The following is a 72,089-nucleotide window of genomic DNA, read 5'->3' on the forward strand; positions in this document are numbered from 1 at the left end:
ATTCACTGTTAAACTCTTAGCCTAGAGGGTTTTTCTGTATTTATAAGTGAGTCACATATCATTGAATTTATTCCTGCTTAATACCTGTGTTGTTTGGCTTCTGATACATACCTAAAATCAATTGCATTACTAGCTGAGTTAAGTACAAACTTGCAGTGTTAAAGATTGTACCGCATTTCATTTTTCTGTCTATTTAATTGTTTCATTGAATATTGTGTCTGTGTCTCTCTGTAGTTATTTATTTTTCTATTTAATTGTTTCATAGAATACTGTGGTTTCTCTCTGTCTCTGCAGTTAGTTTCCTGCTTGTCCTCCCTGTTTTTGTTCTGGTATTAATCTTGGTGGCTTTGGAATTGCCTCTCCCTCCTGTAAATTTGTGTTTGAACACTCCTCCTGGGTCTATCTCATTTGATCACTCAACCGAGTACAATGTGATCATATTTTGACTTCAGAGACTCCTACCAGTCCCATCTGTTCAGATCAATCCCAGCTCTATTCCAGTCTAGTGTCACTAGCTCACTCTACCTAATACAGAGAGAACATTTGTGAAGGGCAAGCCACCTAGGTCCTTAATTTTGAATTATCTTCTGCCACTTAGGTCCTTAATTTTGAATTTTCTTCTGTTTCTTCTTTCTCCCTTTCTACTTTTCAAAAAGATTTCTAAGCTTGTTTCCTACCTTTCCTGTAACTAGTCTAGTCCAGATACAGATTTGCTGTAACCAGGACTGTGTGTAAGCTTCTGAGCCCCCAAAGGCTTTTGTGTTGGAGGGAAGCCTTCTAGCTTATCAATGGGAGTGGAAGCACTCGATAGCCTATCTACCACAAGTGTGGTTTCTGGCCCAGAAATTGTAGTTTATTGGCCATTTGGGCAGTTTTTCCATCTCTTTCAACTTTCTAGTTTAAAAGCCTGCATTTGCGCTTGTTTCCCACCTTTCCTATAACTAGTCTAGTCCAGATACAGATTCTCTGTATCCAGGACTGTTTGTAAACTTCTGATTCCCCAAAACCTTTCTGTGTTGGAAGCCTTCTATCTTTTCAGTGGGAGTGGTAAACACTAGGTAGCTTATCTACCACAAGAGTGGTTTCTGGGTCAGAAATTGTAATTTATTGGCTGTTTGGGCAGTTTTTCCATCTCTTTCAACTTTCTGGTTTAAAAGCCCATGTTTGCGCTTGTTTCCCACCTTTCCTGTAACTAGTCTAGTCCAGATACAGATTTGCCTCATCCAGGACTGTTTTTAAGCTTCTGTGCCCCTCCCAAACCTTTCTGTGTTGGAGGGAAGCATTCTAGCTTATCAGTAGGAGTGATAAGCACTAGGTAGCCTATCTACCACAAGATCCAGATACAGATTCTTAGTTTTAGCACATGAATTTGCTTATTCGTGCTCAGCACTTGTTCAGAACTTGTTGTTACCACTAAATAAGCTACAAATTACTACCTTCCTCTTTACCTAGAGGAAAACAGTTCTTGTACTTACTTTCCTCACTTGCTTAGAGAAAAATAGCTCTTATACTCACTTTTCTCACTTGTCTACTGGAAAGTAGTTTTTTATTCAGACATGTCCAAGGGTCAGCTCCCAGTGTTCTCTCCTGTCTATCTGATGAATCTGAGTATCTTGGGACAATGTAGCAATTGCCTCATGTACACAGACAACCCTCTCCTCCTACCACCCAACACCACAACCTGTGAGAGATGCACTTATCTAGCCAAACTGGAGGTAAAGCTCTCTCCAACCAAGACTGAACTTGACAGTCAAGAGGAGAAGGTAAGCACTTGCACCACACCACACTCATCACATAGTCCCACTAAACCTACACCAACAAAATCCACACATAGAAACACAAAAACATTCACGGAGGCTCTTAATAATAATCTGCTCAAGCAACAGAGACCTCCAAAGCAAAAATGCAAGCAACCTCCACCCCTCAACACAACCCAAATGACACATAGCCCACAGACTCAGTGTGCCACTCAACCACAGCCCATAAGGCAAAACAACGTACCCAACACACTAGTCATAGGTGACTCTATAGTCAGGCACACTGATGTCCCACTCACCAGGCTAAACAAGGAGAAGGTTACTGTCAGCTGACTGTCGGGTGCCAGGATCCACCACATAACCCATGCACTCAGGTCACTCCACAACAAGTACAAATATGACTCTGTCATTGTCCATGTTGGTGTGAATGACCTGAGACGTACCTCCCTGGACTACATGAAAAAAGACATGGAAGAGCACTCCGATCTTGTAGCCCAGGCGGGTATGACCCTAGCCTTGAGTAGCATCCTGCCATCTCACAGAATGATACTGCAGTACAAGGACAAAATGATTGACTTCAACAATTGGCTAAGCTTCTGGTGTCATTCTAAGGGGATCCAGTATCTGTCTGCCTGGGATGACATGGTCGCCAGACCATGATGCTTTGTCAGAGATGGCCTGCACCTGTCACTTCTGGGATTCTAGATACTGGCTAAGGCTCTTGCTGCTCCTATAGTGCCTTTTTTAGGCAAGGTTCAAATGACAAATTTACCACCATAACAGGAACAGGCAAGCAAAAACTGAGGGTAATTCTACTCAATGCTAGAAGTCTAAATCTCAAAATGCACTCCCTCGAGGCACTCCATAAAATGGAGAACATTGATATCTATGCAGTGACTGAGACCTGGTTCAAGGCTCCAGAGAGCACCCCTGCATTACCAGGCTATAACACATGCCACACTTTTCGGCTACCTAACCTGGACCAGAACACCAAAGGAGGGAGGTGTGTCGATATTCATTAAGGATATCCACGCCTCCAGGCTAGTTGCTCAGCATAATGCATCTGAGGTTATCCAAGTGTAACTAACTCTGGGCAAAACTGCAATCTAAACTGTAGCTTGCTACAGATCCCTCACCATGTCCCAGGATTCCCACTCCTCTTTTCTTGACATACTGGAAAATATTAGGGTTCAACCAAACACCCTAATAATGGGCGATTTCAACTACCCCACCATTAACTGGGAAAACTACTCATGTACCAACTCCTTCGCGCAACGCTTTCTGGAATTCATAAATTCCAATGCCCTGGATCAACTTATCCACACCCCAGGCAACTAGACCTAGTCATTACCAACATGAGTGACCAGTGTTCCACACCTGAAGTCAACTCCTCATTGGTCAGATCCGACCATAAGCTAATCACCTTTGATATCCACATCCCGCCCCACCCCCATTAAGGAAATCATGGTAAAAATTTTCTCCAAAGCTAACTTCATGCTTCTTAAGACAGAAGTGGCAAACTTCATGACACCCATGCAGATAGACAATACAGTTACAACTGCTGAATCCTACTCAGATGTACTCTATAAGCACTTAAACGAGTGCATGGATCGTGCTATCCCAAACATAACCAAGACACTATCCTCCAAAATAAGGAAGCCAATCTGGTTGTCTCCTGCCATAAACAAACTCTACAACAGAAGGAAGAAACTGTTGCAAAAGAGAGTAAAATCCCATGAGTGGAGGAGTTCCCTGGTCAGTCTCAGTAAGAAGCTGAGATCCCTTATAAGATCCTCCAAAGCTAGCTATGAAAACAAAATTGCCGCTGATTCTAGGGAAAACCACAAAACATTCTATAGTTATGTCAAGAATCTCAATGGCAACACCCATATCTGCTCTGAGTTACAGCACAAAGGCATGAAAATTATGGAACCAACTGCTATTGCCAGCGTCCTGGCAGATAGGTTCAGTGCTAACTTTACCCCCTTCTCACCCCCTAAAGGGCCCATAACTATACAGGAAGAATGCAGAGTCCCTGTAATCACAGCTATGCAGGTAAAAGCTGCACTCTCTAAAGCCAAACCCACAGCATCCATGAGACCAGACAACATCCCAGGTTGCGTTTTACACGAACTTCAGAACGAACTGGCTCCCCACCTAAGCACCATGTTCAATCATAGTCTCACATCAGGCTTTGTGCCCACTGAATGGCACACAGCAACAGTTATCCCACTCCAAAAAGGGGGGGGCCACCACTGATCCCTGGAACTATCGCCCTATTAGCCTGACGAGCCAGGTCTGTAAGGCCATGGAACGTATCATCATGAAACTCATAAACAAAGACATTGGTAACCTCCAAACTCTGGACCCCACCCAATTCGGGTTTGTGAAAGGCAGATCATGCCTCCTGAACCTGATCAACTTCTTTGAGGCAGTCACCAAAGCTGTAAATGAAGGTAAGGTGGTTCACACAGCCTATCTTGACCTCGCCAAGGCTTTTGACACCATCCCCCATTCTGGAATTACAGCTAAACTCACTAAACTAGGTATAAATCCCTGCATCACAAGATAGGTTGCCAGTTGGCTCACTGACAGAACCCACACTGTAAAAGTTGCAGACTCCAAATCTGACTTCAAACCAGTGACAAGTGGAGTACCACAGGGTTCAGTCCTGGGACCTCTCCTGTTTGGTATCTACTTCTCTGAAGTACAGGCTAACACAGAAGGCCTTTGGCTAATGGAGTTCACAGATGACTGCAAACTAGGAGCCATAGCTGAGTTCCCAAATAATGTGGAAATCATACAGAAGGGCCTCACTGAGACAGATGCCTGGAGTCAGAGCCATGGCCTCAAGTTCAATGCCAAAAAGTGCATTGTCATCCCATTTGGTAAAAACTCTGTACCCATGAACTACCACATAGGTGGCAGTCTGGGGACCCAGGTGGACATTAGTCTCTCCTTTGATAATCACATTGCCACAGTAGTCAGGAAATCCTTTCACGTGGCACACCTCATCACAAAAGGGCTCTCATCCAGGAAAAAAGAGGTTATTGTTCCCCTCTACTCAACACTCATTAGACCCATTATAGAGTACAATGTCCCTTTTGGAATGTACCTCACAAGACATCTGCAGCAGCTGGAAAGGCCACAGAAGTACCTCATAAAGAAGATTACTGGTCTCAAACAGATGCCCTACACTGAACGTCTCAAAAAAGTCCAGCTTTAGTCCGTAGCATATCACCTACTCCTAGGTGATCTCTGCCTAACATATAAAGCTATGTCAAACCCAGAACTGTTGGACATGCTACACCTAAGGAAATCCCAATTCCTCTGAGCTACATGCTCTAGGGACCTAATCCTTGTCACCACAATAAACAGGACATGCTGGAGGGATAGATTCCTGTTCCAGAGACTTCCCATACTCTGGAACAAGCTACCCAGCTATGTCAAGCAAAGTTCCTCATTAGCACTCTTCAAGAAAAATCTCGATAAGTGGATGGGAAATAGGAAATAAACCCCGGGGATCACTTCTGTGGCTCTGCTCGACAGAGGCACAGGAAAATAACTTTCTTGGGTGCCGTAAGCTAGGGAACCTTGTTGGCTAGGCTTACTTAGGCCCTTGGGCCGATGGCCTAGTACCTACCTATGAACCTATGAAAAGCTGTCACTTGCAATAATCTAATTTTCAATAACATAATGCCAGCTTTTATTTCACTCGAGAAAAGAAACATTTGACAAAATTAACATGTATCACATATATATATATATATATATATATATATATATATATATATATATATATATATGATGCACACACATGCACACATACACACACACAGACAGATATATGGGTCTAGAACTATTCACTGAAAGCACATTTCACTGAAACACATTTGACTGTGCACAATTCACTGAAAGCTCAATTCACTGAAAACACAATTCACTGAAACACATTTCACTGAAAGTTATATATGGCCTTTTCCCCACTGTAGTGTGACCCTGGAGTTAGAATATATAATAAGGGGGGTGGGGGCACTGCCCCCCACCTATGTTAAATATTTTTAACTATACACATGGATACTTGCAATTTCAATAAATTACTCTTTTCTAAACTTAATATATATCCAAACTATGTGGGGGGCTATGCCCCCCACACCCCCTTTACTGTATATTCTAACTCCAGGGTCACACTACAGTGGGGAAATGGCCATATATAACTTTCAGTGAAATGTGTTTCAGTGAATTGTGTTTTCAGTGATTTGTGCACAATTGTTTGACTTTCAATGAAATGTGCTATCAGTGAATAGTCCTAGACCCATATATATATATATATATATATATATATATATATATATATATATATAATATATATATATATGTATATATATATATATATATATATATATATATATATATATAAAGACATAATGTGGTAATTCTCACCTGAAAATTCAAATTGATGTTATATATTGGATGTAAATTCAGTAAACAGAACTGTTTCTTTAAATCTGATATAAATAGTTTGTGTGTAAATGCTGTACATAGAACTGTAGCTTTAAGTAGTCGATCCCAGCACAAGAGAATTCCATCCCGGTTCAATTAATAGAACCAATTATATAATTAACTGATATATAAAAGAGAGGGCTGTAGCCCTACCAAGCTAGAGAAAAGTCAGTCTTTTAGAAATCAGCTCTGAGTGTAAGTGCTGCAGTAAAGACGTATCACTGTGGACTGTTCTGGGACATCTTAATGTGAAGGAATGCAGAGGGCAGAGACTACTGGAGAGCACCTGTATATGATAGAATTTGATTCTGGCATTTAACCATTGCAAAAAGAAATCATTGGACTGTTTTGGAAGAAACTATGTTCTTGTTTTTGGGGGCTCTTGACTCTAAAAAGGTTTTGTGTGTGTGTGTGTGTGTGTGTGTGTGTGTGTGTGTGTGTGTGTGTGTGTGTGTGTGTGTGTGTGTGCTTGTGCATGTGCGTGTATTTCTTTTGCCCAGAAAGTTATTTTTGTGCATTTGGTTGAATAATAAAGGGAAAGAACCCATACCACTGCATTTTATATTATAATAAAATAATAACTACACATTTTCATAATCCTTAAGACATTTTGTACATTAATATATTGTTCAGAATGCAGTAAAAAATGTCCAAGAGACAGCTTTATATATATTATAAAACTCAGGTATATTTACAGAAAATATGCTTCTTTTCAGCTTTAGGAACAATATAAATCAGGATATAAATATTGGTCAGGAATTATAAAAAAAAAAATAAAAAAAAAGTTAACACAGCCACATAATGAAAAATAGCACATTCAGAGTTGTACAGTGTTGCATGACAGAAATTAATTATGTAACAGGAGCAACGTTGTGCTGGGGATAGTGTTATGTAACTACGTAGCTTACAGGTGAAAGCAACATGAATTGTGCAAAGAAGTGAACAGCACAATGGCAGGTCACATGACCACCTACGCCCAGAAGTGTGTGCAACAGACACAACTGTGTGCCCAGACAAGGGCTGTGCAGCAAGGTCCATAATATGTTTATTCTGTAAATGGAAAGGAAATGGATATATATGATAGTGAAAATGGGGGACAGCATGCAGAAGAACACAGAAAAATAGGAAAGGGCAGAGTGCTGTGAGGAAGAAAAGAAAGTGTGTGTGTGTGTGTGTGTGTGTGTGTGTGTGTGTGTGTGTGTGTGTGTGTGTGTGTGTGTGTGTGTGTGTGTGTGTGTGTGTGTTTGTGTGTGTGTGTAAGAGAGAGAGAGAGACATGTACCCATTTTCTAAGGAAGGTAGAGGGAAAGAAAGAATTTAGAAAAGTGTTGGTACAAAGTTTGGTATAGCAGTGGCAGCAGGAACAGACAATATTATATAAAAGACAGACAGGGAAGGTGCCAACACAAATGGGGGACCACAAAGAGATACAGACAAAGGGAGGGAGTAATTGGTGATAGAAGGGATTAGACAACAAGTTGGGGAGGAGAGGGAAGGGACACACAAGGAAAGTAAACAGGATGAAATGGGGGAAGGGTGGGGTGACTGACAAGTTACACAGTGGTGTACCCAACCCAATAATCAGTCATCCGCATGATAAGATTATAGGAAGATAGATAGGGTCTTTCACGCACTGGTATGATTTGATCCATCAACCTCCGCCTCCCAGTCTGCTGGGATTACAGGCGTACGCCACACGCCCGGCGCTGCTTCATGACTGAGGGTAGCCACTGCTGATGGTCAGCACCATTCAGCTGTGCAACTATGCAAGTTACACAAGGATGCACTCCAGGATGCTAACACAGGTAACCAGCTGCCAGTCCACCACAGCTGTCACCAGTTCTTCCACCTCCTGCTAGATGACCTAGTGAGACTCACTAGTGACACTCCCCAGTATGAAGTCTACATCCTCCACTGGAGAAGCAGTACCACAGGTCACCAGTGAACCCTCCAGATCACCCCCATAGGATGACCTTCATCTCACTCTGCAAACAGGCAAGGCTAGAGGCTGTTGTGGATCCCAGCAGTTGGTGGCAATATAGATGCATGGTGCAGTGGCCACTGTTGCATCACATCCAGCTCTCTGGCCAGCACTGCATAAAATATGAACATAAATGGAGAAAAACAAAAATAAGACATATAATACAATCAAAAGAATGGCAGCAATATATAGAGAGAAAAAAAGTAAATGCAATGGCTAGTAGGTTGTGTTACATTGTTTACTTAACAATGACAGCACAAAAGTGATATGCAGGCCTGAAACATAACTACTACAGACCCGTGTGCACTTTGTGATGAGATATGATGGGGGTACCTTGTCATGTGAGAGAAAGACCATGACACTGTGCATGATTGTCAACTGTTGTGAGTATAGTGAACATCAAAGCTAGGCAGAAACAACCCCATTACACAAACTAACTGCACAGCCTCAAGGTGGTATACAGCATGTGGCAAATGTTGGGATGTGACATTTGTTGGCAACAGAGCACATATATACCCCCTTAGATTACTAACATGAATAAATGTGAGACAAGAAAACCCTGTGGTGATATTGCATTCTCAAATATATAAGCCCATGTGCATCATTACATGACAACCTGACATTCACATGCCCACTGTATGCCAGGTGTAACTGGCACAGTCATGGACAGTGCAATGGGCAGTCTAACAGTATATCATGTTAGGCTGACAAGGGCAATGTGCATTATTTGCACGGTGGACAGAAAGGTACACTACACTAAACAATACCAAATGCACAAGCAGAGGCATACTTCCTTAATAGTACTGTCAAACCATTCTGCAGTTCTTGGTCACTGTCATGAGTACCTGGCAACAAGAAGGGCAGTAGCACCATTACAGTTGCATTTACCATTTATATGACACATAAAGCAAAGCAGTAATCCAAAATTAATTATCAGCATTGTAAATAAAACCAACAAGCAGCTGAGTCAGAGAAATACAAGTATGACATCAGTACCATTATGGCAATAGAGATTACACCATAGCCACTACTGCAATGGGGTGATGATACTACTACCTCCAATGTGACATCCAGATGGCATGATGCCTCCAACTGTGATGTCAAGATGGTTGGTACCGAAAGGTTTGCATACCATCTTTGCCAATGAAGGTTGCAGCGATAGCAAGAAGATGCACACACGTCTGTTTCAGTAATAATTCACAGCATACAACCTGGCCCTAAGAGCATAAAGGGAACTTCAATGCTAGGTATGGGTTACCAACCTCCCACCCAGATGGGATAGCACACAGGCCATGTACAGAGCTGAGTCTCTGACCATGCACCCAGGCTCCTGCCTCACCACTGTCTTCCAGTGTGCCTTTATCCATCACAACTGCCTTTCACACAAAGTATTTTACACACAGACTCAAACATGAAAACAACACCAAGGAAGGGATGGCAAAATTCTGTAATTCCCCACAGCTTTCTTCCTGGCATGGTAGTGTTTCAGGCAGTAACTTAAAGTGGTCTTTAAGCTACTGCCTGAAACACCTAGTTATACTGCTGCACTTAATCAAGTCAGATGTAGATACAACAAATAATATTTATTTCATTGATAGCAGACCAAAGCAGTCTAATAAGAGACATGTGCTACATGGCTTACTAGCCAACAGTATAATTAACTTACCAGGCCAGATTCCAAAAGGTAGTTACAGACAGAGTAGCATGCCAAAGGAAGAATTCAGTACACCAGCTATGGATGTGATTTCAGAAGACATTCTGAGAGCATTCTGGGTATTTATTCAGTGTAGGATAATTATGGATTCCACACATGTCTGTTGGATTCCAAAACACATTGTGGATGCCCCATGCAGCTTAAATGTGACAAACTGCAATGCTGACTCTGTTTCCAAAACCCTCAGTTAATGCCATACTGCAACACAAGGAAAATAATCTTTTCCAACAGAATCCTATGGAATCCATAACAGAAAAAAGGAGAAAATGCTACCTGCAGTGCATGAACTGCAACAGGCTGCGGTCCTCCAAGCTATGAAGGAAGATCTGTCTGTGTGTCAAGAAGGCAGTAAGCTGGACAGACCCAGGCTACAACTAAGCCAACTTTCAGATCAAGAAATCTATGATGGTTACTGCTTAGACAGACACCTGGTGCAGGCTGTATGCAACATGTGTGTTCTACACACATGTTTGTGCATTCATTGCGAGGCAACCCCATCCCTCTCAGAAAAAAAGTGTGTCTGAACCTAAGTGCTCTGGCATCAAGGACATTCCAACAACATATGGTAAATCCTGTAGGAGTGTCACAAACAGCTGCCAGTTGTATCCTCACACAATTTCAGGCAGCAATGCGCACCAAGGTAGATGAACACATACACTTTCCATCCACACCAGTGAAGTGGTAAGCTGTCATGCATTGTTTCTATAGGATTGCAAACTTCCCTCATGTTCTTGGTGCAACAGACTGCACCCACATCCCTATCAAGACCCTTGTTCAACCAGAAGCAGAAAGATAGTTCAATAAAAAGGGTTGGCCATCCCTGAATTGCTAAATGGTGTGTGCAGGAGATGGCAGGATAACAAACATCATGGTGTCACACCCCGAGAGTGTCCATGATAGTTCCATAAAGAAGGACATTGGTCTGAGGGCTGTATTCAGCAAGGTGAAATACCTGAGGGACTATTACTTGGTAAGCTCAGGAACACAGCTAGGATGTAAGCTAAAATACATCCCTGTCAACATTATTCATGACGACAACATGTATTTTTCCTCCTCTGCACAACAGGTGACTGTGGTTATACATTCGAGCCATGGCTAATGACCCCCTACAGATAACCTTCCAACCCTGCAGAATAGGCCTACAATAGAGCACATGCCACAACATGAAATACTTTAGAGCATTTATTTAGTGTACTGAAAGTCAGGTTCAGATGTTTGGACACATCTGGGGAGCATTGCAATACACACCTGAAAAGGCAGCACAGATGATTACTGTGTGTCCCATACTACACAATATGCTTACAACAACACATGGCGGTCTTCCTGCTGCAGGTGTGGGTGAACTACCCCAAGAACTACAGATGTCTGAAGATGACATTCCACAGCTATCAGAAGAGGAGCAGGAGAACACAGGGAGGCTGAAGAAAAAGGCGTGGGCAACTGAGGATACAGCTACAATTCCAGGCTCAGGTGAGACGGCAGTGTCTGACACACACCTTTGAGTCATGACAAGCCACATGTACAGAAGTACACACATTAATCATTGATGTTCAGGAGTTGCCCCACCATAGCAGCTCAGATTGTACCTAATGGAAATTACCGGCTAGATGTACACACTGAGCATCAGACATAACAACATAATTCTTACATATAACAGTATGAACATATACAAATCTATCATGACACAGGCCATCATCTCAGGCCGCAAATGACACAGGTATGCATACAGACTTATAGTGGTGTATGTGTGCATGGCAGACAATGAGGGGCATGCTTTGCTGAACCCATTCCTATCTCTCCACTATCAAATGATGCAAACAGGAAACCAAGTCAGGATGTAATGAAGAACTGTATCTATATCAATGTAAAGTAGCAATAAACTAATGTAATAAATGGAGTCACCTATGGTTGGTAAGAAATGTCAGACTCCTGTGCCATCAGACTTCACAACAACCAAAGACGATGACATTGTGTTTGGTCTGCAAAGCAATCATCATTGCCATGGGGTAAGAGTGACACACTACAGGAAATGCTGGATCAACTGCCAGTGTTACTCTTACACAGTCTAGGGTGTCTACACTGATGGCTCACACCACTGTTCTGGCTGCCCCTACCATATATAGAAGCACTTGGATACTGATGGGATGATACCAGAATGTGAAGACACGCTGTGGGAAGGAGCTTAGGTGAAGGTTGATTGTCTGGTTGTGACTGCTGGGCCCATACTGGATTGGCCAGTAGCAGATGTATGAGCACTTTGTAGCACAAACATGTATGCCTGATGTTTAAGGGTTGGTCTCTGAGAGGGGGCCTGCCTCTCCCATGTGGCACTCAGCAAAGCACGGTCAAGGACCGCAGAACCCTGGTCATATTACACCATTGCTGTAGTACAGCTATAACCAGGGATTCAAAGGACCATGCCACAGATAACATGCTTTCATTCTATGTAGCCAGTGCTGTTATGACCTCACTGTGTCTGGGCTCCTGTCTTTCATGCAGCACAGCCATCTGGTGTGCTACATGATCCATGGCATGGGCAAGTGCACGGATGTCAGATTTATGACATGACTGGGAACATTCATTTGCCTCTAGGTGTAGGCAGACACACTCTGACACATGCCCATGCACACCAGCTACATGCCTATGTCTATTGTGCCGAACAGTATCGCTGTGTTGTGGGGAAGGATTAACATCAGCAGGAAACTCAAAATGGGTCTGTGGTGCACAGGCGTCATCTTGTCCACCGTCGGATGTCCTGACATTATCAGAATGGCTGAACAAGTTTTCCTCCACATTTGAGGCTACAGCCTCATCCACATGACTGTCACCATCTAGAACAGACTGTATCACCAAGTTGTCCTGTGTGCCAGGGACCATGCTACCATACTGAGGCACATCAGAGCCCACATCAGGATTAGAGGATGAACTAATGGAGAGTAAAGGCAGTGGATGTACTAAAAGAAGAGATAGATGACACAATTCAGATAAACATGCTAATATCACATGCTGGATATCATTACTGACATATGCCACTTATATATCACTACAGTGTTACACATAATAACAACTCACTGGGAGATCTTGCCAGATATGGCCCATGGAGCCTATATAACAGAGAGTTGATAATGATGTTACATGTGCAACATATATGACATATGTGAGGAATAGAAACATTACACACACCTAACATATTATCGTGGGAATTTGGCACCGGGAGCGAGAATTGAAATGGTACTGTTGTAGGGAAGCAAAGGCATAAACACAACATTATTAGCACATACTTGCCAGCATGTACCATTCCAACTGATGGTAGGTAATGTATATACATATCAGTTGGTCATGGCTGAGATGCTGATGGTGGCTGTCCTATGCAGGGGTAGAAGGACACAGTATTAATGGAGGACAACAACAGGAGTAACAGCAATGCCAAGTATGAAACAGAGGCAATAACTTACCAGTCACACTCTCATGATGTGGTGAGTTTGTGTGTCATAATGCAGATCCTACAGTGGGAAAATACAAAGCAAATACAGTCATGTATGTAGGCACCTACATAGGCGCATGATGACACATACAACACAGTAACAGGATATGGTGATACTCAAGTGATGTAAAGTGCAACTTTTAGCAAGATGTCCTTGCATAGAAAAACAATGGCATTAATATCATACAACACAGTTTTGCTACACAGTGCTGCAGCTTATGAACATGGTGGGGAAACATATCTAGTCTGTCCATAGATGCACCTGCATGGCTTGTGTCCCCAGAAGATGTACATGTAGGTTACAATGTCAGGGAAATATCAATATGAGAGTATGCACCACTTGCATGACAGAAGGCAAAGTCAGTAACAGGCAATGGTCACAGTAACAGTATATGGAGACACTTGCAGGCATGTCCTGCTGTTGTGCAGAAGTGGATGGACTTGTGCAAATGAATACAGACAACATTACACATGTTGGTTATACTGTAATGTATCTACTGAATTTGTATGGCAACATGTCATTATACTTATGTTACCCGTCATCACCTTGTGTGGACCCATGTGCACGATGCAGTTCTGTTGGTGTAACACAAAAACTAACAATACCTGAATATGCATGCAACAAAAACAGTCAGTACTGAGTTACTCTATATGCAACAATGTTAGGCAAAGTAACGCAGATATGTACAGCCTGGAACACCTACTTCTATCCCACCTCTGGGTATGTGGCTCTCCCCAATCACAGTATACAGTGATGCAAGAAAGAGTGTGATCTCATCTGGGGGTGTCAGTGTGTTTCATCACTGGTGGCATCTCTCAATCTCAAATACCAGCATACCCTATTGGCTGCACGAAGGATCATGTCAGAGTACCATCAGTGACAGGCCTACTGGGATCTATTGTGACTTCCCACAGCATTAATCATCTTGGTGAGGTTGGTCCACACTTCATTCTTCCACTCTGTATAGCCTGCTCATCCAAGTAGTCTCAGTCCATATTGGCACAGAACATCTATTATAATTTTGTTTCCTGTGGTGAAAAAATGTCACTCATATCTGTTTGCCACATGGAAGACAGTTACATACACATAGTTAGATTAATGTGGGGGGGTGACATATGGAGATGATTATATTGACAGCTTATGCCAATATACCCTCTCTGCATTCCTGTGCATTGCCAAATTCTAGGAAATACTTCCTGTCCCTTATAGTACTGTGACATATAAAACAACATATGTGATATGAAAACATGTCTGACTACATAAGACTTGGAACATTAACATAACGTGATATCTGTATGGGCTGTCTGTGGCAATTGAACCCACTATAGTGGTGGAGGTCCAACCACAACAGCATCATGCCACACGATCCACACACTCTGCATGCAGTTCACATTAACATACTACTTATAGCATATGTGTAAACCAAGAAAACATTCGAAAACCTTCATATCTGTAAGCATCCGACAGACAATACATGGTAAACAGACATAAACATGGATATATTTATATTGAGGCACTATGTCTCGTAAATGTTTAATAAGCATTAATGAATAAATATCCATAAGATAACTACAAATACATACTGCATAGCAACATACAGATAATGTTGAAATCTGTAGGTTTCTATACGTATACCACAGACTGTACTAAGTCACCAGCAATCTATATTGAAAATTCTTTAGTCTGTCCTTGTGTACTGCTCACAGGTGCTGTTTACAGTTTTCTGTACAAGTGCATATGGGGAAACACTGATTGTTAATGATGCAGAGGCCACCTGTATGTATTTATTTTTTATTTATTTATTTTACATTTGTTTACCGGGGATGTCCGACTGGACAGAGGTGTGCGTTTTCTGCAGAGGCTCAGGAGAAAAGCTCCAGAACAATTGCTAACATGCTATACATAAGACATTTACATGAGCATTGTGGTTTATACATTCACTTAAACAAATATAGCAATATAGCAGATAATAACATATGATTGCATAATTGGATTGATATAGAACAAAAGGAAAACTAATATGGCAAAATCAGGCAGGGTAATTCCCATAAAGATAAAAACTCTCTCATCAAACTAAATAAGCAACTAAGATGGCTAATTAGGTCAAACAAAGTCAACTTTCAGGTTAAGCTATCCTCCCAGGGAAAATATAAAAATGTGATCCCCCTCGCTTGTTTATGTACCACATAACTGTGGTGTTGTCTGTCCATATCAGTAGTTGTCCTGGTTGTAGAAGATTCCTGAAGGCCAATAGAGCATTCTGAATGGCTAACATTTCCTTTAAATTGATATGCAGGTGCTTCTGATCCTTTGTCCAAAGGCCCTGCAGACAGTTTCCCTGCAAATGGGCTCCCCATGCATAATCCGAGGCGTCTGTGGTTAGTATCTGACTGGCTGGAGGCAGACTGAAGGCCTTCCCTTTGTTTTGAGTACATGCCTTGGACCACCAAAGAAATTCCTTTTGAAGACAAGACAGGACAGAAATCTATATGTCTAAACTGTGGCAATGCTGAGACCATACACTTTTTAGGTACCACTGTATTTTCCTCATATGTAGTCTTGCATATGGTATGAGAAGGATGCAGGAGGCCATGTAACCCAAAGCCTGCAGGAATTTCCTTGCAGAAAGCTGAGTTAATGATGCCAAGGTTTTGAAAGTTGAAGCCAGCTGTAATTGCTTTTCGTATGTCAGAAATGCCATCTGGGTTTTTGTGTTTAGAATAGCACCCAGAAAAGTTATCTGTTGTGAGGGTGTCAAATTTGACTTTTTTATGTTTACAGTGAATTCCAGGAACTTGAGAAGTTTTTGAACAAATTCTAGATCCTGGAGTAAGACATCCTTGCTGTCTGCCTGAATAAGACAGTCGTCCAGATAAGGGTAAATTTGAATTCCCTTGAGTCTGCAATAAGCTACTACTGGAGCCAGGCATTTGGTGAAGACCCTGGGTGCAGTAGACAATCCAAAGGGCAGCGCAGAGAATTGATAGTGCCTCAATCCTGCCTTGAACCTGAGGTATTTTCTGCACTCCTGCCTGATGGGAATGTGTAAATAAGCCTCCTTTAAATCCAAAGTTACCATCCATGCATTTTTGGTCAACATTGGAAGTAGCTGCTGTAGAGTAAGCATCTTGAATTTTGGTATCTCGAGAAAAGTGTTCAAGACTGACAGATCCAGAATGGGTCTCCATGAATTTTGCTTTCTGGGGACTAGGAAGAGCCTTGAGTAAAAACCTTGTCCCATTTCTGAAAGTGGAACCAGTTCTATGGCTTTCATAGCCAAGAGGGCTTCCACCTGGTTTAAGGCCTCTAACCGTTGATGTTTTGGTAGATCCGGCCATCCGCTTGGTCTTAGTAGGGTATGAAAATGGAATTTGTAACCTCTTGAAACCACATCCAGAACCCACTTGTCTTGGGTTATATGAGTCCAATTTAGGTAAAAAAGAGAATGTTTTCCTCCGAGAGGGGCTTCCAGGCAAGAAGTTCCTGCAGCCCAACAGGGGGAGTCATTGAGCCTGTTTTCTATGAGCTTGCGACCTGTCCTCTCCCACTGTCTTGATCTATAAGAGGCTTGCATTTGGGGCCTTCCTCGGGAGCGTCTGTATCTACCCCTCTGAGGCCTGTCTGAATTGGGAAAGGACCAATTTTTAGTAGGCCAATTCCTACTAAATCTGGGTGGCTGTACTTGTAAGAAATCCTTAACCGTTTGCATGGATTTTGCCTTGTCCTCCATCTTCTTTATCACCTCTTCAGCCTTTGATCCAAACAAAACATTATGTTGAACAGGAGCATTCAATAACTTAGCTTTTACTTGATCTGGCAAGTTTTGTTCCTTTAACCAAGCATGCCTTCTAATGACTGTGCCTGAGGCAGCAGCCCTACAAGAAGCCTCCAAGGCATCAAAACCACAGTGTAAACCATGCTTCCCTACTTGTTCAGTGGCATGCATTAAGTCGTGTAATTCCTTATCATCTGCACAAGCAGAAATGGAAGTTAGCTTTTGTTTCAAAACAGACAAAAGAAATTGCTGGTATTTCAGCATATGAAACTGACAGTTTAAAGCCCTAATAGATAAAGCTGCAGAAGTGTACACTTTTTTGCCCCATCTTTCTAAAGATCTGGAATCCTTCTCAGTGGGAATGGGGTTTTTAGCAGAAGCGGCCTTAACCCCCTTAGGGCCCTGAGAAATGTTTTCAGGATCAGCAGTAGGATTCTTGTATAAAAACTGGTGGGAATCAGGAACCCTATAATATCTGTCTGGCTTAACAGGAGCTGGAGGAAAAGAGTCAGGAGTTAAGTTAGCCTCCGAAAAAGCATCATCCACAATATCCAAAACAGGAGGGATAGCCAGGGGTCTATGTTGGGGAAGAAGAAGAAAATCCCTAAGTCTCTTCTTAGATTCCGAGTACTCCTGTCCTTCCCAGTGAAAATGTTCCCTCATTTCATGTAAAGTTTCCCCAAAAGAAAAATCCTCAGGGGGAGAAGCTGAAGGAATGGATTCCTCAGCATCAGAATCCTCATAAGGAGGAAAAGAATAATCCTGGTCAGAAGAAGAAACTGAAGAAACAGAAACCTGATCAGAGGAGTCACAGTACAATTCCTGCCATGGCCTTTTGTCTGGAGGGGGATGTGAACCCCTAATCATAGTAAGTAAGTCCTCCGCCATCTTAAGTAACTGTTTCTGAGACTTGGGTCCCAGATCAGAAGAGGCCTGGGCTGTAGTCTTTGATTTGGAAGGAGTCTTTGCCTTTGTCTTTGGCTTTGCCTTTATCAGAAGCTGAGTAGGCCTGAAAACCCCTTTGGACACCGGTACCTCTACAGTGGCTCTGGACCCATCCGAAGGAGCATTGTCCGAAGGTCCTGCAACTGAAGTATTCAAAGGCCTTGTTGGCTCCTCATGGGAGTCCGTTTCGGCGGTCGGTTCCGAAATGGGTGACGACAGGGGCTGCAAAAGCACCTCACTGATGACTGCCGAACCTGAAGCTGGCTCTACTTGTACAATATCGTCTGATTTGGACCTCGGAGGCCTGTCTTTATCCTTGCACCATTTGTGAACTCCGGTAGCCGTAAGCATGTCCGACGACATTTTGTAATTAAAACGCCTACTGAAGTAATGAAATGCAAAATCGTACCTTCGTTTAATAGTACGTTGATTAAATCTGACACAAAACCGACAACTAGCTACGTTGTGGTCAGGGCCTAAGCAAGGAATACAGTAAGAATGAAAATCCTTATGAGGTATTTGCTTCCCACATGAAATACAATTATTAACTTTTTCTGACATCGGACTGGAGCAAGAAAAAAGTTTCCCCAATGGGGTACTTAGCTTTGAGTAGGAGTAGAAAGTCTTCAGACTGAAGTACGTTTAGAAAAAATTGTCAGGAGTTAGCCGACCGGCACTTGCAAACTGCTATCACTGCACGGCAAGAAAGACTGGAGAACATGACGTTGGCTTCCAGCTTTGTACTCCTGGTGCTCTGATGTCAGGGAGCATGGCTGAGCAGCCGACGCCGGACCCAGACTTTGGGAGTCTGGCCGACCGAGGACTGCCTGCCTGCAGGGGAGAACCCTACAGTCATGACTGCAACAGTGAAACACGATGAACATCTGCAATGGTCATCTCTTTTCATAAGGGTGGACCTTCAACAGATCCTGATAACAAAAGACCCATTAGTCTGACTAGTCTTATTTGCAAAGACATGGAAATAATTATCATGGAAATTATCAACAAGGACATAGCAGACCTCAAGACATTGGATCCATCCCAGTTTAGCTTTGTCAAAGAAAAGTCATGTTAACTAAATCTGGTGAATTTCTTTGAAAAGGTCACCTTGGCAATGCATGAGAGGAAAGTGGTGCATACTGCCTGCCTAGATCTGGCTAAAGCATTCGATACAGTACTCCGCTCGGGCATTGACAACAAACTTACAGAACTAGGCATAAACCCCTTTATAACACACTGGATAGATAGCTGGCTCACAGATAGTACCCAAGAGATTAGCTACCTCTGCAAAGAGGCTGGTCACCAGTGGAGTCCCTCAGAGCTCTTTGCTGGGACTGCTCCTCTTTGGCATCTACCTCTCAGAGGTCAAAGCCAATGTCAAAGGCCTCTAGCTGTCCAGGTTCGGAGATGACTGCAAACTGGGAAAAGTAATTGAAACCCCCCAAGATGAGAACATCCTTCAGAAAGGTCTAACACATACACTTGGAGTCAAAGCAATGGTTAAAACTCAATACCAAGAAATGCATTATAGTACCTTTCTGGAAGCTGGCCATCCCTGATAACTATGTCATCAAAAAACACTCCAAAAAATTGATTCACTAGTCAAGGATCTGGGAACTCATGTAGGCAGTAACCTAGCCTTTGACCAACATGGCCAAGGTAGTAAGAAAATCATTCTATGTTGCTCAATTTCTAAGTAAGGGCATGGCATCTAAGTCCAGTGAGCACATTATACCATGGTACTCGACCCTCATCAAATCCATTATAGAGTATAATATCCCCTTCAGTATGTACCCGACCAGACACTTGCTGCAATTAGAATGTCCACAAAGGTTCCTTTTCAAAAGGAATACAGGGAGTAAACACAATGCCCTACACTGATCACCTCAAGCCCCTGTCTCTTTACTCAGTGTCATACAGACTCCAGAGAGGTGATGTATGCATACATTTCAATCCTACACCCCTCCAGTAAGTCACATACATTTTTTATATTGCATACAATTTTCCATAAATGCATCAATCAAAGCATATACACATACATTTCTAAGGAGTAATTATAACATATGTCTATAAGGAGAGAAATGTAGCCCACCAATGCAACGCTAGCAGGTGCAAAATTATCTTTACAGCTACCTATGAGTAAAATATAACCAAAAGTAAGACCAAGAACCAAAAAAAGATGTACAAATGAATCCAACTGTATCTAGGAAAAATTAACTGAAAATGTAAGTAATGTTTTACCCTGTACTAAATACAAGTTAAGCACTTTTGTCTATTCTGCTACAAGGACTTCATCATAACTGAACATACTTGGCTATTTTGTTGGTCAGGTTTAATGAATAATTAATTAATTGACCAATCAAACAAAACAACTCAGCAGCAAGACATAAGGTAGTACTCAGACTGATAAAGCAAAGAAATTGTATCAAAAATAAAGTACTAACGATATCTATAAATAAGTTGTAAAAAATATAAATATAAATATACTTTATTTTGGATGTAAGTCGTTAAAAATATTAAATAATTATTAAAAAAACATTCAAATATATATATTGAAAAATGTATATATGTATATAAATACAATCACGATGCCTAATGTAATGAGGTTTTTTTTTTTTTTTAAATCAATCAATTCCTACTCAAGGATGGAATAAAATTAACTTAACTAAAATTCATGTCCACTTACCAGGTAATATTGAACTGTGTTTCTTAACCTTTTGCATACCACACAGGAATGTACAAAAACTTCAAAACATCCAGACATTTGGATACATAACAAGAAAATTCATAAATCTAAAAATATCTTGGTAATATTGTGTGGATAATAAACACCTCATCATATTGATAATTTCACTTCCCTCATTTTTAGGACAGAGGCAACTGACACATTGTTATTTAACCCTGGTGGATTCATGGTATTCAGTTTTAACTGCCAGTATAACTCTATGAATTCCAACTTGGCCTCCCAGCTATCCCCTCCAGCGCTAATAGCAATTCTCTTCATAATGGCAAGTTGGAACCTTCTGAATGTAGCACAGACTTATACAGTGCATTATTACCTGACTTAGTTGTTATGTCATATGTGTATTCAAAAATTATCTTTCTAAAATAATGCTTGGCTCGGTTTTCCCAGTGTAAAAACTGAAACACGTCAAACACTCCGCAATATATACTGCACTTTTAGTGCAATAATTTCCACTTTGTAACTTAACTTTATATTTCGACATCAAAATAAATAAAATTACACTCCAAAACAAATTGCATAAAATCCATTATTAAATTAATCTCATTATTGGCCAAAAAAATCACAGTGCAAAAGGCTATCATTAAATAATACAACCCAGATTTAGGAATACTGGTAAAAAGATTAACAATGTCTATTGTGAAAAATTCTGGGTCTTGGTTCCAGAAGTCCTTCCTAAGTCTCCCTAAAAAATCTCATAAATCTTTTAACATATGGGTCTGTTTTTCAAACAAAGGCTTAAGCATATGATCAATGTAAACAGCCATGCAATATGTTTTTGATCTTTGTGCTGCAACAGTAGGTCTACGTGGGGGTTCAGCAATGTTTTTCTGTACCTTACGAATACAAAATATTGCAGGAATAATAGGCAATGTACAAATTAAAAACTTGTGTAACTTAACACTTAACCCTTGCAATGCACAGTCTTCCAAATATAAATCAATTTTTCTATAAGCAATATTGGTTTCATTTCTAGAAGCTAAAGAATATACATTTTCATCACGTAAAATACTAAACGTCTTACTAGAGTAATCCATTGAATCAAATATGACCACACCCCCTCCCTTATCTGGTTTCATAATACAGATTTTAGTTAATAAATTAACTTAAATAATAAAAACACAGTGGAAATATAGATTACAATATGTGTAGTTTGGAACACACAGAGAAATAAAATAGAGCACAGTACAATAAAATGCATGCAAAAAAAAAATAAGATCTAGATATCCAAGTTTCCTGACTAGAGCTTGCTATAGAAATACTAAGTATCCAAAATTTGATAAATTAATGAATAATGTTCAGTTATATACCTTTTCCACACAGAAAACTCAAGATAGCATTTGTCTCATAGCATAGCATAGCATAGCACATAGCTATATTAATTATACAACCAATTGCATATGATGCTGACTGAGTGGTTTTCCCAGGTGGAATAACCATGCTACCTGTGTTTCTGAACTTCCCCCAGCTGCGTAGCTAGGATGGACTGAAGGGCAGCCTATATATGTATATGTATATGTATATATATATATATATATATATATATATATATATATATATATATATATATATATATATATGGGTCTACTTTGTTTCATTGAAAACTCATTTAACTGAATTTCAGTTCACCCTCACCAAATCACTAAAAGCTCAAATTACTGAAAACTCATTTCACTGGAGTGAAGTACTGGCACTGTGTAGAGTACTGTAAGTCAAGTAAAAGGTATATGCCCTTTTCCCCACTGTAGTGTGATCCTGGAATTAGTATATATAGTTGGAGAATGGGTGGGGGGGGGCATAATCCCCTACCTTCTTTGGGTTTATATTGTCTTTTGGAAAGAGTTAGTCATTGGTGTTGTAAGTGTGCATATCTATGGTTTAAAATGTAGTGTTTTGAAATTCAGCATTGTAAGCTTTTGGTGAAATATGATATAAAACCAAACTAGGTGGGGGCTACATAACTTCTACAGTTTAGAGAGAAAAGAGCTCTTTTTTGTGCCCTTCATATCTGAAGAGCTTTTTGGAGGGGAAGGCCCAGGTGACAGAATAGAATAGCTACCCTTCTGATCTGCCGCATGCTGCATGTCACTGCTCACTGCAATATTTCATACTATGCATTACACTAATTGTTTTGAATCTCATCCTTCTTGTGAGCAATTTTTTTTCCAGGAAGTAAACAGTCCAAGTACTGAAAGCAGAAACTTTCAAAGTTCTATTTACAACTTTATGACACACTCTTACATTGCTTTTCCAAAAGCAGTTCAACACTTACAGAAAGCAGAACCAATTTTTGGCCATCCAGCTTTCAGCAGAATTTATCACACAAGTGATTCGCTTTTCTGACTCTGGAAAACAGCTTCTCAAATGCAGGATAAAAACTCCTCAAAAAAAAACTTGTTCTCTGAACTTTCTTAGCTCTGCCTTGGTTTCCATAGAGACTGCCTTTCGTCTTTGGGGAACAGTCCTACACTTCCCTTCACAGACCTGTCCACTCTTAAAGGTAACTCCAGTTTTACTGTAAAATGTTTTTGTACGCTCTCCAGGAGCAACCACCATGTCACTATAAATACATACACACATGCACACACTCACACACACACACAAAAACATATATACATATGGATGTATATCAATACATTGAAAAATCAGAAAATCAAAAAGCATCTGATCAAACACAATTGCTTGATCAGCACCTTATCAAAAAATCCTCATGATTCTACTGTTGCTTGCTATCTTGGACACATGCATCTCCTCTGACACAATTAAGCTTCAGATCCTAACTTCACACACTGTAAAAATAGCTTATATTTTTGCTTAACAACTGCTCTCATATTTTGCTTAATAGCCTCTAGCATAATGTCAGTCTTGACGTTCTCCTTACCTCGACACATCCTAGGTCCAAGATTGAAATTCACTCCCTTAATATAGCACTTATTAAACAGGATGGTGTAACTAGGTTACTTGTTTGCATTAGTGGCAGTAAACGTAAGCTTGACATACACATCAGCAGTGCATTAACCAGGGCAACTCTACTGCTCACATGCTTCTGCAAAGCCCATATATTCTTATATTATTCTACAAAATTAACAACTGTCCATTTTGTTTTTACTTTTCATCCTTACTCTGAGATTATCAGCATCCCTAGTTTATAAATTAAAACTTAGATTTGGATATAAACAAATCTGACCCACAGCCAGTCATAATTAGCTTATTTACCCCTATTCTCCAAAAGAATAAGGCAACTGGTGCAGTTTTTAGAAACGCTCTTTTAGTAAGTCTTCATAGATTGTTGAGCATTCTTGCAGTTAAATCTTAATGGTCTTACAGAAAACTCTGCCCAGGTTATAAGAGCTTTCTGAGGGGAGAGGTCAGAATAGCCCAGTACAGTAAAGTATTTTAATTGCTGGAGATAAATGCATCTAATTTGAATATAACCAAATATCTGCCAATTGGATTGTATAGCCATGCTGGCTAATCCTCCCCCTATCCTCTTACAATACTCTTTTTATACAATAACAATATTAGTTAACAATATTCAAGATGAATCGAACAACAACTAAGCCTGTTCAAGCAGGATAATTCCTTTTTCCATGTTTAAACAGAACCGTGTGTTAGGGTGGCCACGGTGGTGCAGCGGTTAGCATTGCCACCTCACAGCAAGAGGTTCTCCGGTTCAATCCTCGGTTGGGGGTGCCTTCTGTGCGGAGTCTGCATGTCCTCCCTGTGGTCACGTGGGTTTCCTCCAGGTGCTCCAGTTTCCTCCCACATTCCAAAGACATGCTGTAGGTGGACAGGAAACTCTAAATTGGCTGTGTGTGTGTGTGTGCGTGTGTGCGTGTGTGTGTGCGTGTGTGTGTGTGTGTGTGTGTGTGTGTGTGTGTGTGTGTGTGTGTGTGTGTGTGTGTGTGTGTGTGTGCGTGTGTGTGTGAGCCTTCTGTGGAAGGTTGGGTGCCGGGCTGGTAACTCCACACTGTAAAACTCCACTGCCAATCATGAGCGGACAGGTGATCCACTGTGGCGACCCCTAACTGGGAAAAGCCGAAAGAAGAAGAGGAAACAGAACCATGTGTTACTAATTTAACTGAACAAAGTTTATAAGTTTATTAGGGATGACCTAGAACAGAACAGCATGCTTTGTTGTGAGGACTCACTGCAGGACCCACCATTGCTTTGCCTTACATACATGGAACAGGCTTCATGTTTACCAGCACCCTACATATATACAACTCTTCTTCACTTACAAGTTACTTTACACTAACAGTTATTACTCACTAGCTCCTGACATAATTTGGAGATCACAGCCCCCCATCCCAACAGGGATTTGAGGACATCATCTGGAAGGCTGGTCTAAATCAATATCACTAAAAGTAAACTGTGATACTAGGTTTTCTGTTGTAACTAGTAAATGTCTGAATATAGCCCCGTTCAACTTGCAATACACTTCAAAAAAGAACAGCTCCAGAATGCAGTCAAATCACACTTCCTAAATAACAGGAAATGTCATTGTAGTATAACTTAACCATTTTACTTTTTCTATCTTACTCTTTCTTGTCAGATATTGACTGTAATTACTCAATGCCTTCTTTCTCTTTTCATTCATCATATACTTCTTTCTGTCCACAACCCACTGCAATTCTCTTTACAATACACACTGGCAAAAGCCTAATGGCGATATGTTGTTTCACACACACATTTCCTTGTCTGTGATGTTTTTTTTGTTTTGTTTTGTTTTTCTGGAGCATGCTCCCCAAGACTTTGAAACCCCACTGAAAGTGGGACTTCTAGATTATCCCATTTAACAAAAAATGGAAAGAAAGAATGAAACGAGCAAGCAAAAACATTTCTGACTTTCACAGCAACACATTAATCACATCTTAAACTGTTATCTATCACTTAGATCTGTCAATGAAAACTTTACCCTAAAACTGAAAAATATGATGAAATGTATTTTTCATATTTTGATATTCTATGTACTACTAATGCCTCAGAATCACTTTTTTTCCTTATTATATCTGTAATTTTACATCTCAAACTGGCTATTGTAGGGACCACCATAATGACATCCTTTTGGTTTTCAGTCTCTTTGTTCTCCTCCTAGAATATAATTTGGGTTCCTATAGTATAACAGACTAAATAAACATCATAAATGAAAGTTTATTTTTTCAGTGGTCTGTGAAAGTAGTGTCAGTGCTTTTTTAATTCAGTTTAGTCTGATCTGTTGTAACTGTGAACTCGTTAAAGCCCTGCATCATCTAGTCACATTTCCTTCAATAGAAAGAGGTGAAAAAAGTAGGGTTTTGTTAGATGTTCAAAACTGTAATCCCTTAAAGAATTCCAGATCCCCTCTCTTTCATACTCTTCTAGGTGTGAAAATTGTCAGCTTTTTTTATTCATTAGTGAAGGACAGTTGTCACTTCAAGGGGCTAGTTAGGCAACTGACAGCTACCTGTTGTTTTTTTGGCATTGTGCTGTTGTAGTTACCTTTGAAAAAGAGAGTGTGTGTGTGTGTTGTCTTTCGGCTTTTCCCGGTTAGGGGTCGCCACAGTGGAACTCCGGTCCGCTAATGATTGGCAGTAGATTTTCACTGTGCCGTGTTGCCAGCTCGATGCCCAACCTTCAACGAAGGCACACCCATTTACGCATGTCTTTCAGAACACCACTCGACCTGTGGGAAGGACATGCAGACTCCCCATGGAAGGCACTCCCCGCACATTAGCTGAGAATCGAATGGGAGAACCAAAAGAGAGTATTTACTCATTTATTTCTGAAGAGTTCCAGTATAACGTATTCCCATTCTTCGTATTAACATTTCTCCAGCAAAAAATTCTTTGGAAAATAATTTCACTTTAGGTATCTATAGCACTTTACTGGCCTCAGCAAGACAATCCCAGGATATAAAATTATGGGTAGTCAGTAATAACAATGCAAATTGCAGAATATCTACTGTCTAGTCTATGCCATGCAGGCTGAGATAAATTCCTTTCTGAAACAATACAGGATTTGAATGAAACAAAATGTAAGACATTCATCTGTGGCAGGGAAGCATGTGCCAGTGGAAAAAACTGCAAGATGCTAAAGATTTTCGGGTAGAAACTGCAAGATGCTGAAGTAAATAACAATGTTGTTTATATTATAGGAAGAATAAATAACTGAAATAAAGGTAACCACAACAGAAGGAAGAGTTCCCCTTTACTGATGGGGTCATATTTTTTTAAAGATTTGAGCATTTATTTTGTAATCATAGTTTATATAATTTTTGACAAGTCTCACATTTAATGACATTAAAGGTGAGGTCATTACTTCTGTGCCAAGACTAGTCCATGACCATCTTGGAGAACTTAGATTTATTTTAGTGAAGTAATTATGTTAACAAATTTGCAATTACAATCAGGTTTAGTTATCCAGCGGACATTTCCTACTTTTATATCTGAGAAGAATAGTCCAAGAAAAGAAGTAACTTCAGGAAAAAGCCTTGTGGGTCAAGCAAGAGAGAGACTGACACCCCAGTTTTGACCTGTGTCCTGTTGTTTAACTATTGTTGCATTTGGATTGATGTTTCAATGTTTTTAATTGGTCAGTTATTCCTTTTTCTGTCATAGTACTGAAGGCCTTATCAAGGTTAAGACAGTCCTTCAGCAAAGCCACAAGTTTCACAAGGCAAGCCTTCCCCCTAGACAAAACCAGACTGTTCCATGTCTAACAGAAGTAGATGTTCCATGTCTAACAGAAGTAGTGTTCCATGTCTAACAGAAATATGTGTTCCATGTCTAACAGAAGTAGGTGTTCCATGTCTAACAGAAGTAGATGTTCTGTGTCTAACAGTTGCAGTGTTCCATGTCTAACAGAAATATGTGTTCTATGTCTAACAGAAGTAGGTGTTCCATGTCTATCAGAGGTAGATGTTCCATGTCTAACAGAAGTAGTGTTCTGTGTCCAACAGAAGTAATGTTCCATGTCTGACAGAATTAGGTGTTCCATGTCTACAGAAGTAGATGTTCCATGTCTAACAGAAGTAGTGTTCTGTGTCTAACAGAAGTAATGTTCCATGTCTAACAGAAGTAGATGTTCCATGTCTAACAGAAGTAGGTGTTCCATGTCTAACAGAAGTAGTGTTCCTGTTCCATGTCTAACAGAACTAGGTGTTCCGTGTCTAACAGAAGTAGTGTTCCATGTCTAACAGAAGTAGTGTTCCATGTCTAACAGAAGTAGTGTTCCATGTCTAACAGAAGTAGGTGTTCCATATCTAACAGAAGTAGATGTTCCATATGTAACAGAAGTAGGTATTCCATCTCTAAAAGAAGTAGGTGCCTGTGTCTTTTCGATAAGTTTCTTAATGAGTCTGTCCATTATTTTACGTAGAATAGTTTTTCAACAATCTTATGGAAGGGTGGGGTTAAGGCCCTAGGAGGGGACATATTTATGCTGTTCATAAGGATGGCAAAGTAAAAGAAGTCACTGCATGAAGTATGTCTAGCTACTTAATTTAACATCACTTCTTACAGTCAGACTCAGTCTTATAGCATCCAAACAGCAATCCTAACCTGATAGCCCCAATTCTAACACCAGTATCAGGAAGCCACCTTTTATTCACACAAGTCTGTATGTCTACCATTAAAAAATACCTCTGTTGGTTAAAACTAGCTACCTTAGCCCCTGATAACCTGCCTCTAGAATACTTGCGAACAGCTGCTGACTTACTAGCATAACCTGTGTCAATCCTAATAAATCACTCAGTGAAAACTATGTATCACATCCCTGGAAAAAAATCCTTTGTTATACCACCACATAAGAGAGGCCCTTCTACAGAAATCTCAAACTATAGACCAGTTGCTATCCTCTCACTTGTATCAAAAATCCTAGAGAAATATATCCAATCTCAGCTATTAAATTTAATCTTGGCACATAACTTCCTCTACTCTTTCCAACATGGATTTTGGCACAGCCATAGTACTACTACAGCATTTCTAAATTTTCTGAACAATATCAACTAAAACAGTAGCTCAACCTGGTCTCCACACTGTTTCTTGACTTACTGAAAATATTTGATACAGTCACCCATCAAACATTATTAAGCAAACTATTCTCCTTAGGCCTGATTAATACCTCTCTACATTGGTTTGAGAGTTACCTGTCAGATAGGCAGCAAGCCATAAAATGGCAAAATGACTACACCCCATACTTAATCATACCTGTAGGACTCCCCCAAGAATCCAAATTAGATCCACTCTTGTTCAACCTATTTATCAATGACCTACACAATGCTTCCATGAATGCCACAACTATCTAATACATGGATGACTTCACACCCATTTGTGCATCTAAAAACCTGATAGAAATACAACAAAATACCCAGCAATTATTTTCCTTAATAGAAGGATGTCTTAGTAACTCTCGCTTACTCCTTAACCCCCAAAAATCTAAACTACTGCTAATCACACCTAAACAATATACTGACAAAAACATCTATTTATCATTAATTCAATAAATAATACAAAAATAAAATTAGTCTTTCAAACTAAACTGCTCAGAGTCACCTTAAATAACCAATTTGAATTTGACCATCACATCACACAAGTGATAAAGAAGACACACCAACACCTGGGTAGCCTGCACAGATTAAAATCATTCCTCAACAACAGTGCTAGAAAAAGTAATTCCTCAGCCTATCTAACTACCAGCCATACTATACACTTCTCCGATCATGAGAAATCTGTCTTCCTCAGTATCACTGAAACAGTAACAAAGATATAATAAAATAGCCAAATTTACCTGTACCCTACCAATTTAAACCACCACAGCAAGATTCAAAGAGTTGAACTAGCTTGAACTCTCTCATGTGATCACATACTCCAAATTGCTTATATACCATAAACTGCTCTAGAAACCAAAACAATATCTGTTTCTTAGCAGTCCAATATACCACTATTCCCCCAGCAGACCTGTGCGTTCTAGTGATTAAATGTTACTTAGTATATAAATGTAACAATACAGCAGGAGACTCATTGTATTCCAGCTGTATCTCAGAGAAGTGGAACTCTGTTACTCATTACTTAGGGCAAACTGTGAACTTAAAATCTTTCAAGTCTGAGCTGAAGCAGCACATTGCACTCCTATGACTCTGTTCCTGTACATCACCATCATCATCAGCCCCTTTTGCCTCATTTTTTTTCCACATGGGGGTCAGGGTATCATGTTAACTGCCGCCAACTCTCTCGATTCAGTGCCACACTCCTGCCTTCTTCAACACTCATGCCTGACTGTCACAGATCTTCTTTCATGCAATCCATCCACCTCTTGCTGGATGTCCTCGCTTCCTCTTACCTTCTTCCTGTCTATCCCAAATCTTCCTCATCAGATTGTCTTCTGCTTTTCTGCATGTGTCCAAACCACCATAATCTGTTCTCTTTGATATTTTCTGCAATTTGGAGCTACTTTGGCTTCTGCTCTTATGTCCTCATTTCTTCGTCTATCCCACAGTGTGCATCCTACCACTCTTCACAGGCACTTCATTTTCATCACATCGAGCTTCTTCATCTGTTCTGCCTGTATTGCCCAAGTTTCTGTACAATACAGTAGTACTGGTCGCACCACAGTCTTGTACACCTTACTTTTCAGCTTCTTTGGCATTCTTCTGTAATAGACTACACCTGACACTCTATGCTGGTTGGCTGCAGCCCCATCTAATTCTAGCTTTGACCTCTTCATTCAAACTTCCCTTCTCCTCAACCATCCGTCCCAGATACTTGAAGCTGTTTACCTGTTCCACTATCTTCCCTTCTATCTCTATTCTCAGCTTCTTCTGATTTCCCCAGTTTGCTGCCATTACCACCATCTTATCTGTGCTTAGTTTCATCCCATGTGCCTTCAGTTTTGCATACTACTCTCCTATCCTTTGCTGAAGTTCTAGCTCAGAGTTTGTCTGTAATGCCACATCATCTGCATGCAGCAACTTTGTTGATCTGTCCCCTCTGACCTGTTTGCTAATGTAGTCCATCACCAGTATGAACAGCAGTGGGCTCAGAGCTGAACCCTGGTGTACACCGACTCCCACTCCCACTGGGAACCCCTCTATGAGGCCGAATACTGTTCGTACATGAGACATTGGGTCCTTGTACATAGCCTGCACTAATTCTACCAATGTTTCTGGGACTTCAAATCCCTACAGTACTGCCAAGATCAGCTTTCTTGGGACCTTGTCATATACTTTGCCAAGTGTAGGAATGCCCAGTTGGACTCTCTCCTCATCTCTAGCTTCTCTTATCTGTCTCACTACAAACATCAGGTCAATTGTGCTGCATCTTGGTATGAATATGAACTACTCATCTCCCATCTTACATTCTACTACTCTGTGTATCCATTTATCAGTCACCCTCTCCAGAACTTTCATGCAATTTATTAGGAGTTTGATGCCTCTGTACTGCCCAGAGTTGTGGATCTCCCCTTTGTTCTTGTACACTGGGACAGGTATGCTTATTCTTCACTCATCTGAGATACGCCTTTCTCTCCACACTGTTATTAGTACCCTCAGGAGCCATTTTTCCCCTATCTCACCCATCATCTTTATCATACCTGCTGTGACCTCATGTGAACCTGCTGCTTTCCCTGGCTTCATTTTCTTTAGTGCTGTTCTTCCTTCTTCTAGGGTGGGCTCCTCTTCTTCTCTTATCATAGGCTGTTTTGGGGCAGTACAGCTTCTGTGGGGTTTTCTTCATTCAAAAGCTGCTGGAAATATTCCTTCCATCTGCCTTTGATGTCCTGTGGACTGGTGACCAGGTTGTTGCTGCCATCCCTTATGAAGCGTGTCTGGCTACCTTCTTTATCTTTCTGTCTTTGCCTTCCAACCTGATATAGTTTCTTTGTGCCACTTAATGAGTCACTTTCCAGAAGTTAGTAGAGTGCCTCCAATGTCCTATTCTTTGCTATTGCAACTTCTTTCTTAACTTCTTTGTTAGACAACCAGTAGTCCTTCCTAGCCTGCTCAGTCTTTTCTATGTCCCACTTATTCCTGCACTCCTTCTTTCTTTTGATGACTTCCTGGACTTCTGCATTCCACCAACACCTTTCCTTATGTACCTTATTTCCATACCTGGCTCAGCCACATATCTTTTCTGTAGTCCTAACACATGTTGTTTTTAGGCACTGCCATTCTTGTTCAACTCCACCTATTTCCTCCTCTTCTTGGGGTGCTATTGCCCTGAGTAATTCCTTGAACTGTTGTACTTTCTCTCCAGTCAACTTCCAGGTCTTCAGCCTGGTCTCTGTTGACCTTAGAGCCTTCTCTGACCTCTGCTTGCAGCTGATTGTGGCAACTAGTGGTTTATACTGTGGGCTGACTGTTTCACTGGGGATGACTTTGCAATCATGGATTCTACCCCATTGCCTTTTCCTTACTAGGCAGAAGTCTACCTGAGTTGCATGTTGGCTACTCTTGTATGTGATCTCATGACTATCTCTCTTTCTGAACCATGTGTCGGCTACTACCAAGTCATTTGTCAGACAGAAGATAGAATGGCTACTCCTTCTTTATTCCTGTTGCCCCATCCATATGGACCCAGGCAGTCCTCATATCCTGTTCTGTCTGTACCGATATGTGCATTCAAGTCACCCATTATCAACACCAATTCATGTTGTCCTGCTTTATCTAGTAGGTCCCGCAACTGCTTTCTGAATGCACTCTTTTCCTCACTATCACAACCCTGCTGTGGGGCATAGGCTGAGATTATGAATACTACCCCATCATTACACTGGAGTCTGATTGCCATGAGTTTGTCAATAATTCTGATGATATCCCTCATTGCCTTCTGAAGCCTCTCTCTCACCACAATTCCCACACCATTTCTAGCCTGTCCCCTTCCTGCGTAGTAGAATCTGGATCCCAAGCCAAGTCGCTTTGCTGCACTGCTCTTCCATCTCATCTCTTGGATAAATAGGGTGTCCAGCCTCCTCCATATCATCATGTCATCCACTTCCAAGCTGCATCCTGTCACTGAACCTACATTAAGCGTAGCAATTCTCAGTTCAAGTTTGGCAGGTTGATTGGTTTTATGTCCAGCTTTCACTAAACAGACCTATGCCAGGTAACCCAGGCTGGGCAACTAGACATTGGCCAGCCATTAGCTTATTGACCCAGGGCTGCTGGGCTTTATGGCAGGCACACACTGGCCAGTAGGGCACATATATCCCCCCCCCCCACTGTTAGCAAGGATCTCTGGCATAGGTCAGAGTTGGCCAGGTCCTCAAACCACTTATCACCAGAAACTACCCATGCCCATTTTGGTAACATTAATCAACATGATCAAATCACCTAGAGCCATATTTTACACCACTGAATGGTTAGCCCTGCCATGGCACACAGTCAGTGATGCATTTTCTCCTATCTTGAGGATACTGCGCACCACAGTAGATGTCCAAAGCAGTTGGTCTGTACAACTCTTCCCCCTATAGGGCACCATGTAGAGTCTGTGCTGCTGAACCCAGCTCCATTCATTGGCGAGTCTGAGATGGAAACACTCAGCATGTTTTTTGAACATGGGAAAAACCCCATGGAGACACAGGGAAAATGTGCAAACTCCAAAGAGGAATTGGTCAGAGGTCAGGATCAAACCTTCTACCTTGTGCATGGGAGGCAAAGCCCTTAACCATTATGGCAACTGGTCTGCACCCATGGTGGCTCCACTCGAGCCCGAGCTCTGGGCTTCAGTGCCACCGCGGCAGCCCTCTTACTCATAGCCATGAAGCTCCCTTGGCTCCCAGTGCTGGCAGTGGCCGGATATGGGTCCGATGGTCCAGCGCCATCCATTTTCAGGACTAGTTGATTCAACAGGTGAGTTGTTACACACTCCTTAGCGGATTCTGACTTCCATGGCCACTGTCCTGCTCCTGTACCACCCCTGGCAAAGATCAATTCTTCTAAAACCTAGGTCAAATCTCTGTCCCCACTACAACTTACTCTTCACATCTAATATATCCCATATCTCTTATCTCAGCTACTTTGTTACTGTACTGAAACTCTATTGCATTAACATCTTAAAATCCACCTCTTCTTACTAACCACTACTAATTACCAGTTATATCCTTCCCACATAGTTGATAATTCCTGACTATTGCTAGCCTATTGTTCTGATGTTATTCTATTCCAGGAACTTCCTAAATTATTCTAATTAAAAGAGGCATAACTAATTTACCATTTGCCTATGACAAAATATTACATAACAACAAATTCCTGTATATTACATCAGACTGTATCTGCTTCTTTGTATCATATCAGATTACTCTACACTACTTTTGTACTCACATTTGTTAACTACTGTTGAAAACATATTTGTATTCCTATTATGTTTTTCATGTAGTCATTACATTATATTATCAGTTGTACTTATTATTGTCAATGTGATCAATCTCTGTAATTTTGTGAGGAGCTTTTCTCCCCAGGCCTCCGCTGAAAAGGTGTTTCAGGCCCAGTCGGACTTTCCCAGTAAACCAATGCAATAGAATGAATATATAAATAAATAAATAATAACCTAAATAAATTAATGTGCCTCAATAAATCAAATAATTAATCAGTTAATCAATCTCAGGGAAAAAATAGCAACCTGAAATGCTAAGGCATGCATGATGAGGCAGACTGAAGAGCAAAAAAATGAGGCTAGATGTAAAGGAGTCAGGGGATGGGAGGTATACTAATGTGTACTGCAGGAACTGGTACATGATCCCCTCGCTTGTAATGCCCTTAAGTGCTCCTACTGTGGAACTGTAAATAAAGCAGTGTCTCTAAAGATAAACCAGAAAACCTGTAATGTAGAGAACTGTAGGAAAACCAAAAGTTGGTGCATAAAATAGAGTACAACATAGGGTTTGGATGCTGGATTTGGAAGCCAAAAGTCACACCTAGATTGGGAAAGGATAAGAATGACTAGGGGAAGACCTACATTTACCAAGCAACGATGACTATGACACCATCAGGTGCAGTTATTTTAAACTATAAAAAGATGGTTTGTGAGACTGTGGATACAAATATGCTGCAGTAAGAGGACTAATTCTAGCAGGGAGCTGGTATCCCACTGTCACTGTCCCTCTCTCTAATGAGCTCTCTCCAACAGTAGTGTGTCTTGTGTAAAGACTGCAGGCCTATAAGGCCATTGACAAGGAAGAAGCAACACAGAGCAGGGCCTGTAAAACAAGCTGTTCAGGTCTGCAGTGAACAGCTGTAAAACAGAAGTGATGGGACTGTACCATGAATTTTCAAAAAAAAAAAAAAAACAAGATATAACTAAAACCTGTTATGATTCATGTGATACACAAACAACAAGAGTAGAAACCTTGTAAAGAAGGTGCACAACAAATTCACAAGACCAGATAAGTAGGATTGGTGGAGACAGTTAAAGGAAATATCCAGAAATATTTATTTTACAAAGGGTCAATGAGTCACCTTAAGTGGCATGTGAAGAGAGAGAGATTAAAGGGAGCAACATGAGGTACATTTCAAATGTGGGTTAAAATACATAAATACAAGAAGAGGAATACCAGAATATTAAAGCATACAAAAGTATTGTTGCAAGAAAGAAAACATTGTTTCTCCCCTCTTATGTATATACCCCTGCAAGGAATTTAGAGTGTTTGTGACTATTATCATCCCACACTGGCGCACTCCTACCAGCATAACAAGATCATTGGCAAGATCCTTGCCCTCACTGGCTATGACAGGGTATCCTTAGGGCCATCAGTGACCAGGCTTTCCCCATCCTCTACCACATGGCCAGTGTTAGTTACAAGTATTCCAAACAATACAAGTTTTAAAACAGACCATTTTAGTACTCTGACTGCCACCAATCAGGGCAATGATATAACTCACTGATTCCTAGTAACCAAGCAGTTATAATCTATCTTATTTTTTACCAACCCATTCAGTCATGTGTGTAGCACTGAAATAAAGCTGTTGCTGAAGTCCAGAGACTCTGTATTTATACAGACTCTGACCAAAACATAATCTGGAACTACATAATGTGGTGTGACTTGCCATCCATGAAGCTATGGTTTATTATGTTCCAGAATATCATTCACCTTCAGGAAACTTCCCCTCCGTCACTGCTTTCTATAGTTTCTCCCCCAGTTTTTTTTTACCATGTCTGGCTTCTGACCATTTGCCACATCCTGGTGTCTCACCCCCATGCTCCTATTGCACCCACATTAACTAATCCTTACATGATAAACCTCAAGCTTTCCATTTGTAACCACTTACGTGTATCCTGGACAGCACTTGCTTGGCACCCATATTGTCTTTATATACAAATGCCTGTCAGAGAGTTATTAAGAAAGACCTGCACAAAGAGAGAAAAGAATGAGATGCACTGACTTTGACAGAGTTACTCCACCTGTACCCCCTCACAGTAACAACTATTCCTAAAGAGATATATAACACAACAGCTAATATTTTCCTTTCATTAAAAATAAGAACGATTTTATACAAATCACTTCCTTTACTCATTACCCTATCTAGTTATTTCTCTATTTCCTAAGCCCTTCCTATAACTTCTCATATTACTCCTTTCTCCACCCTATATTTTCTTCCCCTCTATATTCTTACCTATTATACATTCTTAACCCTTCCACACACTCACTAGTCTCTCTTGATTTACCCTCCCATTTCATTATACTATGATTCTCTCTACCTTTTTATCTCTTCTCCCTCTCCTTACATCCCTTATTCCTATGCACCTTTACACCCTCACCTCTTATCACAATCAGCTATATCTGCAGCTTTGTTTTCCCACTTCTTCTCACTCTACTTAATTTTCATTTACCCATTATTCCACTCCCATATCTTCCTCTCTCTTTTCTTGCACTGAATTTACTCTCCCTAAAATCAAACTTCCTCTCATGAGCTCTACACTTGGTAGAATCAAGCACAAAATCGTCTGTCTTTCTCCATTTATTACTCTTCTTTTTCATCCTATCAACACTTTACTACTCTCAGGGGACATTCATCATAATCCAGGTCCCACTTATTAACCATCCTACACTTCCTCTGGCTGTCAAACTACCTTGCACTCACATAACTCTCACTCCAAAGCTCTAACCCTTTTTTCCATTAGTAGTCACAGTATCCTTAATAAGACATCTGACTGTCACTCTTGGATAGACCAATATTCTCCAAACATTGTTATTCTGTCTGAAACATGGCTACAACCATATAACAATGACAATGAATTTCTTCCTTCTGGTTACAACATTATACGTCATGACAGAACATATAAAAAAGGTGGAGATGTTGCCATTGTATACTCTGATCTCCTGACCCTAACCCCCTCTTCCATACCTCATCCCTCTTTTCACCCAGCTGAACTTATCATTACTGACTACAAACTTAATAAACACAAAACCTTAACAATAGTTGCCATCTATATTCCCCCTGGAAATAATATTCCCTTATTAGAAGAGATTCTTCATTTGATGTCTTGTAATTTACCCAGTGAGACCATAACACTTGTTGATGTGAATATTAATTGGTTTACCATCTGCTCTAACTATCCTGCTTCTAGTCTAAACCTATATGGTTACACTCAACTTATCTCTACTCCAACTTTTCATCATAAGCCTACAAGCACCAATTCCATCATTGATTGGATTCTTGTGTCTAATCCTCACCCCTATCACTAACCTGAATCCCTCCCTGACTCTCTAAGTGATCAGAGTCCTGTATGTATCCAAAGATTTTCCTCCTATCAGTCTTGACCTCATAAATTTAAAGAATTTCATAAGCTAACTAATTTTGACCCTCAGTTTTTTAATAACTATCTCCAAGCTATTGATTGGTCCTTTCTCTCTTTCCTACCTTTGGATGATGCTGTATTTCAATTTAACTCTATATTCCTTAATACTCTTGACTGTCTTGCCCCTCCCAGATCAGTCAGAGTCAAATCTCAATGTTCTCCTTGGCTTTCTAACTTTACTCATAAAAGAGACAATGCATGGAAAATCTGGACCAAAACAAAATCTCCCACTAATTTCCAAATATATTGGGAACTTTGTAATCTGACTAAAAATCACATTATTAATGATAAGAACTTCTATCTCACCCACCAAACTTCTTCATCTAGAAACCCTAAAAAATTCTGGAACACTATTAACCATATTCTCCGCCCTGGCAATCCTTCAACTCCTAACCCATGTCCTAATAACACACCACTTGAAACTGCATCTCTCTTTAACTCATACTTCACTGTTACCATCAGTAAGCTCATGCAGACTTCCATCCCACCTAATCTTTCACATTCTACCACCTCTCAACCACTCAACTCCCCCTTCTCATTAAAAACAATTCCTACTAACTATATTAAAAACCTTCTTCTCAAACTAAAACCATGTTCACCTTCTGTTGACAAACTGCCACCTCACTTCCTTAAGATTGCAGCTAATTCTATAGCATATCCTGTCTCCATCGTTATTAATCACCCCATTTGAGAATCAACTGTCCCCACTGTTTGGAATAAATCCCACATTATACTCATCCACATGGGAGGGAATTTTATTGAACTCTCTATTTATCGATCTAGAGCTATTCTCTCTCCTCTTTCCAAAATTCTTGAACATTGTGTTCACAAACAAATCTTAACCTATCTTATCCAAGAAAACTCGATTACCCCTACCCAGCATGTTTTTTGCCCTTACCACAGTACAACTACTGCTCTCATCTCTTTGATGAACTGTACCTGTCTTGCTAGAGATAACAATAAACTTGTGTCCTACCTCTTTTTAGACCTTTCTAAAGACTTTGACACTATCTCCCACTCTATCCTTCTCCCCAAGCTAGCCCAACTCAACTTCTGTACTTCTACTATCTCTTGGTTCAACAGCTACCTCACTGACAGGATGCAATCTGTGAAATGGCTAGCTACTTTCTCTCCCTTTCTCCCTATTAATATGGCTGTCCCCCAAGGCTCTATTCTAGGTCCCCTTCTTTTAACATCTTTACTAACCAACTATACCAATCTTGTCCCTAGTCCTCCCTCATTCAGTTTGCTGATGACTCCACTATTATCTATTTTGCTGATAACCCTACAGATCTACTATCACACAAAAATCCTTTAACCTTACTGAATCCTGGCTATCTAACAACCAATTCATTCTTAAATCTAAAAAAAACTCCTCCTCTTCCTCCCAAAATCCCTCTATCATCTGAAATCATCATTTACCATCTCCTCACTAAATAATACTTTTATTTCCCCTGAAACTCATATTAGCTCCTTGGTGTGACCATAGATGATCGGCTCAAATTTGATTTACATGTACACCACTGTATTAAGAAAACCCACCAAAAGCTTGATTTATTGTATAGAAATAAAAGGTTCCTCACCCGTGACACTAGAATCTCACTTGCCCATGCCTACCTTCTTCCTAATCTTTTTTATGGCTCACAAATCCTAACTAATCTTTAGTTTTCTCTTCTTTCCAAATTAGAATCTACCTACAATAAAGTAGCCAAGTTTGCTGCTAACCTGTATTTTAAATATCATCATTGTCTGGCTCTGAGGACACTTAGCTGGTTAGAGTTTCCTAACCAACTCTTATTATCTCAACTTTGAGTTATTCATTCTATACTGAATAAACCATACAACTGCCCTAGTATCTCTGCACTTATCTTCCTTTATACCCCCCTTGATCTCTCAGAAGCTCTGATCAATACCTACTTCAAATTTATAAACCTAATAAATCTATTGGACAGGATCTCTTCAGCTCTTCTCTTGCCTCCCATTGGAACAAACTACTACTGCCCCTGAGAAATATCTCGATGTTCACACATTCAACACTAAAACTGCACCTAAATAGTACCTGTTCTTGTCTCTGTAATCATCCAACTTGAACCCCTCCCCTACTCTAGCTCTACTTTCTTCTTACTACCTTCCTTTTGATTCTCTGTTATCTTCTCTATCTGTCTCCTTACTCTTTACTTATAGTTATAATATTACTATTACTACTGATACTGTCCTGCGGTAGCGTTGTCGCCTCACAGTTAGACGTTGCCCGTTTGATTCTCAGTTAGAGCGTCTTGTGTGTGGCGACATGCGTGAATGGGCGTTCCTTCATTGAAGGTTGTGCGTTAGGCCCGGCAAGCCAGTACGTAAAACTCTACTGCCAATCATTAGCGGACAGGAGTTCCGCTGTGGCAACCCCTAACTGGGAAAAGCCGAAAGACACAAACAAACTAATTGATACTGTCAAATTCCTTGTAAATATTTGTCTTGTACTGCATCTCATTTTATTCTTACTGTTGTAATGTGGAGATTTTCTCCCCAGGCCACCACTGAAAAAGGGTTATACCCAGTTGGTCCATCCCGGTTTGCAAATGTCAAATAAATAAATAAATAAAATAAATAGCAAGGTAGCTGGTAATCTTATACACAACTACTCCAAAATTATACCATGCCCATTCCAGCATTCCATGTGTACAATACTTAGATGCATTTAATATAGTGTTGCTGGAAGGGATATTAACATATCCCTTCTAACAAAGCTACTTCTCTATAAGTAGTTACATCCCTAGCTGCAACTCTCACCATGGAAGTATTACTAACTATGCACTACTTTGCCTAAGTGATGCTCCCTGCTTAATTTCCTAACTAATGTTATGTTCCTCCACATATATAAATTCAGCTATATATTTGTCTATATTCAAGTGTTTAAAGTCTTGTTCTATTTGATACCATGTATATATTTTTGTTTTTACATTTTTATCGTGTAAATGTGTTAACACTCATTTTTTTGTCAATTTTGTTTATAATTTCTATTACTTATTGTAATAGTTTGTATGTAAGCTTAGACTGGAGCTTTTCTCCGCGGGCGTCCGCTGAAAATGGGCACTGTCACAGTAGGACCATTCCAGTAAACAAATGTAAAATAAATAAAATAAATAATGAATGCAAGAAAATATTTAAAATCTTATATAGGTCATGTAATGTTGTGGGTGATGCAATCATGCAGCGGTCAACACTATCGCCTCACAGAAAGAGATTCTCCGGTTCGGTTCTCGGCTGGGGTACTTCTGTTTGGAGTCTGCATGTTCTCTCTGCATTCATGTGAGTTTCCTGCAAGTACTCTGGTTTCCTCCCACATTCCAAAGAGATCTGTCTGAAGCATTTCTCCCTGGGCCTCCGCTGAAAATAGACTATGTCCTAGTCAGACTTTCTCTGTCAACAGATGTTAAATAAAATGTAATACAGTCACATTCCTTTGTATTTTTTAGCAGTTCTTTGTTTACACATTTACAGTCTGAATATTACTAAGGCTTTTTCTCTAGTCACACACATCTCAGATGTTGTTGATTTTGTCATAACTACTGAAGTTTACAGGCATTATTTTGATAATTTGTTGGCCTAAGCATTGCTCAGATGTAATATTATCCTGAGAATCCTTAAGCTGAAACATTAATATCAGTTTTTCTTGACGCTTCCTGGTTCTGTATATCTATCAGACATACCAAAAGAAATAATAATAAAGTTAAATTAAATCTAGTTTTAAGGAAAATATTTTCTGTATATGTAGAATGTTATTGTTGTTGTTGTGTCTTTTGGCTTTTCCCAGTTAGGGATCGGACTCTGGTCTGCTAATGATTGGCAGTAGATTTTTACGTGCTTACTCAGTTGCCGGCCCTGACGCACAACCTTCAATGAAAGTACGCCCATTCACGCATGTCTCCACACAGAAGACGCTCTAGCTGAGAATTGAACAGGACAACGTCTTAGTGTCAGGCAATAACGCTACCGCAGCACCACCACCGCAATTTTGTGTATATGTAGAATATGTTATTGAAATATGAAAGTGAATTGTTATTGTAGTGTGTTTGAATAACAACTGTGTTTTTGTAGGGTTAAAATAGTTAATTGAATAATTGTTTGATTTAATTGATTTATTTATTTAATGGGCCTACTTGGTTTTGTATAAATGTTGTCATTTTGTGGGGGTAAATTATTCCTTGAAGGCGAACTGAAGAGGTACCAGAATCCTGTAATAAAGTAGTTTTGTTTGGCATTTGTGCTGTGGCTGTGTTTTATTTCTTTTGGTAGTGTTTTTGTTGCTTGTGTGTCTATCATATCTATCAGACATAGCCTTCTGACTGTTCACCTCCTGAGAAGACAGTAACATATGAAACGGCCTGAAACCTACTTCCATCTGTAAGGCAACTTCCTTAGACCCCCTCAATTTCCATATTATAAAAAAGTCCATGCTTGCTTGTGCAAATCTGAGAATCTAAGCCCTCTGGTTTAAAAATGTTTTGGTTCTATTACTTTCTAGTCACCATTGATTGCATCTGATTGCTCGGCACACTTTTCAGAACATAAATTCTTACCCTGTCTCCTTCCTTCTAAGTAGGTACATTCATTTGTATTTCTGTAACAACTTGATTTCTGACTTCAGAACATCTATAACATTGTCATGATTTTCCTGCAACCTGTGCCAAATCATGGTAAAATGGGGCCCCAGGCAGAGTAATGGACCACTATTCCAGTGTCCCTTTACTTGGCTGTCTCTCCCAAGTTACAATAAACACTGTTCAAATCTGTCAGTGTGCATGCAATTTTCTTCTTTAGTTTTACAATTATCACACAGATTTGATTTAAAATCTTTATTTCAAAATTTATAGCAAAAAAAAATAAATAAAACTGATCTCCATTTGCTAAACAAAACAAAATGGTCTGGAATTGAAAACAAACATAATATAAGCAGCAGTAAACATCTGTTCCCTTGAAACTCACATTCATTGAAAATGCATCTTGTTAATGGCAAATTATGTGTACATTTATATCCACAGACATTCTCTAAACCCAGCAATTACAGCTGCATTAGTGACTGCATCCTTCACAGCTGTCTGTTTTAGTAACAATAATAATGACCAAAGTAACATATTTCAAATTTGTTTCATACAAGCATACATGTATTCCAGTTTAACACACACACACACACACACACACACACACACACACACACACACACACACACACACACACACATACACACATACACACATACAGACACTCTCTTTCTAATCCTGCAAAACTAGATTGTAAAAACTGTTTAAAATGACCAGATGATAAGAGTATATGTTACTTTCTTCCAAAATAGCCCCCTGTCACCACCAGCAGTAATATCCACTTTGTTGAATGTGTACGCCCATTATTGTTCTGAAAAAATAAATCACATGCAGTTTATTGGTAACTTTGGGTGAACTACATGAAACTGTAAAAAAATCACTAGCATCATACCATACGATCCAGCCATGTGTAGCACAATTGAAATAGAAGAGTATTTATGACAGCACACAAAATATTAATCAAATTATAACATATTCTAAGTCAGTATGCACAATCTCTGCAGAAGTAGACATCGGAATAATTCCACATTAAAGAGAACTGTTACTAATGTACAGGTTGCTGCTGGGAAACAAGTTTGCATTTCTGTGCTTCGTCTACAAATGCAGTGTCTGCTGAGCTTGAAGAATAAATGGCCTGTTTTAAAAACCTGATGTGTTGGTGACATTGCCATAACATTTTCTGAACTAGATCAGCTATGCAGTAGGGAATGGCTGGCAAACAAGAACAACAGGTTCATAGATACTAGGCATGCAGTCATGGAGACTAATAAGGAGCCTAGCCTAGAGTCCCAATTGTTCCAAGTCACTGCCTGATTAACTGACTTGCTCAACGTCACACAACAGGTAAATGAATATGGAAAGCTTCATACTCTGCACCCTTGCCACAGGACGAAGCTCGTTAACAGTTGGAGCTTTAGTCCTCTACGCTAACTACCAACATAGCAGTCTTTCACTAAATGCTGAAATTCTTTACTGTTTTCTTTTCTGTTCTTTTTTTGTTTCTAAACGTGTAATTTTTTTATTACTTGTTTCTGTTCCCCTTTCAACCGTAGCTTAGGTTTTCACTTTTTTTACTTCTTTAGTTCTTTCTTTTTATTTTTAAGTTTATTTTCTAATTTGTTGTTTCAGTTGTTAGCTACAACTGTGACATTCATAACTGCAAGTGCATGGTTACAACAGTTATATACTAAATGTGGTAATTATTCAGCAAATTTTGACGGTCACGAAACATATTAGTTTGTTTATTAATTTGGTTGTTCATTTTCCAATACCCATTTTACCCTTGTCAAGGCATTTCTGAATGATATGTAGAAAATTAAAATGACACAGTGCATCAACTACTATGTAGTAAAGAACATATTGCAACAGCCAAAAGTGTAATACAGTCTAATGTTAGTCAACAGCTATGTATTCATAAAATGATTCACAAAAGAACATGAAATGGTAGAAGATTTGTGACCGCGATGGAACAAGTCACATTTCCCTTTTCATGTCCATGTGTCCCCTCTGCTTTTCTCTGCCTCACAAAACAAACATAAAGTAATGTCTTTATGAATTAAATTTGTTGTCCTGAGCTCTACAAGCATTATAGTACACTTCATCTTTCTAGGCCACAAATAAATAAATAAATCCATTGCTGTAGTCATCTTGAATATGAGACAAAAAGCAAGCAAAACAGAAAACAATATAAAATAAAAGTCTACAAAATGAAACTATTATCATCCCCTTCGGCAAAAACAAAGTGCCCACAAATTACCACATAGATTGTAATCTATTAAGTACGGAAGAAGTAATTAGGGACCTGGGGACCCAAGTTGATAGCAATCTCTCATTCGACAACCACGTGGCCAAAGTGGTTAGAAAATCATTTTATATAGCCCACCTAATCATGAAGGGATTCGCATCTAGATCAGGGGAGGTCATCGTGCCTCTTTACTCATCCCTCATCAGGCCCATAACTGAGTACAATGCCCCTTTTGGGATGTACCTTACCAGACACCTGCAGCAACTGGAAAGACCCCTAAAGTACCTCACCAAGAGGATCAAAGGGCTCAAACAGATGCCATATGCTGCCCGGTTAAAGAAACTCCAGCTCTACTCAGTGGCATACCGCCTGCTCAGAGGCGATCTGTGCCTGACGTATAAAGCCATGTCCAACCCTGAATTAATGGACATGCTGCACCTCAGAAAATCCAAATCCCATCGAGCTACGTGCTCGAGAGACTTGAACCTCAGCACTGAAATAAATAGGACATGCTGGCGGGACAGATTCATAACCCAGAGGCTCCCTTCACTCTGGAATAAAATCCCAGTCCAGGTTAGGCAGAGGAATCTTGATGAGTGGATGGGAGAGCGTAGATTTACTCTGGGTATCACTTCTGTGTCACTGTTAGACAGATGCACAGTATACTAACCTCGGAAAAGGGCATAGCAAAATTCATTTTAAAATGGGTGGTGAAAGCCAAACACACTCTGGCTAGGCTTGTAAATGGCCTAGGGCAGATAGCCTAGTATGAACCTATGAACCTATGTTAGGACTATTTAGTGTTTGGAGTAATAAAATGCCTTTAACAGATCTTAACCACTGGACTGCTGATAAGGGGGATTCTAAAAGAAAATTATATTACATAAAAAATGTCCATTTAGTTTTTAACCAAAGCAGCTCTACTAGACTGGAATAATCATATTCAAACTGAAACATAGCAATGTTTTAGCTATACGATTCAATGCACTTCATATAATGTGCAGGCTGCTAGAATCAAACCTTGGCTATGTAATATAGTTTGTTTTCAGATCACTTCCTTAAGTCAGTGTGCTTCATTGCAACTAGATAGATAGATAGATAGATAGATAGATAGATAGATAGACAGATAGATAGATAGATAGATAGACAGACAGACAGATAGATAGATAGATAGATAGATAGATAGATAGATAGATGGCCAGACATATAGAAAGACATTTTATATATATATATATATATATATATATATATATATATATATATATACACACACACAGACATACATATATAGGCGTTCAGATGGATTGATGGATGGAGTGCAAGTATGAGAAAGTGAGAATGAGAGAGGAAGAGAGAGAGAGAGAGAGAAGTACCTTGTGGTTGTAATAGGCAGTAATTAATGAAGCAAAATATGCATATTCCTCCTGAGGCATGGACATATCCCATAATGTACATATTACACTTTGAGAGGCAGCATTCTTTATCTCTCTAAGAACAGCAACTGCCCCATGTTCCAATGTTGTCACGAGTGTTGCTACTCTGCGTAAGCAATGCAAAATGCATTTGGCTTTGCACATATGGATTTTTTTCAATAGTGCTTTACGTAATACTGTAGCATACAGCTTTATAGCTGCAAACAATCTGTATCTAGAGCAAAGAGAGGCAGAAAATGATATGAAAATGGTGCAAATGGACCAGAAAATATGTAATTTGTTTCCCTGCTGGTGCAGAAATGTAACAGTACCTGCTGGATTAATAAACTGTGATATACTATGATAATCTTAGTATGTGCTGTGCACCTTTAATTTAACATTTACAATAAACACCAAAGCTATACATGCTGGAGGAGGGCGACTAGACTGGATGCTTGAGAACAGAGTCGGGATCCCTAGTTAAATATGTAAATACTTGATTTTAATGACATCAAGTATATAAAGTCAAGCAAGTCTGCAACCACGTTATTTAATTTCTGTGTTCCCTAGCACAAAAAATTAGCTACCATGTTAACTAGACATATAAAAGCTGAAAGCAGCAAATATTCACTGAGCAGTAAATATCAGAAGGTGACATCAAGGTTAAAAACACTGCAAATATTTTTTAACACTTGCCAGATGCAAACAGAATACAAAATATTTTGGTTTCATATCTAATCTCAGCAATGAGTCTATTCTGAATGCTCCAAATGTACAAGGCATGACTTTGCAGCACCAAAGAAGTAATGAATTCAAATGTGACTTTTAAACTTTGGAAATAATTCCAAAATATGAATTAATGGACAAAGAAATGAAAAGAGTAAAACCTTAAACCCTTAAATGAGCATGAAGATATGAGAAAGTAATTTACAACTTAACATATTTTGGAGTGTTATAAGACAACAAATTAATACAATTATATACAACAAATGAATGCAATTATAAAGAAGAAAAATGGAAATTAGCAAGCAATTATATTAAATGTAATAGTGCACAATATCCCAAGGTACTATATTTACAGAGAAATACACAGTGAAATAAGTGACTGCATTTCACCAGGTACTTCATGCATCAACTCAAATATAGAGCCTTGGGTAATCACACAAACCATTTATATGGCAAGGTAATGTTATTAGATCAAAGAAAATCTTCTTCACTCATTCCGCAGGAGAGAATGGATCCCTCAGAAGAAAATGTATTACTAAGTTTAAAAGTACAGAATACACATATTTTGAAATATTCAGTCACAGCTTATTCATCCTTATTGGGTATAGTTTGGAAGATGAGTCCCTGAAAATATTTTATGAGACAAAATTCCATACAGCGACCTTCTCATGTCACAAATGCAAAATATCTACATACAATGCTTTGTTACTTTCGTTGATCATTTTATGATATATATTTTTGCCTTTGACCATGCAGTCCCAATAAGAAATGACTACCCTTTTGGAAGGCAGATGTAGTCATTACAGTTTGTAAATGCTCATGAAATACTTCAGTGTACTGTTAGCCATGAATAGTATTGTTGCTACACAGAAGGTCTTTCAGTTATTTCCTTATGTACTAAGAATTAAAAAGGCCAGGCCTATAGCTAAAGAAAAGAATATAATTCAGAAATAAAGTCACCTGAGTCAACAGAACAGCTTGTAATTTAAGCTGCACTATGACCCAGGAAGAGCTCTTAGTTGTTCTCCATATTCTAAGTAAGAAGTATTGCACAGGAAACTTAAAACTGTTCCATAGGCATGAGGTAACAACACTGAATGCTTTCACACCATCTTTAGTAAACATAATAACCTGCAGCAAAAGGAGTCAGTAGATATAAATTTACTACATGGAATACATCCAGCGATGACCACCTACAATGTCTTTCCAGGATGGCCATAAAAGAAAACTGTGTGTACAACACAGTTGATTGAAGCCCAGTCTCTTAAGCTGGCCCAGCAAAGCTAGTTAAAAGAAACACAATAGTGCCCCTGGGACAGGCAGTTGAAGCTTTCCATGAAATGGCAAGGTCACTCATTTTTCTTTTTTTGTAAATTTCTGTTTTTGTGGTGGGGGGGGGGGGTTGTGTGTGTTTTTTCATATGTTCATATGTTTGTAATTTATTATGGAAAAGGATAGAATGTTAATGACTATTATAGTGATAGGTTGGAAGTAGATGGATAAAATAATATAGATCATGATGAACTGCATTCAACATATGATGAACAATAATGTAGAGTATGGATGAGTTGCACTGAGTGGCACAGTGGCACAGCAGATAATGTTGTCACCTCACAGCATGGGGTTCTCTGGTTTGATTCTTGGCTGGGGTGACTTCTGATCAGAGTCTGAATGCCCCCCTTGTGTTTGTCTGGGTTTTCTTCTGGTGCTCCATTTTCTTTTTCAAAGACATGCAGTAGATGGAATGGACACTCTAAAGTGGCCATAGGTGTGAATATGTGTGTGTGCATGTGTGTGATACAGAGGAGAAACCAACTCAGAGCTACTCACCCAGGTGTGTGAACACTGACTCTAAATTATAGTCACTGCTGATGGCTCACCCTGACCCCATGTGCAAAATACTCAAACACATCTATTTTATAGCTTCAAATTGTGAAGTTAGTCTGCCATTTTTGAATGTTTTTGAATATTAAACTGATATAGACTTTACTGATAATCCACTACAATATTTTCAAACATAGTCATTTTTACTTGTAAAGGGCTGGATTCAGAAAGGCTTACTGAGAGGTGTAAGCCTTAACTCAGAAGGTTCATGCACCACAATAAGCTTTTCTGTTTTAGGGATCTGTCTCTAAATATGTCTCCCCTCCCCCCCGGTGGGGGCCACAGTGCTTAAAGCAGTCATGCTGGGGAAGCTGCATATTGATGTAGCAGTCCAGGAGACTGGTTAAAGCTAATTAGCCATGTGCTCTCCCCTCCATAGACAGATTCAGAGAGCCATTCTCCTATGTAATTTTTTTTCCTCTTGGACGAAAAATGAACGCTGTCTTGGGTTGTCTGTGACTGTATATGTAAGTTCATGTCTGTAAGGTCATATTTGTGTGTGTGTGTGTGTGTGTGTGTGTGTGTGTGTGTGTGTGTGTGTGTGTGTGTGTGTGTGTGTGTGTGTGTGTGTCTGTTTAGGTAGTTGTAACTAACAGCACAGTGTCTGATTTAGAAATGTGGTAATGAGAAGCTAATGAAGTGTTTTACCATGTTTTTGAATCAGAGATACTCCTTATGGAGCTAATTGATCAACTCACTTTGGCTAATTAGCATGGGTGGAGAGAATTTTTGTGAATCTCAGGGAAAATTTATATTACATAATGTTAATAAGTATTAAGCAGTATCTGAGGCAGTCTAAAACATAGTCTCACTTCAGATGTGAGTACATTATATTGCTTGTATTTTATATTGATCTTTTAACGTTAGATACAGTTATATCACAGTTTAGATTGGTTCTTTTAGTTTTCTGTTTTGTATTTGAATGTAAAATGTTTGATACGTTAACGCTGGTGAAACATTGCTGTAAGAGAGTTAAACTGGTTTATTCACCTGACTAAATAAAATGAAGATTACATGATCATGATGCTAATTTTTGTATGCCTCATTTATTTAAATAAACTAAAGAATGCAAGTCCTGGAGTCCAAAGTAGGAAACTTACAGAATTTCATATAAAATTGAAGTGCTTTTCGCCACCGTAAATACAGTAACTTCCTCAGAAATTATGTTACAACATACAAAAACTTTTTGTATTTTGTAACATAATTTCTGAGGAAGTTACTGTATTTACGGTGACGAAAAGCACTTCAATTTTATATTACATTCTGTAAGTTTCCTACTTTGGACTCCGGGACTTGCATTATTTAGTTTGTTTTAGTGTTTCTACATTGTTTACCAGCTTTTTTTAGTGATTTATTTAAATATTCTGTGCCTTCATGATGAATGTTACCAAATGCTGTTTTCAAAAGACCCATAATGGTATGTCATGCAACAGTTTGTTTTAGATTAAAAGGCATTGTTTGTGCATAATTTTACATAAATGGCTTATACGGTATCTAATGTACTGGTACAGGCATTTTCTTATTGTGTTACAGAAGTTTCTATAGAGCATTGCTAATATTTTATGCACGCTACACAATTTCTCTGCTATATGACAGTCTTCAGAAATCTGAGTCAAATCCATACAATACTACTATATAACTAGGACCTAAATCAACAGCAACCTACTCATGCTATAGGAATATCTCTGGATTCAGCTAGAAATTTATTTTTTGTGACAAAAGTAGCAGTGCTTTGAGGACACTGCTTATAAATATAATTGGCAGAGGGCACAGAAGCAGCCAAATTCCCAAAATGTGATTTGTTTTCCCTGTTGTTCTTAACCCTGCTGGAATTCCTGCCTGTTACAATACCCCGCTCTGGTTTTCTTTCTGTGTTTATAATCCTTATTGAAACTGCACTTTTATTTTTACAACTGCTAACTCTACATATTCTCTGTCACTCTCTCATCTCACAGTTTGCTCTGTCTCACTGTATTGTCCTTACACTGGTTTATTATGTATTTTCTCCATCCTTCAGAACTAAGTCAGTTCTACATTCACTAAATTATCTTTTATTATGGTTAGAATTTCTGTATTTCTACTACAGCTAGCAGGTACTGCCTTACATAGACCCAGCCTTTTACTTTTCTGTCTCTCTCTCTCACACACACCTTAGCCCACAAACTACATCATTTTCAGATCTATTGAGAATATGTTGCTCATCAATGTACAATAGATATGATACCTCCAGATTGTTCACTCAAGACCTTTTGCCTTATGTTATGAACCAGCATCTAATAAGAACTATCAGCCTCATTAATGAATCCTATGTTTCCTCAGTGCAGTTAGCCTATACATCTCTCACAGGCTATATACTTGGTGATAAATACTCACTCTAGAATATAATCTTAACTGTTAACAGTGTCATTATTTAATAAATGGCTGACATGGCCATCACTGCTGTATGGGGGGTAATGGAACCTCGTAACTCCATCATGCCATCCCAAAACCCACTCTACCTTTACACGTATAAACTGTGGCACCACTCCAATTAATCATGTAATGTTAACTGTTTGTGTTTCATATCCAATGTAAAAGCAAAGATCATTTACCACAACTTATGCCCAAACCAAGTTCAATGGCTTTCCAGTAGAGCTGTTCTGAGCATTGAAAGTTTGACACCAAATCTCATAATAAAGCTTTTCAAAACATACTTAAACAACAGAGCAAATTGACCAACTTTAATTAAAGACACATCGTCCCTCCTCAAGCTACTAGAAGATAAATGAAAAGCAGATAAACAAACGTGAACAGTAATAATTGCCTCTGTACACTTACATATCTTCTGTATAGTTCTGTACAACAGAAACATTCAGCACTCAGATGACTCTCCCTGACAACTGTTTTGTCAAACTATCAATAATACTATATATATATTGCAGTTCTGTTGTGGTCATCAGTAGTGAGAGTTCACAAAATACTTCATCTACAATTCAAAGTAAACTAAGACATGTCTGTATAATCACAACTCAGGCAAGAAATGAAGGTATGAATAGCTGTTGACTTTTAATACACTAGTTTATAAGACATAAACACTGACTTCCACATGCTGGAAACTATGCATACTTGGAACTATAGGATCCCCATTGGCTGCAGGTGGTAGCTCTTTGGTTCATCTGCATCATTCCTGTGATTCTTTAGATACTCCTAGGATAGTAACACACAATAACTACAGAGAAAGGAACAAAACTACATTTACAACTAAACCAACAAGACAGAAGTGATTGATCTGTATTTCTGAATATTAAGCATTTTAACCTGTGCACATTTAATTGCATGTATGCATTTACCCTGAGATCTAGAGGTGACACTGATTTGTTATTGTTGAGATTCTTTGTGGATTCCAGTTACTATAAGGCTTACACATGTGATCCTGAGTGGGCAAGCATGTCTGCTTATTACATGTCATGTCATGCTCACGAATCAAAGTATGTGTGTGTGTGTGTGTGTGTGTGTGTGTGTGTGTGTGTGTGTGTGTGTGTGTGTGTGTGTGATGACTCACATGCTAGAGGAATGAGAACAGTAAGAAACATCAGCATTATTGGAACTGGATAAGTAATATTAAACACTAAATTTGTTAAGGGAATATCTCTGTATAGAATTTAATGTTCTCCCTCCTTCTCTTTTCACTTTGTCTATATAAAAATATAAATACGCAAACATATTATATATAAATATATATATATATATATATATATATATATATATATATATATATATATATACACACACACAATCACAAATGCAAACAAATCCCTCTCTTTACATACATACACACACACACACACACACACACACACACACACACACACACACACACACATATATATATATATATATATATATATATATATATATATTCACTTCAGAATGTTGAATTTCCAAAACTTCTAATTTTATATGGTCGAGACCATATGATTGAAGTTTTGAAATCTTAAAACTCTGAAATGAATAAAAAAAAATACAAAACCAAGTTTCTCAACGTTTTTGCAGGGAACCCCCCACATCCTTGCTACTTAAATATACCAACTCCAAATCCCACTAAATTGAAGAAAAGGGAAATCTCCCATTCTGTGCAGTATGCAGATCTCCATTCAGAATTTCGAGATTTCAAAACTTTGATCATATGGTCTCGACCACATGAAATTCAAAGTTTTGGAAATTCGACATTCTGAAGGGAACCCATATGTGTATATATATATATATATATATATATATATATATATATATATATATATATAATATATATATATATATATAAAATATGTGTGTGTGTGTGTGTGTGTGTGTGTGTGTGTGTGTGTGTGTGTGTGTGTGTGTGTGTGTGTGTGTTTCAATGAGGCCGACACATCCAGTTTGCTGTTGTTGGGTTGTGTGTGTGTCAGATTCTTGTCTTATATGTATATGATTGGTCTCCAGCAGCATAAACACAACTAGTTAAACATTTAGATCATAGAGCATATCCTTAATCTGAATGCACTGCAACATCTTTATTTGTATGAGACCAGTGTACACACTGCTCTCAGGAATTTCTCCTTCCTTACTATATTGTGTGTGCAGAGTTAGTATATATAAGTTAGGGTAATACATTGCGCTTGTGCTGAACTTCTCCCTAACAGTACATCCTTCTCTGTCCCAAGAACATTGCTAGTATTCTTAACTCCATATTCTCCTCAAACTTCACCCCACCCACCACTCCTCTGTCCCCCATTCCTTTGTACATCTCCCATCTAAAAATCTCCTTGGACCTTGTCATTTTCCAAAATTAGAAATAAATGTTCCATGGGTCTCGACAGTATCCTCTAATGTCTACTGAGAACCAGTAAATGCAATGTACTAAAATTGCTCCACCAGTTCTCCAGCACAAGTCCCTCCACTGGTTACAACCCTGAGGTAGGGAGATCAACAGTTATGGTGCCCTTGCATAAGCATGGCCCTTTTTCTGATCCTGGGAATAGCAGGCATATTAGTTTTGCTAGAGTTATTTGCAAGGCTATAAAACTGGAACATATTAAAGCTGACCTCATATCCTTCGCTACACACCCATTTGTCTTTGTAAAATGCAGATTATGCCTCTTCAGCCTTGGTTGAGTTCTTCATTGACAGGATTGCTAAGACCATGCAAAAGCATGTTTCATGGTATATTTGTTGCGAAGTAAGTTTTCAGTGGAATGAGTTTAGATGAAATGAACTTTGCATGAAATAAGTTTTTGATGTTATATCCTCAATAAAACAAATGTAGATTAAATGGGCTTTCAATGTTATGATATAGACCCCATAACTTATAGTAGGTCAAAACCAAAGAAATAAATAGTGCAGGCAGTGAAAAAAGGAAGTACCAACTGACAGTGTCAAAAAAAATTCCACACAAGGGTCTGAATAACTTTAGCAAGATGGTTTGTAATTTTTTCTTTCATTTGCAAACATATAGACATCATCAAAATGTATTTTTAAGGTGTACTTTGTCTTGAATATTTGATTGACTGTCAGTAATGTCATTAATCAAGGCTTTATATACAGGGTTGTATGTAGTTTGTTGTATGTAGCTGTTTCTGATGAAGTCTCATTGAAGTGATCCTTGCTGCTTCGCGTCTGCAGGTAACCAGTTCCAAACAGACAGGCAAAGCCTAGACATTTCTCTTTCTCCTGTGGAGGTTTTAAAATGAGGTCTAATGAAGGTAATGCTTTCTTATTGGATGTTTCTCAGTATGTAGATAAGCTCCTCGAATTGTAATTTTGTTTTCGGGGGTGGGGGGAGGGGGCAGAGTCACATTTTTAATAGCTTGTAGATTTCAGAGCTAAGTAGAAATGTGGCTCTGTCATTTACAGGTAGCCATTTATACAGCTGTAGAACTTTGCTGTAATGAGTTCAAGGTTCTGCAAGAACAAATCTGCAGATTTTGTTTACAATAGTTTGCATTTTACAGGTGTTTGAACTGGAATGTCAGGTTACACAAGAAGGAGCCTATAGTCAGTTTTAGGGATGAGCATATTTTTAGCTACGGCATTATGAGCTGTAAGTGTAAGAATGTGTGAGATTCTATAGCATCATTTTCATTGGTGGAGTGTTTTACTAATAATATTGCATGTATGCTTGTCCAATTAAAAAGTGGGGTCCAAGGTGATCCCTATGTACTCCTGTTCTGTTATAAGTGGTAGTGGCTTGTTGTCTGTTATTAGCAATAATTAGATTTGGGAACTTATGGAGTTTTTACAGGGTTCAAAATATTACAACTTACACTTCAGAAGATTGATTAGGAGAATATTATTTTGTAAAGTGGCATATATCTGTTGTAATTCCTGTTGAATGGTGATGTGTTTTGATATGTGCATTAGGGGATAGATAGGGTAGGTGTGTGTGTGTGTGCGTGTGTGCGTGTGTGTCTGTGTGTCTGTGTGTAGGTGAATTGGTGTTTGAGCCCATGAGTGTGATTAGGTGAGTACGCATGTATTTGTGTGTATGGGGTGTTGTCACAACTCTATATTCCCCTAAACTAATGACAAAATCCTGCAGTAACGGAAGGTGTGGAACACTAGACACTAAACTAATGACAAAATCCTGCAGTAACAGAAGGTGTGGAACACTAGACACTAAACTAATGACAAAATCCTGCAGTAACAGAAGGTGTGGAACACTAGACACTAAACTAATGACAAAATCCTGCAGTAACGGAAGGTGTGGAACACTAGACACTAAACTAATGACAAAATCCTGCAGTAACGGAAGGTGTGGAACACTAGACACTAAACTAATGACAAAATCCTGCAGTAACGGAAGGTGTGGAACACTAGACACTAAACTAATGACAAAATCCTGCAGTAACGGAAGGTGTGGAACACTAGACACTAAACTAATGACAAAATCCTGCAGTAACGGAAGGTGTGGAACACTAGACACTAGGGATAGTCTTCATATCATGCCTTAAAGGCACTAACAAGATGGAACAACATTTTGCAGCATGAAAGACATAGGGCAGGGGGAACACTAGACACCAGGGATAACTATTTCTATTATTATTATTATTATTATTATTTATATTATTATTATTCTAATATGTCATTACATCCAAGTGACGCCTCCAGTTGCATCTGCAGTTAATTCCTATTGACGCCTCTAGGCATCAAATATTGCTTGTTCATATTTGCATCAATAATTCCAAAACCATGCTAAGTACAAGGTTTTAAAAGATTTCATCTTAAAGCTTAGACAATGACAAACTCAACTGCATTAATACTTGACCTCTGTCTAATGCAGGTAAATAGATATTAACTGTTGTTTTTATGATAATAATTTATACAGATATAATTTTCACATTTTTCTAAATATCTTAACAACCAAGTAACATAGACGGAACTCGTTAGCCTCATATGAAAGCTCTCAGCTAGACGAATAAACTGGTGCTGAGAGTATGTATGTAACTTGAATGGTTGCTGAAATATTTAAGTTGTTTACAAAATATTACAAATGTAATAGTTGCTGTGTTTATTTTGACTTATAAAATTTGGTTTAAGACCTAGAACCTAAAGAATACTACCACTATAAAATAGTTTGTGCTGAAGAATTTGCCATTTATACTTCTTTCATAACCCCCATGGTTCAGGAAATATGTACATTTGTTTGAAATGTGACAACATAATTTGATTCTGTCAAAAGGCTTAGGCTCTGCCCATTGGAAGTTACAGTGGAAACTTCCTGAGCTCCAGTGGAGTGAATGAGTTAAAGGCACTTAGCAGAATGCAAACCCTGTACCCTCAGCACAGCACTTGAGCAGAGACTTATCTCTTTGTACCACTACTAGATAACAGGGGTAGTTCTCACGTAGTACTAAGGTGGTGCAGTGGTAGCGTTATTGCCTCACAGCAAGAGGTTCTCCCATTCGATTCTCAGCTGGAGCGCCTTCTGTGTGGAGTCTGCATGTCCTCCCTGCGGTTGAGTGGCATTCAAAAGACATGCGTAGAATGGGTGTGCCTTCGTTGAAGGTTGGGCATCTAGCTGGCACCTCGGCACCTGTAAAAAAAATCTACTGCCAATCATTAGTGGACCTGAGTTCTGCTGTGGTGACCCCTAACCAGGAAAAGTCGAAAGAAAAACAACAACTAAGTGCTTGAAAAAAAAATTAAAGTAAAGGGATTGGGGAGGATTCAATCTCTGGACACTTAATACAGTAAGCAGGAGCCTTAGCCTTCCACACTAACCAACGAGTTAGTGTAAGAGTGTATTTTTTACAGAATAAGAAGTATAAAACTCTAACCCCTGGCAATATTCACTGAGTACAATGGTCCATGAGTTATGAGAGACAGGGAGTGTATAAGAAGCAATAACAGGAACAGTCTGTGAAATCAGAGACAATTGATAGGGATGGAAGTGTGTCTTTATAGGGGGAGGCTTCAGGACAAAGCCAGGATAAACATTAGATGACATTGGGGAAAATGTTGAAATGATATTGGACTCACTTAAAAAAGCTAATAGAGGAGCACATTGTAATACACTTTTCAAACAGTAAGAAAAATGACAGTCTATAATCGTCCATGATGTAAAAAGGCCAGGGGAAAAGGGGATACATCAGAAACATTATGTCAGCTTAGGGACAGGATATATGTCAGTCTGTGTACATGTGTTTGAATGTGTGTATCTATATGTGGGGAAGAGTGGATGATGGGGTGGTGCCTTTGTCTACATGATTCATGGGCCTCCAGTGGTGACTACTACAGGAAACTGCTGATTTGCACTCACAGTAGTTAAGGGCAATTCAGAGACATGCAAATTAGCCAATAATGAGGTCTTTCCTTATTGTGGCTAAAATGTCATAATTGCAATTTGCTGTATTGTAGAAACAGTGCTTTTTAGCAACAGCTCTCACCGCTAGTGGTGGTGTTCTTTCTAAATCCTCTGGGAGTGGAGAAGGTAGCTACTATGGTTTTACGTGATGGACAATAACTAATTACTTAATAACTCTGTTAGACATTTTAATGTCTGTTAATTTGGGTAATGATGAATTGAATGTTTTAAATAAAGGTTTTTCATTTGTTCCAACAAACGTGAGAACCAGAGAGAGAAAACAACAGTTGAGGTAAAACTGTGGATTAAAATGATAAATTTGTCATATATTATGGAAAATATTTATGTGGTTAACCCAGACAGGGAAACTGCATTATAAAAATCTAACACTTAACCCTGCTTTGCAGCCAGCTATAGCAGGGTTTGAACAGTTGTGCAAGTATGAAACTGGAAGTTTATTGATTGACAGCGCAAAACAGAAGTGGTACAATTCGAATAATAATAAATTTAAGTCCCTGAGACATTTTCAAAATAAAGGAAGTTTATATTATATGAATGCTACTAGAAGCACAGGCTTAGTTAGTACTAACCAAGACGTTTATGGGAAGAAAATAATGAACTGTTTCAATAAACGCCGCCTCAGGGTGATTTGGTCACATTGATAAATGTTGATCTAACACTCTGATCCCCATGTAAAAATGGGAAGAGGGGAGTTGATGACATTCTTTATGAAATAAATTATTATGAATAATTATTAACATATATTAAGATGTTAGGTATTAAGATATTAAGATATTTAGAGATGTCAGTTTGGGGAACTGATTTGATGTTAAACTAACTTTCCGCCTTAGATCTCAAACATTTTTTCCGTTGTATTTTGTTTTCTGAGCTATTTCAATACACCAGAATAACTCTTAGCACTGTTATTCAGTTTTAATTTTTATTCACAAAATTACCATCATGGGGCCTGCCAAGTTAACATGTTATTTCCCTGCTTTCATTGCTCCTTCTCAGAACTAATTTCAAGGCTTCTTTACATGAGTCATGCCAGACATAAGGAAGTTGTAGTGTTCTCTCATTTCACTGAAGTACAATGGCATTAGTGTGAGTCTCAGTTATCTTACATGTCTTCTCTAAGAGGGCAGCTCTTATTTTCCCCTGACTGACTCTCATTTATGCTTCTCTCACAGCCTATTTTACACAGTTCACAGCAGTTATACAGTTTAAGCCAAAGAAAGCTGCTAAACTGCAAGATTTTGTAAGGGTAAAAACCTGTAGTTCTTCAGTTATCTACAGAGCCCCCCCCCCACCCCACACACACACACACACACACACACACTCATTCTCAGGTGTTAGAACTGTCTCTGTAGTCCAGTGGTCCCAACCACCAGGCCACGGACTGGTACTGGGCCATGGATTATTTGGTACCAGGTCAAACAGAAAGAATAAAAAACATTTTATGTTGGGCACCTGACTGTTCAGAAAAAAGTGTATGTGTATGTATGTGTATGAGTGTGTTAATGTTTCTGTCTGTGTGTGTGAGTGAATGCATGCATGAAAGCAGAAGGTATGTGTGTGTGAAAGCAGAAGAGACTGTATGTATGTATAAATGACAGTAAGTGAACAGTGAGATTGACTAAGACATTATTTTGCACTCACTAAGCAGCGCTTTTGCTGTTTTAGCAAGTGTAAAATAAAAATAAATGAAACCAAAAAAAGTGTGTGTGTGTGTGTGTGTGTGTGTGTGTGTGTGTGTGTGTGTGTGTGTGTGTGTGTGAGAGAGAGAGAGAGAGAGAGAGAGAAAGTAAAGAGTGAGAGGTTTGTGTACCTCTCAACTATACCTCTCAACTTCTCTGCACAAGAAATCTGGACATAGCCACAAATAACGGGGGACAAATGACCAAAAATAAGGACAGGTTTTAAATATTGCTCATATAAACTTAGAAAGTTGCTAGAAGAACAGGGTTTCCATTAGCATGTATTATCTGAATGATATGAAGTCTGAAACCCAAATGCCTGTCATTTAATGTCTTCTATCCCCAGTCATTTGCCAGAAAACTACACATTTTATGAAGATGGGACCAAATATAGGAGCCAAAAATCTGGACAATTGAAAGGTATGCTCTGTTGACTCTTAGCTCAAGATATCTGGATAAACCTAAAATAAACAGGGGACAAAGGCTCAAAATAGGAACATATTTTACTTGATTAATAGCATTTGTGTTAGCATAGATTTTCTGAAACAGATGTGTCCGTGAGAGAATGAGACTGACAGTAAAGAGGTATATACGCATACCTCTGGACCTTTCAGCTGAAGAAATCTGGATAAACAATAAAAGAAAGAGGGAGCAAAGGCTTAAAAATAGGATCTGTTCTTAAAAAAATACAAACTTGCTTAAATAAAAAAGATTTGTGTTAGTATGAATTTTATGAAGAAAATAATAGTCTGAAACTCAAATCTATGCCATAATTTAGTAACTTCAATCTCCAATGACTGGCAACAAACCAAATGTTTTAGGGGTAAGTGACCAAAAAGTAAATGCCTGGATATTTTTTAAGTATTATATTTTGAATGTAAAATGCTTCCTGCAACACCATTAACATATACTACAGCAACTTTAAAACATTAGGCGGAGGAACTATTTTACATGAAAAATATATACAAACATAATATAGTACTTAAAAAAATAAATAAGTTCAACACAGTCATTTTACAGAGAGCCCATTCTCCAGCCTAAGTGCAATAATGCCCTCCAGGGTGTGTGTTAATGTGTAATTAACACCCTCCCAGGGGTGTAGAGGCCCTTCACCTGCAGCGTCGGGCCTCATAACACCCCTGGGTGGGCATTAAGTAGACAGTAACACACACCCTGTCAAGCATTATTGCTTGCTTATTATGCGTGCGTGATGGCCAGTCCATGGAAAATTGTCTTACATGAAACCGGTCGATAATGCAAAAAATGTTGGAAACCACTGCTGTAGCCAATGAACCTTGCTGATTCGTGTGTAAATGACACTAGCTACTGAAAAGGAAAGGATGTGAAAATAATTCTGCTATTCCCCAGTGTCTGTAGTGGGAAAACCATTTTTTTTTTACTTATTTATTCTGAATATTGTGGAATTAAAAAAAATGGGATTTACTAGTTGCAAAAATATTTCATTTTTATTATAACTACTGTAATGTTTGTTTATCCATTCCAATACCTAACTGTTCTACAATTCTACTACAAAATATGAGTAACATTCTCATTTTCAGTTTATGTTATCAGGAGTTTTTTTTTTTCTCATCTGGGGAGCCTTCTATGCGGAGTCTGCATGTCCTCTCTCTGTTCACATGGGTTTTCTATGGATGCTCTGGTTTCCTCCCACTTTCCAAATACACACAGTAGGTGGATTGGACACACTAAACTGGCTGTAAATGTGAGTGAGGGTGCATGTGGACAGTATGGAAGAACAGCAGTGGCATGGCTAGCCAGCCAGTGGTGTGACCATTGGCTGTAGATGATTGCTACTGTTTATATGACATCCAACCCCATGTGCAAAAATGGGAAAAAGGAATTGTGGATGGATGGATGGATGGATGGATGGATTCTAATTATCCTTCCTCAGTCAGCATCAATGGTTCCTGTACTGCCCATGTAAGAAAGGGCAACATCCATCACTGCTCTGCTCCTTTCTAATGCAACAACTTAGAAGTGGGACCAACCACAGCAACAGACTGAAATGGACATATATGTTAAAAGTACCTGACTCAGCAGTTAAGGAAGTGAACAGAACTTCTGCAGATCATAAATTAAAATAAATAAACATCATATAATGTATCTAGCTGCACTTTTTTGCAGCAGCAGCAGAAAATCAAAACAATTATATAATATGTTTCAGAACAAATAGATAATTGCTTTGACTTGCAAAGTAAAAAAAAAAAAAGTGAGCCATTGAGGTAACGAAAGATGCACTTTGTAGCGACTACTTCTCTACATGTCTCGGTGAAGTGATATAATTTCCCTGTCAGCAAAGGGCTGTAAATAAAAAAAAAGAGATGAGAGAGACAAAGACAGAGACAGAGAGGACGTTAGTAGTATTTCTTGCAATGGTGGCAAGTCTCCCCCAAAGTTAATGAGACCTGAACCTCTGGGCTAAATGCTGGTTGAGGATAAGTAATAGGATCACATGATTTACCAACTTACCAGAGCACTGAAGCAGCTGAGAAAAATTGTTGACACAGTCCCTGGCACCTGCTGACATCACCTTGTGGGAAGTATCTAACAGGAAAAACTACAGATTTCTTTAAGTGTATGCTATGTTATGCATGTGGAGACAAAGTCCTCTGCTAAAGCATGCACAGACTTAAGCATAAAAATGTGTTAGGACTTTCCCTTCCTTTGATTCCAAGGAAAGGAAAGTTTTATGAAGCAAAGGCTGATTCTTGATAGCCAAACCATACTGGAAGGAGAAAAGAAACATTAAACTGCAAGTGAGGGTGTACCTTTCCTTTAATGGAACTGTTACACACTAACAGTAATGCCAGTGAGTGTTTCATGTGTTTTCAAGTGGATCAGTCAAAACTGGAACATTTTTGGTATCCCTAAGATACACAAAAATGTTATGGACCCGCCATATTGTCCTAATGCTGTTGCAAAAAGAAGCAAAGCTGAAGCCCTCACAATGTATTTTAATATTTGATTGAAACCAACTGTACAGGAAATCTGGTCATACATTAAAGATTCATAGCATTTTTATACAAATGCAAAAATCTGCAATGAAAAGAATATTTTCACTAGGTACTATAGACATTACTGCTCTGTATTTTTCAATTTTGTACCCTCAGGTACAGATATGTTGAGATGTTGCCTGTCTAGAGTTTAGCCCTTTTAACTACAGGGATTGAGACTATATGAACATTAAAGGAAATGTTTCTTCCAAACAACTATTTCTGTTTTAGGAAAAAAGTATTACCAATGACTACAAGGTGTAGTAATAAGGGCAGCAGTGGCCCTTACCTTTGCCAAGCTTGTTACAGCAGACTGGGAATTAAACTGTTTGTATAACAGTACCTATTCAAACAGATTGAGATTTATGTCCACTGTACAGATGTCTTATATGAAATATTGGTTGATGCAAAAAAAAAAAATTCAGTGAATTTGTTGCATATTTAAATTCTGCCACATCTTTTCTGTTTTTACTACTCGGTGCTATTAAAATGTAGAATGTTTTGAAAAACCTGAATTTTCAAATACACACATTCACTTTAGAAGTGGAGATTTTAACTATGCAAAGGAAAGTTTAGCAAATTGTTTTCCCAGGTTCAATACTTCTGACAAGGTTTTTGGTGATGAATTGAATGTATTGAAACACCTTGTTATTGGCAAAGTTACAACAGTGAATATCTGTAATAAGTTTGTAAGTGTGCAAAAGAAAACGGATCAGGGTTACGCATTCCAATTCTAAAGAGTTATGAGGCATTCAATAACAGAGTCATAACAGGAAAACAATATAGGCAAATCCAGATGTGTACAGAGTATTAGGAAATGAACTGAAATTTTTAGATAAAAGAAATATGAATAGTAAAACAATGTTAGAGCAAAACGAGAATAGTATAGACATGAACTGGTGGTATAGAGGAATAACGCCCTGCCCATGGCCGGGCAAACTGAGTTTGATTAGCACTTTGGGTGCTTGATGGTGCAAACTCATAGGATGGGGGAGTCTAGCCTGGGGAAGGGAGCATGTGGGTGGAGACCTCACTAAGTCTGAATGATCACCAGGCTCTGTGTGTGTGTGTGTGGGGGGGGGTAAGAAGCAGGCTGGAAGACCTAGGGTAGGTGCATAATGTCAGCATTCTGGTAGGGTGAAAGGGTAAAGAACTGTTGATCAGCTGCTGTGCAAATTAAGACCACTATTGCACTGTGTTTCATGTCTCCCTAAAGGATACCCGTTCTCCCTCGGTGATAGTGATGTGCATCATAAGGGCAACTCCTTGAGAGAATGGGGCCAACCCAATAATAGGGTTATGTTGGGAACAGCCTGGCAGGAGCAACTGAAGGATTCAAGGGTTATATGAACATGGTAACCGGGGAGAACAGCTGGAGAGTTATACAGGGCTGGGGGGGGGGGAGCATAGTTAAAAAAATACTTGCACTTATCCCTTCTGATTTTATAAGACACACAGATTTATTAACAAAGGAGCATCTGAGGTGTTAATCTCACATAAACAGAAATTACAATTCTGCTGTATGCTTTGTAATTTATAAAAATAAAATATGTTGTTACCTATATGAAATGCAATTCATTTTATACAAGTAAATAAAGAGGAAATGTTCTCAAATAATTTATGATCATCAGTATGCTATGAAAGTGAGCTATAACTTTAATACACTTTATAAACATTCTGCATTATATCAGAATTACAACTAGTTCCTATTTTTGTATTAGATTATATAGAATATAATGGGGGGAATCTGGATATAATGCTGGAACAAAAAAAGTTTGTTTTGTTTCTGGTAGATGAGATTAAACACTAGTATTTCTCACAGAGTAAAAAGGGGGCATCAACATCAAAAGCTTTTTAAAAACAAGACCTGTAAGATGAGGGCATGAGAGTTATATGCATTATATGAACTGATAAAGTTTATTTTGTTTTATTACCTCTTATGTGTGAATTCTTAAATAACATTCTAATTAATCAGCACATTAATTAACTTAAAGACACTGATCAAGTTTTATCAAATCAGGTGATTTTACTCAGGTACATGTAAAGATTGTGTTTAGATAATGCACATTTCTGAAGAAATTTCTAGGTGAATAAAAGCACTAAAATCATTACATGTGGTGTTGGCTCTATTATTTTTGAATGTTCTTTTTTGTTTCTTTGTTATATTGTTTAAAGTTCACAGTATATCCATAATTCCAATGTTCATCTTTTGGTGTTGATATATGTTTATATGTGTGTGTGATACACACACATGCACGCACACAAACTTCACTATGAGTGTATGTATATAATCTTCACTATATGTGTGTATGTATGTGTATGCATATTATATATACATATGTGGTTACAGCTCAAACTGTTGTAAACACATTTGACAGAAAAGTTTTTGAGGAAGTGAGAACCATTGGAACCACAAAATATTGAAAGCATATTTGACTGATTACTCAAGTGACTAAATGTTTATTTTATAGTGGTTTTAAGTAGAAGTGAGTAAGAAAACGAAAGTTTGACTGAAAAGGTTATAGTGTTTGGAGTGTATGTGCAAGTGTTTGTGGGTTAGGGTTAGGGTAAGGGAATAGGTAAGTGTTAGGTAAGGTGGTATAATTGGGTGAAGCCCCCCCCCCCAGCTAACACATGTGTGCTAACCCTGCCCCAACCTTAACCCATCACTTTACTATTACTAAAAACCCTTTATTTCACAGTACCATTACCAAGATGATGCAGTCTCAGTTTTGTAGTTGTGGTGTATGATATATTTTATTTTTAGTTAGGTAGCATTATTCAATGATTCGGTATTATGAGGTTTCAGTGTTTTGTGCTTTCAGTTTTTTTTTTTTTTTTTTACATATTTTGAGTTTTAAATATTTTATGACATATATGATAAAGATGTTCCTTCAAAAATCCCAGAATATTGACCTTTTCTGTCTTGTGCCTCTGAACCCCCATTATATTATATAACCAACTCTAAAGCTGCACTAATAATTTGGGGTTGCTCCAGAAAAGTATTACATTATATTACATGTATTATGAAGAATGGCAGAGAAGCAATCTTGGGAGCCATTAGACACCTTTAAGAAAACATTCTTAAAAGTTCTTGATAGACTTTTCAAGCAATTAGTGGTGTTCACCTCCAAATCGTGCAGGGCCCTACATGATACTTGTAGTATAAAGAATAGACTTAACTGTAGCCAGAGAGTTGTTTACATATGCAACCAGATGTCTTATGATGGTATTGGTCTGAAAAAGAGTACTATTTATAGCATACAAGATGGAAGCAATTTTTTTTGTACTGAATGCTACTACACTGCACCGTTTTGCATTTAGCTTGAGACCATTGCATTTAATAATAATAATAATAATATACATTTGTTAACCAGTTAGGCCCAAGTCCACTTTTAGGGACAACCTGAGAACAATATCTGGTTAATATTCTTGCACAAGGCCACACAGTAGGGAAACAAGGACTGTGGGAATCAAACCCTGTACCACAGGAACTACAGCTCACAGTCTTAACCCTCTGTGCCAACTAACAGAATTTTCATAAAATACATTGGCTATGAAAAGAAACTGTAAAAATACTTATGTTAGCATGCAAAGTAACTAATGTCTCCAATCAAATGGAATTAAATTTGGTGAAGTACAGCTGAATTCATTAGTGTGCAAGTTAACCACGCATTAGTTTGAAGTTTTTTTATTCTAAACCATAAAATATTATCAGGACATTATTTCCTAAATTAAAGAGGTTTATATGAGCACAAGGAATTATAAAAAAGTAGGTTTTTGAGCCAATTTTACATTCTGATAAATAGATAATTATACACACACTGCAGTTTTGCATTTCAAAAGGGGGTACTTAATATATGAATCAGTAGGAATTCATCTGCACTCATATTTTCACCGTTCTGAGAATTCTGTGTTTGGTTGGATATATCACTGTTTTGAAATTAGCCATTTTCAAGTTGACTGCATTCAGTTTATACAAAAGAGATGAAAGTGTGTGTGTGTGTGTGTGTGTGTGTGTGTGTGTGTGTGTGTGTGTGTGTGTGTGTGTGTGTGTCATAGCTCTCAACCGATCAGAGACAAATCTCAACAGAATCGGGGACAACTCCTCAAACAATCAGGGACAATCAGGGACATTTTTTAAATATTTGTACTATTAGCTTGAAACATTTGCAGAATTAGAGAATGTGGATTAATATAAATTTTCTGAAGTAAAACATCTATATGACACCCATGCAACTGGACAATAGAGGTACGACTGCTGAATCCTACACAAAGGCACTTTATAAGCACCTATACGAGTGCATGGATGTTGCTATCCCTAACAGAACCAAGAAGCTATCCTCCAAAAAAAGGAAGCCAATCTGGTGGTCCCCTGCCATAAACAAACTCTACAACAGAAGAAAGAAACTGTTGCAAAAAAGAGTAAAATCCCATGACTGGAAGAACTCCCTGGTCAGCCTCAGTAAGAAGCTGAGATCCCTCATAAAAGCCTCCAAAGCTAGTTATGAAAACAAAATCACCACTGATTCTAAAGACAACCACAAAGCATTCTACAGCTATGTCAAGAATCTCAATGGCAACACTCAGATCTGCTCTGAGTTACAGCACAATGGCACTAAATATACAGAACCAACTGATATTGCCAACATCCTGGCAGATAGGTTCAGTGCTAACTTTACCCCCCCACCCATCCACCCCCTAAAGGGTCCATCTCTATACCGGAAGAATGCAAAGCTCCTGTAATCACGGCTGCATAGGTAAAAACCACACTCTCCAAAGCCAAGAACACAGCATCTATGGGTCCTGACAACATCCCAGGCTGTGTTCTACATGAACTACAGATCGAACTGGCACCCTACCTAAGCACCATGTTCAGTCACAGCCTCATCTTAGGCTTTGTGCCCACTGAATGGCGTACAGCAACTGTTATCCCACTCCACAAAGGAGGATCCACCACGGACCCCGAGAACTACTGCCCCATTAGCCTAACAAGCCTAGTCTGCAAGGCCATGGAACGTATCATCATGGAACTTATAAACAAAGACACTGGTAACCTCCAAACTCTGGACCCCACCCAGTTCGGGTTTGTAAAAGGCAGATCATGTCTCCTAAACCTGACTGACTTCTTTGAAGCAGTCACCAAAGCCGTAGACGAAGGTAAGGTGGTTCACACACACCTATCGAGATCTCGTCAAGGCTTTTGACACCATCCCCCACTCTGAAATTATAAATAAACTCACGAAACTAGGTATAAATCCCTATGTCACAAAATGGGTTGCCAACTGGCTCACTGACAGAGCCCACACTGTGAAAGTAGCAGACTCCAAATCCAACTTCAGACCAGTGACAAGAGGAGTACCTCAGGGTTCAGTCCTGGGTCCTCTCCTGTTTGGCATCTACTTTTCTAAAGTACAGGCTAGCACAGATGGTCTTTGGATAATGAAGTTTGCAGATGACTGCCAACTGGGAGCCATAACTGAGTCCCCAAATGATGTGGACATCCTACAGATGGGCCTCACGGAGACAGATGCCTGGTGTCAGCGCCATGGCCTCAAGCTCAATGCCAAAAAGTGCACTGTCATCCCCTTTGGTAAAAACTCTGTACCCATGGGCTACCACATAGGTGGTAGTCTACTTAACACTGAAAGTGTGATAAGAGACCTTGGAACACAGTTGGACAGTAGCCTCTCCTTTGATAAACACATTGCCACAGTAGTCAGGAAATCCTTCTACGTGTCACACCTCATCACAAAAGGCTTCTCATCCAGGAAAAAAGAGGTCATAGTTTCCCTCTATTCATCACTCATCAGACCCATTATAGAGTACAATGCCCCTTTTGGTATGTACCTCACAGGACATCTACAACAACCGGAAAGGCTACAGAAATACCTCACAAAGAGGATTACTGGCCTCAAACAGATGACCTATGTAGACTGTCTCAAAAAACTCCAGCTTTACTCTGTTGCATATCGCCTACTCAGATGTGATCTCACCACAATAAACAGGACATGCTGGAGGGATAGATTCCTGTCCCAGAGACTTCCCATACTCTGGAACAGACTACCTATCTATATCAAGCAAAGCTCCTCATTAGCTCTCTTTAAGAAAAATCTTGATGATTGGACGGGAAATAGGAAATTCACCCAGGGATCACCTCTGTGGTTCTGCTCGACAGGGGCACAGGTAAATAATTTTCTTGGGTTGCGAAAGCCAGGGTACCTTTTTGGCTAGGCTTGTATAGGCCCTAGGGCCAATAGCCTAGTACCTACGTATGAACCTATGAACCTATAACTCTGAATTACTATCATTATTTATTAAGGGCAATTCACCACCTTTTCTTCAGCAGTCACCAGTTTTAAGAGCGATTAAGAGGGACAGACCTTCATTCGGAGTCTAAATCAGGGGCATCCCTGAAGATCAGGGAAAGTTGAGAGGTGAGCAAATTGCTTGAGATGGAAACTAGAATGATCCTAAAGTTCAAGACTTTAAAGCCTTTTGGTCTGAATCAAGAATTGGGTATTTAAATGATACTTCTTTATTTGATATTCCATATTTATATTTGTATCTTTGTAGTTTAGCAGTTTGATATTGATTAACTGGTGTATTTATTTATTTATTCATTATATGTAATACTGATATGAATTTTGTTACTTTAAATGTTTAATACAATAATTAGTTAATTAATGACAGTTGTCTGTGATAATTTGGAGTGTATATATATCTGTTTAAAATGTGAATACATTGTGATCCATGAAGGCAAAATGCCGAGGTACCAGATCGCTGTTTTGAAATAAAGAAGAAATGTTGGTGATGTGCTGGTGAGTTTGTGTTTCTTAACAGTTGAGAGGTGTGTCCGTGTGTGTATGTGTGTGTGTGTGTGTGTGTGTGTGTGTGTGTGTGTGTGTGTGTGTGTGCGTGTGCGTGTGTGTGTGTGTGTATACGTGTGCGTGTGTGTGTGTGTGTGTGTGTGTGTGTGTGTGTATGTGCGTGTGTGTGTGTGTGTGTGTGTGTGCGTGTGTGTGTGTGTGTGTGTGTGTGTGTGTGTGTGTGTGTGTGTGTGTGTGTGTGTGTGCTCACATGAGTGTGACTGTGTGCATGTTTGTGTATGTGCACGTGTGTGTATTTAAATCATAAAAATCAAATCTGTGTGTGTGAAACTGGGGATAAAGCAATACAGTTAGCTGGGCAATCTCTAAAGTCAACACTATCCCCCATATTCAGTAAACTTCTGTGCAGGAATAGCTTATTACTGCACAGAAGCGACCTTTTAGGAGCAGCACGGCAGTGCACCATGCATAGTAATGAAGGTGCACTGCCTGAGCTCCTAAACGGACATGGAGCATGGACAAGTGCAGGGGGCATGTCTGAGAGCAGAGCTCTCACAATATACACACCCCCGCAGTCAGGAACTTCAGTTTAGCTATTACAATGAATGAGACCACTCCTAGGGGGTTGCATACACCCAGCAACACCACCCCAAGTTTATAAGAGCAATATTTATGATATAGTAATATAAACAATTTATATTTTTTTATTAAACAGATTCAATTTAACCATAGGTGTGTGGATTTGCCCATTGCTTAGCTATGTATACTGTAGCTTAAATGGCACAAGAAGATAAATATCAAGATACATGCAAATGAAGCAGTACTGCAATAGTGTAGTGGTCAGAGCATTTGCCTTACGAGCAATCATTCCTGGTTCGAGTCTCACTCCAGTACATTCCATTTTCCTTGTCAAATCACTTTATGAACAATATTTTTTGTTGTATAACCTACTAAATAACATATATTTGTGAACTATAGTACTGCATTAAATGCAGATGTGAGGTGTCATTGTAATAATGTTGTAAAATCCACAGATAAACACAAGTGTCCCATACAGTATATGTACACATTAATCAGGGATACAGATCAAAGGTATAATGTGTAATGAATGATAAATCCATAGAGTGTCCAAATCCACCACCTTCCCAAGAACCATGTTACATTTTCTATCTAAATCAGTGCTGGGGTAAGTGGAAGTAAACACTATTAAGCAGTAGAAACCACAAAAAATGGCAAACAAAAAGTAAAAACCCGATTTATTCTTGTAAGCTCTTTTGTACAATCAAATAGTTGCACTTCATCAAACATTAAAAACCCAGCATGCATTGAGCATTTAAACTCGAAATTTCAATTACATAATCAATTAATTAAGAACTGAATGAACATCTTAAAGCAACAATATTATATTCTATGAAACTATGAAACTATAAAACATAACTAAATAATAAAATTAAGCAGTAGTAAGTGGGAGTAAGCACATTTAGGCAGTAGTAAGTGGGTTTAAGCCTGTTTGCGCAGGGGTAAGCAACACACACACACAGGTTAAGCAATATTGAAGCTAACTCTCTGTAAGCATATTTAACTGGAAGTTAGCATTGCTACCCTTCACGCAAACCTGCGCAAACCCGCTTAAAAGTGCCTTAATCACTCTGTATCCAACAGCCGCTGTTCTGCCCAGCAACAAAATAAACAGCCCTTGCAGGTCTTGGACCCAGGACCCTGTTCACCATAATCAAAGTAGTTAACCAGTAAGCCATCACAGCAGTACATAAGATTGAGGCATCACCAAACAGATCCTCACTATAGGAAAATCAAACATGTGAAAGGAATCTATATACAGTTTTATGCTGCATAACCTACTAGAGTACTGCATTAAGTCCAGATGTGAGGTGTCATTGTAATAAAGTGTTGAAATCCCCTAATAAACAAAAGGACCCCATACAGTGTATGTACACATGAATCATGGATACCAAACACATATATAACATGTAATGAATAATAAATCAATGCCAAACACCAAATAGTATCCAAATTAAAAAATAAGCAATGCTAAGCATTGCACACCCCTGCTTACTAGATGTAAGCAATGTGTGGGCCAGCTAAATCAGTTTGCCCATTGGTATACCCCTTTAAGCAATGCCAACCTTAGGTAAGCAGGTTAGCCCATAGCTTAGCATATTCAAAACCGTCCAATCACAGCAAAGTGCAGGAAATTGGCCCTATTTAAACCCATCAGGCGGGAATACATCTCATAACTAGTTGCAGCTTCCTCCTGTAGGCACTATGACCGGTGTGGGAGAAGGAGTGCGCTTCTGGGTGCAGCACTAGGAGGCATCCAAGAGTCCAAAGTCATGGCAGGACTCCTTGTTAAAGACCATGACCAGAGACTGCTGCAGGGTCAGTACCATGGTTCCCAATATAAAGCGGAAGCCTGGGACCATCTCGCCTGTAATCTCACCAGTGCCACTGGCATACCTCAAACTGGTGAACAGGTTAGGCATCACTATGCCAACCTGAAGCAGAGAAAGAGAGAGCTCTTGGATTAGTGGATCCAAGAGGCTAGGTGGACGGGGGATGTCCCAGCCATGTGTAAGTATCAGTCTACTACCTGTTTAATAATTGCCAGCTTATGTATATTATGGATAGGTATGGCTAAATATTCCTCTTATGTCTTTGACAACGGCAGATGAATGGGCTGTGAACCAGGAAGCCCATGCCTGTAGATTGCAGAGGTTGCGTCGCAAGGCAGGTTAGTAATACTCTTGCATGTACTGTCATAAGAAATAAATCTAAAAGTAGTAGAAAGTTAATTGCCAGTATAAAACCTGTATTGTGTGTGGCATGAACTGAATACACCAGACAATATGGCAGGAAGAGTCTCATATAGATTGTATGTAAATAAAAGGTTAACAGCCTGACAATAAAGGTCTAACTGCTGGACTGTTTGTGTTTACTCTGGTATCATATGGAAATGTAGTGTTGCAATCTCTTAATAGTAATGTTGAATTAAGCACTGTTACCCACACTGTGCTACATAAATAAAATGTGTAGGAATGTCTGTATATGACTGCTGTAATCACAAGAGGTCATATTGTACAACTGAAAGAGACTTAGACAAAAAACAGTGAAAATATAGATAACATAATCCAAATAGTACACTCAACTGAGACATGAACTGTTGTATTTTTAGCACACAC

This window comes from Protopterus annectens, chromosome 13.part0 (assembly GCF_019279795.1).
Source record: "Protopterus annectens isolate FY-2018-M chromosome 13.part0, PAN1.0, whole genome shotgun sequence".
NCBI lineage: Eukaryota > Metazoa > Chordata > Ceratodontiformes > Protopteridae > Protopterus > Protopterus annectens.